We start from the raw sequence: 72,089 nt of genomic DNA on the forward strand, positions 1-72,089 counted from the left end.
GGGGGGGGGGGGGGGGGGTGGGGGGCAGTCATGAGTTTCTGCCTTCCTTGGTTTAAACAATTGTAAAGAGGAATGAACGACGTGCAAGTTGTCAGAGAGTATGGGGCTGGATGGGGTTGACCGGATGATTCAAACTGATGTCAAACTATAAGAGGGGAGAGTTCAATTCATTAAGAGAGAATTCCCCACAGTAGAGAAGAACTGGTGTGGGGAGATTGTGCTCACCTCTGAGGTAAGAAAGCTGCTTTATATACTCAACATTTCAGCAAACTACCATGTAATTTAGTTTACGCTGCAGCAAAACGTGTTACATGGAACCTTGGCTGACTACTGCATCTTCATAGAGTATACAGATGTATGATCTTAATTTGACCGATGTTTTCACAGCAAAACAATCCTGCAGCAAAGGGATTTTAACGTTTAGTCCATAATGTTGCTTGATCAGTGGTTAGGCTATTAGCTGTCCAAAAGTAGGCTACATGAAAAGCTCTGTTAATATAACCGTGTGTTAGCGTGGTTAGTTACTGCACCGTGTGTCAGTGGATTTATGTAAATCACAAAGCTTATTTGCATATCTTTTGGTGCAGAAAAATTCTCAGCAACAACAGAGTGATCAAACTAAGATTCATATGTAGTAGATACAGTACTAACAACACTAATCGTGTTTTATCTCCTATTATCCTATCTATCTTTGAACATCTAGCCATACCTGAAAAATGGGGGACTGGTCCTTTCTTGCTTCCCTGTTGGACAAAGTACAATCCCACTCTACAGTTGTTGGGAAGGTTTGGCTGACAGTCCTGTTTGTGTTCAGACTGCTGGTTCTGGTGGCAGGGATAGAAAAAGTATGGGGGGATGAGCAATCACGTCTGGTCTGCAACACACTGTCACCAGGTTGTAAGAATCTGTGCTACGACCGGGCTTTCCCCATCTCCCACATCCGCTTCTGGGTCCTTCAGATCATCTTCGTCTCCGTCCCAACTCTGGTTTACCTGGCACACGTCATGCACGTCATCCACAAGGAGAACAAACTGAGAAGACAACAATCAAAAGGAAAGAATGGAATCGTGAAAGTGCCCAAATACACTGATGACAATGGCAAAGTTCACATAAAGGGGACCTTGCTTGTCAGTTACATGTCCAATGTGTTTTTTAAGATTCTATTTGAGGTTGGATTCATAGTGGGCCAGTATTACCTGTATGGCTTTGTGTTGCCCAGTAAGATTAAATGCAGTGGATACCCATGTAAGGGAGACCATGTAGAGTGCTTCATATCACGGCCCACTGAGAAGACTATCTTTATCATCTTCATGCTGGTGATGGCCTGTGTGTCTCTGCTGCTCAATGTGGTGGAGATGTTCCACCTGATTGGATCAAAGGTTAGGCAGGGGTGTAACAGACAACCTCCTGCAGCTGAGAGGTATGCACTCCATGATAAACACAAGCAGTTTGATAAAGAGTCATTCCGCTGAATATTCAGTTGAATCACTGTCTATCTTAATTTGTTTTCTCATGTACAGTATGACGAGAGCCATTGACCTCACAATTATAACAAGAAATCCCCAATACAATATGTTGTTGTTTTTACCGCTGCTCTGTGACTCTGTTGTGTAAAATTGATTGAATGTACTGCCTATATGTTTAATGTGCAGTAAAAACTGGGATGTTCTAACAAATTCTAAGACATTGCTGAGTTGTGACTAAAATGTCTCTGATGTCTGACGATTACTAGAGGAGACTAGATGCATAGGCACTACTGACAACCGAATTGGTTATTTTTGTGCATTTTTTGTTTGGGATATGAATCATGAAATAGTGCTGTGCATTTGATAAGGACGTGCCTTTTCAACAAATACAACAAATCAAATCAAAGTCTATTTGTTGCATACACAGATTATCTTGTCTGGATCCATGCAGTCATATATCAAGCATCAAATTTGAGTTCACTTTTGAAAATGCCACCTCATCGAAATCTAACTGATGAAGTACTTATAATTGCATCTTCTACAATTCAACCATACTTGACTCAATATTATTGTACATTCCTGCAGATATAAATACAGTGTGTAGACTACAGCCACTGGGCACAGACATCAATTCAACGTAATTTAATTGAAATGACGTGGAAACAATGTTGATTCAACCAGTGTATGCCAAGTGGACAGCCTCATTGTACACATATTTGTTATGGTCAATTACCATGACAAGTTTGTTTGACCTCTTGACTCATGAAGACTATGCTGTGTATATGTTTTATGTTTTGGTCTGAGTCAATTAAATCACTGATATAATATACAGTACACATAAAGTCCTGTTTTGCTGCACAATTTACTTTTTTATATATGATGTACATATAGAGAAAAAAACATCTCACCAGTCCCCTGTTTGTATTATTTATCATCTTTCCTCATCTTATAACATAAAATACACTCAAGTCAATGCTCACATTTTTTTTATTTTATAAAAACATAAATAAATTACAAAATCAAATTGACATATTCACATGATGAAATTACAAATATTTTCTGAAACCATTTTCTGTGTCACTTTAGGACAGTGTGGGTTCAATAACCAAAACAATGTATGCTGAATCGGCAGGGTAGCCTAGTGATTAGAGCGTTGGACTAGTAACTGGAAGGTTGCAAGTTCAAACCCCCAAGCTGACAAGGTACAAATCTGTCGTTCTGCCCCTGAACAAGCAGTTAACCCACTGTTCCTAGGCCGTCATTGAAAATAAGAATTTGTTCTTAACTGACTTGCCTAGTTAAATAAAGGTAAAATAAATACAAATTACATCAAGGTTCACACCTCATTAGATAACGACCCTGCGGTGACTAGCTCACTGAGGAGTGACAGCAAGACTGCTGAAAATTAGGCTGCTCCTAGGGCACATCATGAACAAATACAAGACAATGAAGCAAAGCTCAATGCATCAGTCCTACTACACCTACTGTATTAACCCTTACTTGTCATCAACTGTTTTTAGGCCGTCATTGAAAATAAGAATTAGTTCTTAACTGATTGGCCTAGTAAAATAAAGGTCAACATAAATTAACTTACGGAATCAAGCCAAGCCTAAAAAAATCTTAAAGGTCCAATGCATTTGTTTTTATCTAATTATTTATTTATCTCAATAACTTCAATGAGGTACCTTACTGTGATTGTTTTCAATGTAAATGGTCAAAAAGAAACAAAAATAACTTCTTAGCAAAGAGCAATTTCTCAAGCAATAATTTTGCTAGGACTGTCTGGGAGTGGTCTGAGTAGAGAGGGAAAAACTGAAAATTAGCTGTTAGCGACGTTTGGAACTCTCTTTCTTATTGGTCTATTTAACTAATTACCGCATGGTGATGTCACTGTGGAAGGTCAAAACTCCATCCGAACTCCAATTTCAGGCAGCCATTTCAAACAGCTCTTACACTGAAAGGGCATATCATTACTCTCACAAGTTCACTGCATTAGTCAAACCTCATAGTGTGAAAATACATATAAAACACAGGAAATTCACATGTTTTACTTTACTGGGCCTTTAAGACCCTGCATTGTTGTAGGGCTGACAGTTTTAGTGGCATTCTTCCTCTGTATATCAACAGAAATGTCAATAGTGTTTACAATAGTTGATTGGTGATCAGTGACTTCAGGCTGTGCTGTGACCAGTTGCATGAAGACTCATCTTCTCGTTCTGCATCATACTGCCTCCATCCAGACAGCTGTGGACTGCGATGGCTGGAACTGCTTTGGCTCGTCTTCTTGAGCCAGAACCACACTTGGAGCAGATCAGATAGAATATCTCCACCACATTCAACAGCAGAGATGCGCACGCCACCACCAGCATGAAGATGATGAAGATGGTCTTCTCTGTTGGTCGTGACATGAAGCATTCTACAGTGAACGGACAGGGAGCTCTGCTGCATTCAATCTTGGGGTCCAGCACAAACCCATACAAGTAATACTGACCCACTATAAATGCTATCTCCAGCAAAATCCTGAAGAAGATATTGACCATGTAACTGGCCAACAAGTCACCTTTGATTTTTACATGACCCTTCTCATCAGAATACTTAGGCATTTTCCCCATCTCCTTGCCTGCCTGACTTAGCCGTTGCCTCAGTTTGTTCTCCTTGTGGATGACGTGCATGACATGTCCCAGATACACCAAAGTTGGGGTGGAGACGAAGATGATCTGAAGGACCCAGAAGCGGATGTGGGAGATGGGGAAGGCGTGGTCGTAGCACACGGTCTTACAGCCGGGCTGTTTGGTATTGCATATCATATTAGACTGCTCATCGCTCCACACCTTCTCGGCCCCGGCACCCAGGACCATGATCCTAAAGATAAACAGGACGGTCATCCAAACTTTACCCACGACCGTGGAGTGTAACTGCACCTTGTCCAGCAGTGATGACAGGAATCCCCACTCTCCCATGTTTGCGGATTGTTCTGGTTGGAAAGAAATACGAACATAGGAACGACAAATGTGATGCTGATGTTTGGGAAAACAAATGTACAAGTTGAGTACAAGTTGAAAAATCTATGATAAAATGAAATGATGAAATATCAAATGACTAAAGCAGAATCACACACAGTAAGTAGCTCAACAGAGAACAGTCCTTGTTGTGGAGATAAGAACACAAGCTGTGTATGGGATAGTAAGGCTATTTCCTAGAGCCAAGTGAGCTATAAAACATATCGCATAACAGGAGAGATATCCCATGCTGTCTGTTAACAACTAGATTATGTTTCTTCTTGGTCTAAATCTAATGTGTCATCTTTCAGCATCTAACATTGGAATTCAGTATTTCGGGAGCAAAACACACCGAGTGTACAAAACATTAGGAACACCTTCCTAATATTGAGTTGCACCCCCTTTTGCCCTTAGAACAGCCTCAATTCTTTGGGGCATGGACTCTACAAGGTGTCGAAAGCATTCCACAGGAATGCTGACCCATGTTGACGCCAATGCTTCCCACAGTTGTGTAATGTTGGCTTGGTGTCCTTTGGGTGGTGGACCATTCTTAATACACACGGGAAACTTTTGAATGTGAAAAAAAATGATTGACACACTCAAACTGGTGAGCCTGGCACCTACTACTATGCCCCATTCAAAGGCACTTACATCTTTTGTTTTTCCATTAACTCTCTGAACGGCACACATACACAATCCATGTCTCAATTGGTCAAGGCTTAAAAACCCTTCTTTAACCTGTCTCCTCCCCTTCATCTACACTGATTGAAGTGCATTTAACAAGTGACGTCAATAAGGGATCATAGCTTCCACCTGGATTCACCTGGTCAGTCTATGTCATGGAAAGAGGTGTTCCTAACGTTTTTTACACTCAGTGTATATCACTTATTTATACCTACAGTATGTATTCTATTTCGATGTGATAACATTTTGTTACAAATTCTATTAATTTAGTTTTATGATATGCCCAAAAACATTGGGAAAGTGAGTAAATGTGATATTTTTTCCATGCTGTAAGCCTCACGGGGCTCTTATGAGGTCAGTATACCAGTAAAGGGGGTCTGTGTGTTTAGTCTGCATCAATGATTTACTTGCTTCAAGTAATGGACACAGACGGCACGAGGCTATCAAAGTAAAATGTCCCAAATACCACAGAATCAATATCTAAATAAAAACTATTACACTTGTTTCAGATAATAATTTGTAGGTTATGTTTCACTTAGATTGTCCATCTTAGAATGGTTCAAGCTTATCAATAAATCATTTTTTGATGATATTAGATTTTCATTCTTATGTCTATTCATGTTAGATGAAAACAATACAATTATTCATAATTATAGGCAACATAAAAAGAAGTATAAAGATAAGTTTAAAAAATGCTTTACCTTTAAAGAGACCGTTTCTGGCCAGAACACAACAGCCACCAGCTGCAGAGACAAATTATAAAATTCTGCGTAGTAGCCTACAACCGTCTACCTTGAAGTTGCACAATTAGCCTGTTGTGCAAGGTGGCACGTTGTGCATGACATCTTGAAATGAGAAGTCTGCTGTTTAGAATTTGGCTGTACCTGGGGTGATTGTGAAGGTTAATAATTGGCAACACAATGATAAAGTTAATTATGTATCAGTATTTCCAATTGAATCAGTAATAACCATGAAAGAGCATTGTAGTCTAAGCCATGTTCTGTGCTAAGGATTTCTAATTAAAAAAGTGGGTGGTCCAGGTAGGTAATATGAGGTCTTGAAATCTGAAATCATTTTTTTTTTAATACAATATACTCTTTCAGAATATGTGCCTGGGTTGGTGCTGTAGGTAATCCAGTTCTGGCAAAACAATAAGGATATTTCTGTTATATTATACCTGTAAGCCCCTTTATTGTGACGGGTTGGGAGACAAAGCACTCTTCTATGCCTCTTTATTGTGAGGGGTTGGGAGTCAAAGCACTCTTCTATGCCTCTTTATTGTGAGGGGTTGGGAGACAAAGCACTCTTCTATGCCTCTTTATTGTGACGGGTTGGGAGACATACCACTCTTCTATGCCTCTTTATTGTGATGGGTTGGGAGACATACCACTCTTCTATGCCTCTTTATTGTGAGGGGTCCTTATTTTCAAATGACGCTATAGACATATTTTCATACTCTCACTTCTAGAACATTTGTCTTGATTGGTAGTTTGACAAAGTTCTGGTAAAAAAAATGAGAGTTTATTTACAAGCCCCTTTATTTTAGCATTTGGAGACCAGATGTCTTATGTTCAGTGATGTTAATTTGATAGACATATTTCCATAAATGGTGTCCTAAGATAATCAACTATTTCCTAATGTGTGTTATTTTGTTATGTTTCAGTGATTTTATTGATGGGTTTTCAGTCTCTCATTTTCATTCAGGCACCATTGATACAAACAAAACACTACTAACTTTGGATTATTCTTTTTTTAATACACTTATATATATAAGTTGACACATTTATATCATTTATATCTTGACACATTTATTGTATCACATGACAGAAAATATGACAGAAAATATGTCAACTGTAGGCATTCAAGTGTGAGTTTACAACTCAATTCAAGACCCCAGCTGGTAGTTGCCATAACTTAAGGGCAATTTTAGAAACGTAATATGCACTACTAGTGCACTGTGCCTAAAACAAATACAAATAAAAAGACAAAAAAGGTAGTGTATTCATTCAGATTTTCAACAATACAAAAGATTGAGATACATTCAAGGAAAATTAACTTTCAAGTGTTTTAGTGGTTGTCACCCAGCAAATGTTTATCTTCCTTGGCTCTATCCAGACTACCCCCTAAACTCTGGCCACTCTCAAACTCCAAATTCATCTTGTTCTGTCTCAGGGTGTCCATTTCAGTATCTACGCGACCAGACCACCCAGGAGCCGGGAGGGTGGCTGGGTTCGCTGTTGAGGTAGTGTGATAACTGCGGCCTTTGGAGCCACCGCATCTTAATCTTGTACAAAGCAGATAGAACACCTCAATCACATTCAGAGCCAGAGACACACAGGCCACCACCAACATGAAGATGATGAAGATGGTCTTCTCTGTAGGACGGGACATGTAGCATTCGACAGTGAAGGGGCAGGGAGATCTTGAGCAGGGGATCATGGGGACCATGACAAACCCATACAGGTAGTACTGACCCACGATGAAAGTGATCTCTATAATGATCTTAAAGAACAGCTGGGTCGTGTAACTACCTAGCAAATTCCCCTTAATTTTGATCTTCCCTGCTTCGTTGCTGTATTTGGGCTTCTTCAATGTGCCATTGTCAACTTGGCTCTGCAGTATGGCTCTCAGTTTGTTCTCCTGGCTGATGACATGCATGGCATGGCCCAGATATAGAAGAGTTGGGGTGGAGACAAAGATGATCTGCATGACCCAGAAGCGGATGTGTGAGATGGGGAAGATATGGTCGTAGCACACATTCTCACAACCAGGTTGTTGCGTATTGCATATGAAACCAGACTGTTCATCGCCCCACACGCTCTCTGCTCCGGCACCCAAGACCATGATTCTGAACAGGAACAGGACACTCATCCATATCTTTCCGATGACTGTTGAGTGAGACTGCACCTTGTCCAGTAACTTGGAAAGAAAACCCCAGTCCCCCATGTTTGCTGATGTTCAATGGCTATCTAGAGTAAAGAAGAAGACATGAAACAAGTTACTGTCGATGAATATGAGGGCAGAATGGGCACGAGGGGCTCAGTACACAAGGGCCATCTTATCAATGAGTCAGGTTTTCAATGTTTTTCACCCAGTTTTCAGCCTTAATCATTAATCTGACTATTGGGAAATGCACACAATAGCCTCAAGCCAAGTGCCTAAAACTGATATCCCTTCAATCGCTATAATTTACCTTTAATAAGAAAATGATTGTTACAAAACATTGTCTTCTAATTCAGTGTGTATCCAAAAACTATTAAAATCAAAAATAAATCAAATGTAAGCAGTTTGTCAAATGTAGAGAAACCACTGATTGACAGTCTATTTGATAGTAAATGCATAGTATTAAATGTAAACGTAATCATTCTGAGATAAAATGTTGGTATAACTTTGGAATCATTTATATTTAAACATTTGATGATAATGCCTGTTATTCAGTAAACTTCAAAGACAATATCTACAGTGGAATCCTTATATCAAACATTATTACAAATTGAACTGCTGTTCTGTTCATTTTTCGTTAAATTTAAAAATAAAATGTTGCCTCTTACCTTGTCCTGACCATATGGAGACTGTGGCCAACTGATGTTAACATAAGTTGAACCTTGAGATTTTAGGGCTGGTGGTAAGAATTGCGTAACCCATCTGCAGGTTCACAGTCACAGTCATCATAGGGAAATGGGATTTTAAAAGTTAACCCTTGGGATTGACTGGAAGGTTCCGCGTAATGATTGACAGATAGATACCAACAACAGATTAAACAGGAACACATCTACATAAATTATTTTATATTGCATTGAATTAATAACACAGAGCTCAGCGTTGTTCATGAAATAGGCATCATGGAGGCAGACATTCTGAGACTAATTTATAATAACAAAAGAGGAATCAAACCAAACACAATGATAACAGCCAGAATAGATTCTTATAAAAGAGTAATTTATTAAATCAAGATTATGGTGATATATGAATTACATTACATCAACTCATACAAGCAATGGCACAACCAATAATACAAATCCCAAAGAAATACACAAATTTGTATTATTTATATGTGGGACAAGCTCAAAGAAATCCTCTATTCGATGAAAACATTTTTAAAAATGGAGTTAATATTTATGAGAAATAGACTTCCTCCATATTAGCAATGTTGTCCTCAGAAGCCACACTTGTCGTCACCCCACTGCCCAGCTTCCTCCCGTGCACAATATAACAGAAGGCCATGCAGGTTAATCATCTCATTGATGTTTGTACTTGGGGACTGTGTAGCCCTTCTTCAGGAAGTTAATGGCCTTCTCATACTGTACTTGTTAATTCTTCTCGCACTTTGTCCAGCAGCTGGCCCAGCAAGTCCCATTCACCCATTTCGATTGTCCAGTTGGACAGTTTACTGTGAAAAAATAATATACATACAGTTAAAGTCAGAAGTTTACATACACCTTAGCCAAATAGATTTAAACTCCGTTTTTCACAATTCCTGACATTAAATCCAAGGAAATATCCCCTGTTTTAGGTCAGTAAGGATCACCATTTTATTTTAAGAATGTGAAATGTCAGAATAATAGTAGACAGATGTCACGCCCTGACCTTAGTCATCTTTGTTTTCTTTATTATTTTGGTTAGGTCAGGGTGTGACGAGGGTGTTATGTGTGTTTACTTGTCTAGGGTTTTTTGTACATCTATGGGGTTTTGGTCTGTCTAGGTATATATTGGTCTATGGTGGCCTGAATTGGTTCCCAATCAGAGGCAGCTGTTTGTCGTTGTCTCTATTTAGGTTGCCATTTTCCATGTTGGTTTTGTGGGTTATTGTCTAAGTGTAGTTGCCTGTCAGCACTTACGTGTTATTAGCGTCAGGGTTGTTTTGTATAGTTTGTTCTGTTTTTATTCTTCATTGAAGGAAGTATGTATTGTTATCACACTGTGCATTGATCTCCTTGTTATGATGAACGTGACAACAGAATTATTTATTCCAGCTTTTATTTCTTTCATCACATTCCCAGTGGGTCAGAAGTTTACATACACTCAATTAGTATTTGGTAGCATTGCCTTTAAATTGTTTAACTTGGGTCAAACGTTTTGGGTAGCCTTCCACAAGCTTCCCACAATAAGTTGGGTGAATTTTGGCACATTCCTCTTGACAGAGTTGGTGCAACTGAGTCAGGTTTGTAGGCTTCCTTGCTCTTGCACGCCTTTTCAGTTCTGCCCACACATTTTCTATAGGATTGACGTCAGTGCTTTGTGATGGCCACTCCAATACCTGGACTTTGTTGTCCTTGAGGCCATTTTGCCACAACTTTGGAAGTATGCTTGGGGTCATTGTCCATTTGGAAGACCCATTTGCGACCAAGCTTCTACTTCCTGACTGATCTGATCTGTCTTGAGATGTTGCTTCAATATACCCCTACCCTGGTCAACAGCACTGCACCCCCCACAGCAACTCGCCCAAGCCTTCCCCATTTCTCCTTCTCCCAAATCCAGTCAGCTGATGTTCTGAAAGAGCTGCAAAATCTGGACCCCTACAAATCAGCCAGGCTAGACAATCTGGACCCTTTCTTTCTAAAATGATCTGCCGAAATTGTTGCCACCCGTTTTACTAGCCTGTTCAACCTCTCGTTTGTGTCGTCTGAGATTCCCAAAGATTGGAAAGCAGCTGCGGTCATCCCCCTCTTCAAAGGGGGGAGACAATCTTGACCCAAACTGCTACAGACCTTTATCTGTCCTAACCTGCCTTTCTAAGGTCTTCGAAAGCCAAGTCAACAAACAGATTACCGACAATTTCGAATCTCACCATACCCTCTCTGCTATGCAATCTGGTTTCAGAGCTGGTCATGGGTCACCTCAGCCACGCTCAAGGTCCTAAAGGATATCTTAACCGCCATCGATAAGAAACATTACTGTGCAGCTGTATTCATTGATCTGGCCAAAGCTTTCGACTCTGTCAATCACCACATCCTCATCGGCAGACTCGACATTCTTGGTTTCTCAAATCATTGCCTCGCCTGGTTCACCAACTACTTCTCTGATAGAGTTCAGTGTGTCAAATCGGAGGGTCTGTTGTCCGGACCTCTGGCAGTCTCTATGGGGGTGCCACAGGGTTAAATTCTTGGACCAACTCTCTTCTCTGTATACATCAATGATGTCGCTCTTGCTGCTGATGAGCCTCTGATCCACCTCTATGCAGACGACACCATTTTGTTTACTTCTGGCCCTTCTTTGGACACTGTGTTAACAACCCTCCAGGCAAGCTTCAATGCCATACAACTCTCCTTCCGTGGCCTCCAATTGCTCTTAAATACAAGCAAAACTAAATGCATGATCTACAACCGATCGCTGCCTGCACCTGCCCGCCTGTCCAACATCACTACTCTGGACGGCTCTGACTTAGAATACGTGGACAACTACAAATACCTAGGTGTCTGGTTAGACTGTAAATTCTCCTTCCAGACCCACATCAAACATCTCCAATCCAAAGTTAAATCTAGAATTGGCTTCCTATTTCGCAACAAGCATCCTTCCCTCATGCTGCCAAACATACCCTTGTAAAACTGACCATCCTACCAATCCTCAACTTCGGCAATGTCATTTACAAAATAGCCTCCAATACCCAACTCAACAAATTGGATGCAGTCTATCACAGTGCCATCTGTTTTGTCACCAAAGCCCCATATACTAACCACCATTGCGGCCTGTACGCTCTCGTTGGCTGGCCCTCGCTTCATACTCGTCGCCAAACCCACTGGCTCCATGGCATCTACGAGACCCTGCTAGGTAAAGTCCCCCCTTATTTCAGCTCGCTGGTCACCATAGCATCACCCACCTGTAGCACGCGCTCCAGCAGGTATATCTCTCTGGTCAACCCCAAAACCAATTCTTTCTTTGGCCGCCTCTCCTTCCAGTTCTCTGCTGCCAATGACTGGAACGAACTACAAAAATCTCTGAAACTGGAAACACTTATTTCCCTCACTAGCTTTAAGCACCAGCTAGCTGTAAGAGCAGCTCACAGATTACTGCGCCTGTACATAGCCAATTTGTAATTTAGCCCAAACAACTACCTCTTTCCCTACTTTCCCTACTATTTTGCTCCTTTGCACCCCATTATTTGTATTTCTACTTTTAACATTCTTCCACTGCAAATCTACCATTCCAGTGTTTTACTTGCTGTATTGTATTTACTTTACCACCATGGCCTTTTTTTGCCTTTACCTCCCTTATCTCACCTCATTTGCTCACATTGTATATAGACTTGTTTCTACTGTATTATTGACTGTATGTTTTGTTTTACTCCATGTGTAACTCTGTGTTGTTGTATGTGTCGAACTGCTTTGCTTTATCTTGGCCAGGTCGCAATTGTAAATGAGAACTTGTTCTCAACTTGCCTACCTGGTTAAATAAAGGTGAAATAAAAACAAAAAAAATATCCACATAACTTTCCTGCCACATGATGCCATCTATTTTGTGAAGTGCACCAGACCCTCCTGCAGCAAAGCACCCCCACAACATGATTGATTTGCACTACTCGCACCAAAGTACGGTCATCTCTAGGAGACAGAAAGTGTCTCCTTCCTAAGCGGTATGACGGCTGCGTGGTCCCAGTGTGTTTATACTTGCGTAATATTGTTTATACAGATGAACGTGGTACCTTCAGGCATTTGGAAATTGCTCCTAAGGATGATCCAAACTTGTGGATGTCTACACGTTTTGATTTTCCCATGATGTCAAGCAAAGCAAAGCAAGCACTGAGTTTGAAGAGAGACCTTGAAATACATCCACAGATACACCTCCAATTGACTCGAATGATGTCAATTAGCCTATCAGAAGCTTCTAAAGCCATGACATCATTTTCTGGACTTTTCCAAGCTGTTTAAAGGCCCAGTCAACTTAGTGTATGTAAACTTCTGACCCACTGGAATTGTGATACAGTGAATTATAAGTGAAATAATCTGTAAACAATTGTTGGAAAAATTACTTGTGTCATGCACAAAGTAGAAGTCCTAACCGACATGCCAAAACTATAGTTTGTTAACAAGAAATGTGTGGAGTGGTTGAAAAACTAGTTTTAATGACTCCAACCTAAGTGTATGTAATCTTTCGACTTCAACGGTATATATTTATCACCTGGGGGATTATCACTTATGACAAGAACTGTATAAGATATTGCATTTTTTAAGCAAGGTTTTAGAGAATGAATAGATCTCATAACAGCATTATTAATATGTACTAATTGAAATGTACCAATGAGCGCTCAGTCAAAGACCCTCTTTATCTGTTAATTTGGACTAGTGAGTACATTGATACGTGAAGGCTCATGAGGCCCAGATATCAATAGCCATTCCAATAACAGACCTTTCCAATCTGGTGGGAACCAAGGACTTGACCTTGTTCAATCCCTAAACATTGATTGTTTTATTCAGAAGGCACATGAAGATTGTTTTCCTACCTTTTCATTACATTCAGTTTGCTGTGCCACTATTTCATTCAGGAACATTTCTTGAATACATACTCAAAATGAAATCTTTGCCAATCAAAGTTTTCTTTAGGAAAAACCTCCCACTGCAGATAGTAGTCTACTTTTCATCAAGGCTGTATGCGTAGTCTATTGGTAAACTGGTATGGTCACATAATGTTATAATTATCTGCCATTACTTTTTGTCAACGTCAGCAATCCCATCCATCCTCACAAAGCAGGTGATATATCTCTAATGTAAAGCTCATTTGATTAACCTCACTGTCTATGCATTATGACTGTCTAATACCAACAACTAACCAGAGGCAATTAACCATTACATCTCACTTTGTAATGTCATGAATGCAATTTTCACAAATCTGGTATTTGATCATGTAATTATCATAAGTGAATTGTTTGCTTTTTCAACTTACCAAGGGACAAGCCTGAAGAAAGGTCCGAGCTCAGTCTCTCAGGATGGTGATGTCAGGGTGAAGATGAGAACCTTCTCAACCTTCCCCTCTTATGGACGAGGCACCATCCAAACCACAACAAAGACTACATATCCCACCTCTTAGGCATGACACCATTCTATGACCTGTGGTAGTGCTGTGGCCCAAGATGAAACCTTAAAGTGATCATTTAGGTTCCTATGATACCTAGTGTACAGCTATACTAAACATAGTATGTCAATATTCAAGAAATTCAAGAAGTTTGACAAATGATTTAAAAGTCAGAGACACTGCCAACCCGCAACAAGATTTAATTGTCTATAGATCAAGTATTGATTTTCATACACAACATGCATTTTATGTGTCTAATGATTAGACATGTTGTAATTTCTTTGTCAATAGTTACTTTCTAATTGTTCCATCAATTTCTTTTTTTTTTTTTACAGCAGACTTTGCTTCACATGTTTGTAATCTTCACAATAACAATGGCTGACCTAATTTTTCCAAAATAATATGTCAACAGTGTTGGTCCTTCTAAGTGTAAATGATTTACTAAACTATCTTGTCTTTGTTGATTAAAAACAGATTTTTGTTCAAAAATGAAATCCTCATAAAGTACATTAACAAATCATTATTTAGTAAGGATTATCTTTATTGAGCTACATTTTGTATTGTGCTATGCATAACATATGCATATTCACCAAGCATAAACCAGATGGAATGTCATTCACAAGCACACAACTTATTTCTGCAATCACATCACCAATAATTAGAATCCCAGCACCATCAGTAAATAAAAAATAACTCATTTCAAAATGTATTCTCAAGTACACTGTAAGTTGTCAAAACAACTGGCTTTACATAGGAACGCCAGTTAAACACCTCAAAGACCACAGTTCCTCAAATAAACATCTCAAATCACTGCAAAAAAGATCTCCATGACCTCACATATCTGTGCATTTCAAAGACGTCATCAACATAATTTGGGAGCGACACTCCTGGAGATTATTTTGTATTACATTCACTGAATAAATATAGATTTTTAAGATACAATTATTACACACACTCATTCTCTCATCATCTGTTTTATGCCTGTATTAGCTGGGCATAACTTTGTTGTCATGAGTTTAGTGACTGGAGTTCAGTTTTCTGTATGAAGGAGACCTTTCAGCATGAGATTGTGAGCATACATGACCGAAAAACACAAATTCATTCTGGCATTGACTGCACAAGTCCAAACTAGAAAAGATAACACAAACAAGGGTAATGGTTGGCCTAAAGTTTTAAATGGACTATGGACTACTAAATGTCTATCCGTCACCCCTTCCGTCACCCCATTTTAATCAGCACTGATCTGTGTACCTGCAGTTTACGGGGACAATAGCCTGTGGTCCTGTGTGAGATGCCCAGGGTGGAAATGGCATGACAGGCATAAACAACTGACTGTGGTACTAGCGAGCCACCTGCTGATGCTCCATGGGGCGCCCCCTCGAAAGGTACCAGACTTTGCACAAAGATTCCCCGATGACCATATTCATGGTGCAGAGTACAGGAAAAGTTATCAAGGTAAGCCCGAGAAAAAAAAGAAAAGAATCACAGGCATTTATTACAACGAATCAGTAGGATGACAAGATCACAATGCATTTAACAACATGCACGTCAAGGATAATCAGTGTGTGTTTGTATGTGAGTGACCGTAGAACATGAGAGAGGAGCTTTGCTTGGAGAGGGTCTATAACATGCCCCAGAAGAGATGTTCACCACTGCTCCCCGTCTCCTCCCTACCATGCCAAGTAGAACCAGGCGCGTCATCAGTGTGGAGGCAGCAATGTGTGTTGGAGGTCTTCAGGCAGGCCAGTCAAGTTTGGTGAGTTGCCAAGGCAGTCACTCACAGTTAACCAGAAAGCCTATATTTTTGTCCCCTCAAGGTGTCTTTGACAGGCTTGCAACCTGTGTCGCTCTGACTGAAGTTAGCCACAAGCACCATTGTATCCACTCCAGGAGTCTCAGAGATGGCCTTGGCTGTGTCACTGACACTGTACCTTACCATAAATGACACCCCCTTCATCAAAACGGTGACCAAGGCGAGTGCTTTGCGTCAGTCGAGGAAGGAAATGCACCCTGACCAAGCTGTAGCAGTCACACACCTTTGCTGGCTGTACACAGAGCACCCACAACGGCTAGGGTTTCCACAAATTAAGTGCATGACTGAGACATTTCTCTGTACATCAGCTCAAAACTGTCAACACCAGCCATAGCAGTCACAGGCTGGTAATTAGCTAAACTGAAGCAAACAATGTTTCCTAATCTTAGCCAATCTGTACTACTTGGATACCTCAATAAAGGAGCTAACGGTTTTCCGATTATATACTTTACTTGATACTTAAAGCTTAAAGTTAAATTGTGCATAGTATTTTGTAATCTAGCTACACAGCAGTTCTGACAGGCGCAATATTGAGCTAGTTTGCCAAAGATGGTCGTTTACCATGCTTAACGGGGTGGCTCTCCCATAGACACCAATACAATAGCAGTTGGATCTAGTGTACTTAATTCATTGTACCAGAAAAAAACTGTGAGTTTTGTGTCTCGCTTCCTCTTCTGTCTCTGGATTGGCCACAGAGTTTCTAAACCCAGAGGCGCAACATAGCAAGCTTTCCAGGAATACTTGTGATATAGACCAACAGACCCGGCTTGGGCTTCGAGAAGTCAATTTTATTTATTTAACTAGTTAAGAATTTACAATGAAGGCCTACCATGACCAAACCCAGACAATGCTGGGCCAATTGTGCGCCGCCCTATGCGACCCCTAATCATAACCAGTTGTGATACAGGGCCACTAACCAGGGCCTGTAGTGACACCTCTAGCACACAGATAGATGCACCACTCTGGAGCCCAAATGAGAGTCTAACTATTCCATAGTTGTTCATTTTCTCGAAATCAAAAATTTGTGCCAATGTCTTACGTTATTACAACAACCTCATAAAAGTGACAAACAGATACGTTGTCATTTTCGTCACCAACAACTTTATATCGAAGGAGCGCCTTTGATTTGACGGCTTACACATGGGCAGTTCGGCGCCAGATGACCGTTAGACCAGATGACGTGTTTTTTTACGTATGAGCTTAGCTAGCCAACGCCTTCATGGCCTCGCCTAGACGTATGGTAGGAGATTTCGATTAGAGAAGCAGTTTAAGACTGGCCCATTTTTTTTGCCTGTCTTCATACTGTTCTATTTTTGATTTGGCTTTTGACAGACGTTCCTTTCCCGGAAGAGTGTGTAAACATTGGGGACCGCGTGACATCTAACGGACAGGGATTTAAAGGCACAGGAAAAAGCATAGTGCATGAACACTTTGGTTTAAAATAACAGGAGTAGCTGGAATTTATTGTATATCATAATTGTCAGTGTTAACAAACAAAAAAATATGGTGTTTGTTTGCACCCCTTTTCCAAAGTACTGTTACATGTTTCCATGTTTCTGCAGGAGGTTGGAAATTGTTGCTAACTGCACAACTATATTGGCGAAATGAGCAGTACGGTATGGAAGTCGTACACTGTTTATTACAATGTGGTACATTTACAATGGTTTTGCGAAAATGTTTAACCAAGGTCTGTCATGCAAATTACTTTATCTCATTACCTTCGTTGCTAGCAAGCTAACGTTAGCTACCATGTCAACAAGCATAACGTCAACTAGCTGCAGTAACGTTACATGGCAAGATAATGCATGCCCACGTTTTAACACAATGGCATCGTTTGTCTAGCTATATTTGTTATATTTCTATTTGTTTTCTTCTTCAAACTGCACTGTTGGTTAAGGGCTTGTAAGTAAGCATTTCACTGTAAGGTCTACCTACACCTGTTGTATTCGGCGCATGTGAGAAATACCATTTGATTTGATTTTAGTTGTTACATTAAAGTAGCACTGTAGCTAGCGAGCAAACTGAGTTGCCACTGGATAATCTCCATTCTGTGGATATTTCTGAATCCACATTAGGACCATGTCTCAGATCTCAGCTGAGGAGGAGTCTGAACTTGAGGCAACTGCTAAAAAGCATCAAGACAGAATCTCAGGTGCATCTACCAATTTAATGTGCAGAGGAAATATTGCTTAATCTGGAGGAGAGGGACAAGAACTTCCATAAGTAAGCAGAATGTAATACCTTCTCATTTGTTACAAATCTGTAGTAAATGATATCCATTATTATCTAACGCTTGTTGAATATCCGTCTCTTTTTCAGTTATGAATTTGTTAAGTACCTGCGGCAGTATGTGGAAAGCTCCCTGAGAGCCGTTATCGAGGAGGTGACAGAGAGATGTAACAGGAGAGGGACATGCTGTTGGGTCCGGTCAGGACACCTTGGTTCATGCTGTTACAAGGAGGACTAGAGAATCTGGAGTGTATGTATGGTGTCTCTATATGGATTCTCAGTGAAGACTTGTCACAAGTGACTTCTGATGAACTTTATCCTTTACTGTATTCCCAACATGGCTCGTCACTTACTTCACAGAATATGCCATTGCTTACAGGGAGTCTAAAGCCTATGTGCTTGTGTGCTTCACAATGAATACAATCTTGAAGCAATAGCGGCAAGGTAAAAATCTGTCGTTCTTTCCCTGAGCAAGGCAGTTAACCCACTGTTCATGACACCAAAGACGTGGAAGTGGATTATGGCAGCCCTCTGCACTCCTCTGATTCAGAGGGTTGGGTTAAATGCAGAAGACACATTTCAGTTGAATGCATTCAGTTGTACAACTAACAAGGTATCATTGATGAATACATTTGAAGAGGACCAACTGAGAAGGAAGGAGATGCACAGGGAGAGCCAACATCATCAGTTAAACAGCCATTGCACAGACAACTGCGCCGACAGTCATTCTTCCTTCAATCAGGTAATACCATGTTAAAGAAATAGCCTACAAGTCACTCTTGCAAAGTGAGGATCCACCCAACTATCCATTGAATGGCTTTTTATACACTACCGGACCAGTATCATTATACCGTATAAACATATATTTTGTTGATCTGGATAAGTAATACTAATATACTTGTAAATCATTACATTATAGGCTTAAGTTGTTTGTGTTGCCTCTGAGTTGAGTTTGCAATCAGTGTCATTTATGCTGTCTAATTATAACTCACAAGCACAAAAAAGTGAATGTACAGTAATTACACATTAACTACAGTTGCAAATGTTTCCTTAGGGTTATGTATTTATCAAACAATAGCAGCTGCAAGTACTTGCTGAAAGGTTGGACCCTAGTAGGCCTAAAGAGTTAAAAGGATTTCAATATGATTTCTATTCTGTATAATTTGCTAGATTATTACTAGATTGGTAAAAGTGTTATTAATTGCATCCAATGTTGTGTGGTCTCTGAGAGTGACAGTGATGTGGTGTGCAAGTGCACTGGGAGGCCATGCAGGGTCTGTGTGATGCATAGACCTCGGATCTGCTGAGCTGTGGGAGTTGGAGCAGCCTGCATAGGAACCTCTCAGCTGCACTGGCTGACCCAGACCCTGACCTCAGTGTAAGTCACTGAAAAATGCTCATACAAAAGTTGGCACTTATGAGTGGAGATAACATGCTCTCAGCAAAATGCCTTTCTTATGTAACTTAGAAAGTAATATTAATGTACTACTCTAAGGAATGCAGTCATCCTGGTTTTGCTTATACAACAAAATGTTAAAAGGTAAAGAGCTGGACAGCTTAGTTTGGCAACTGAAGATGTCTGATAGATTAACTCAAAGTAAAGTAGGCCATCTTCATACGCTATTAAACATTGACAACAACGCTTGTAGGCATTCTTAGAGTAGACATTTAAAATCTCTGTCTTTATACTAGGTCTTTAAAACCCCTTAGAGTCGATTTCCGCACCCTGCGGAAATCGAATAAAAAAAATTACCATAAAAATCTGTCTATTTAAGCTAAAGATATCTGTTTTTTTGCATTGGATTTACCGCATTTGCTGATGTCACACTTCTGCATCTGCGGTGAAAGGTTACAGAGCTAGGTCGGTGTTTGTCAAACAATGAGACATCCCGAAAATCAGTCTTCTCACAAAATCGTCTGTAGCATCCGAACAGTTTGGTTTACACAATAATATGGAAAGGTGAGACTCTCACGAACAAATACATGTCGGTTGTTTTGCTCTAGGATGCCCACAGGATTCACAAGACTTGTCTGAAGGTCCCCTGGTACCATTTGAAAAAATGGATGGAAGTATGTATGGAGACTGTTAAGTGCCAAAAATAAGGGTTTAAATGCATGTAAAAAATGTTTCCTGATCTTTCTTATATCTCTCAGATATAGGACAGACACTTCAGAACAAACTTCCTTTTTTATTTAATTTTTGGGACTATCTGTTACTCCATGTAGTGAATCTGTTATTCAATGCGTTTGTATGGGCAAATAGCAGTAAGGCCAAATAAAATGTTCATGAAATACTTTAAAAATATTTTTTTGATACTTCAAGGGGTCTTAAAATTCTAAATCAAATAGCAAATTTATCTTACGTATGACCTTCTTAAAACAATTCCATAAACCTTAATGAAACCCCTTACCCCAGCTTAGACAGGCTTAGAATGTAATGGGCTAAATAGAATAGGATACTCTAATATGGGAATTCACCCCCTAGGGATTTTGTGTTCTCTGTTTTGTAAACAACTTTAGTTTTTTATTGGTCTGATGAACATTTGTCACACAGTGAAATTGCAAAAAATCACACCTGCACGAGTCTTATAGTTTTGTTCATCCTCTATTCAGGATAAGGTCCGGGGCTTTTTTATCAAAAACATTCTCTTCTCCACTGAATGTAATAAGAGAGATCTACAACAGTTTAGGTAATTCATTAGTTTTCTCCTATATGTTTCTGAAATGTCTTGTTTCTTTTTCTATTCAAAGTCTGATGTGGATAATGATGTGAATAATGTATATTTTGCCTTCTGACAAATAGCTAAAAGTCTGGAGTCTGACTTCATGTACCTTAAACTGGGGCTCCCGAGCAGTCTAAGGCATTGGATCTGTGCTTGAGGCGTAAACAAGAATTTGTTCTTAACTCACTTGCCTAGATAAATAAAGGTAAAAAAATCAATAAACTGACTGGATCGGTTGGGATTGAGGTAAACAGACCGGACATTACTCGTCTTCTAAAACAAGAATGCACTCTGTAATGTGATACTTGCATGGCAGTTATACCCATATGAATATGATATAGTTTTTATTGACATTTATTTTTCCACCAGATGAGACTAATGAATGATTTTCAGAAGGAAGTGACAATCTTTTGGATTCGCCACCCACAAAAGTGAGATGTTCTATTTTACAGTATATTCAGTAATCAGCACTTGCAAAGTAATAGTTTAGTCTAAAATGTAATTTGATATCTTCTTTGTCTCACTAGGTACATGGAGGAGATAATAGAGTACTTTCTCCCTCCTGTCCTTACACCCTGAACACGGGTTAGAGACACATGGGTCAGAGAAAGCCTTGCACCTCATTGCCTTACTGGATATCAAAGCCACCTGGTTTAATAGGTGGATGGTGAGCACAATATAAACCTAGCTTCTATTAACACTACAAGAAACCAACCCCCCCCCCCCCGCCGCTCATAAGTAGGCTAACCAATTGTCAGTACTGAGTGAAGATGATGTCAGTCCTGTCTCTTCCAGCATGGTTACTACAGCAGGACCGAGGTCTACAGGCTTCTGGAGAGGAAGTACAAGTCTCTGGTGAGTGAGTGATGATGCTTAATGGTTCTGTTCTGTGGCAGTGAGAGTGGACTGGAAATGAGGGTGGTGGTGAGATTGATGATGAGCTGATGATTGACCACTCCAGGAATCTCAAGGGTCTGTCTCTGATTCTCCTCCTTCGTGATTAGAAATGAGTTCCCAGTTTGATTAATATTAAACTCCTTTCCTTTATAGCTATTAAAACCTTGCCATATATGTAATGCTTGCCTTACAGTATGACATTGATGGATGATGAAGACATTACACTTGCTATTCATAGTTATATTCTGAGGTAGAATTCTGGAAAATAAATGAACTTAAAATGAATTAACTTAAAACAAAGTAATTTCCTGGTCTTCAGTTGTCTTTTTTTCAGTTTTTAAAACATCCCTTTGATTATTGTAATGAGTGCTGTTCTATCCCAGATTGTAGCAGCTCTTCAGCAGTGTATCTATTGAGTCCTGTGACCCATTCATAGACTAGACGGGTGAGGTCATCCACTCTTTCGAGAACCAGCACATCAGTGAGTTCAACTTTAATCTACACGGGTATTTCTCTATTCTATTTCAATTACATTAAAACCAAGATTTACTGTAGCACAACACCAACAATTGACATGTTGGCCAATTTCATATCTAGTTGTTGGAGGTGAAAATGTCTATTTATTTAACCTGTTCTATATCCCTTGAGAACTCGATGCAGGCGCCAGAAGCCACCCCTCACAGCTTGCCTCCATCTCTCCCTATTGACCTAGTTCACACACCTCCTTATCCCACTCTGTGGTGGAGGGTGTTTAGATGCTGAATAGGTCAAGTCTTGTTTAGGCGGACCGTATCAGGAGTTATCAGGCTGGTTTGTTTTCCTCTGTGGTCTTGGTCTTTCCTCCTCCTCTCCAGGCCCAATGGCTCTGCTACTATCTATCGCCAGAGTCGAGGAGTGCTCACATGCACTGATAGAGATGACCACTGTGTATACTGTATAGTCTGGGGAGGAGCTGCATAGTGTTGGTGGGGATGGAGGGAATCACTGACTGGTCAAGCTCAGGTAGTACAGGGCTCATGAAAAGTCTTGAAAAGCCCAGATTGTCTATGACCATGCAATATGTATACATCATTTAGTCCACGATAAAACAAATGACTTATGTGTGGACTAGAGCTCAGTCTAATTTTGCTAAATAACTTGTGGTAGGCTATATCATTCTACGGGGTAATTAAGTAAAGGAGACTCTGGGTTATGGAAATGCAGAAAGTATTTAAGAATCCATTAGGTGTTTTGTCATTTGGTTAGGACGGAACATATTACCTATCCTACGCCTGTATTCTAATTCAGACTAGCTTCTCTATTCTCTCTCATGCTAAATCCATTGAGACACTATTTTTCTCCATACGTTGTTTCTCCTGAATACAGTACAAATGTCCACAGCCTCATGTATGATATGGAAGGCCTAGTGAAAAAGAGACGCTTAATGCCTCACTATGCTGTATAGTTCTCCTTTAAACATGTTATTCCCTCCCTGCCTGTCTCCTGAGCCCAGATAGCTGTGTTATCGTCAGAGAGGAGGGAGTATTTCTCCGGAACGTGCCTCGTGTTATCTGGCGTAGAGTGAGGTTGCGTTCTTGACCTTGCATTGGATGAGCACAGATACACTGAACCCATTGTCAGTGATTGTACAAAGGCTTTTTGTCCCTTAAACATTCGTAATATATTGTACAAATTGTTACATCAAACCCATTTTTTGTTTTGCAGGACGAAAGATATATACAAAATAATTGATGTACACAACTGTACACAATTCTGAGCACGTTTGGTTCGTTTGGCTCGTGAGTGCTACTTTCAAAATTACTGGCTGAAATTATACAAAACCTTTGTAGTGTCAGAACTGCCCGTTGTGTGTTGTAATTGTTTTAGCATACGCTAAAAGATAGGTTTGTGAAGAAATTGTTTGAAATTACATCAGTATGCTATTTGTTATACATCAGTTTTACCTGATCAGATGTTAATTGGGTCTAGACAGCATTGTATATATTATGTTCCCACTGTTGAATTATGATCTTGTTTCTGTTCAGGCATTGCTAAAAGTACTCTACACTGCCAAAAAGCTGGAATACACTTATTTTGTTCACTCATTATGTGTGCTAGGAAGGCTTCTCATGTACATTAATGGGAGAAAGCTCTTTCCCATCAAAGTGGGGAAAAGCAAAGGTATGAGCAGAAATAAAGTCTTATCCTTTTAGATAGTTTGACAGTTATTTCACAGAAGTTACGTAGACCCCATCCTTGAGGTACAGCAGCTGCAATCCATTATTCTAGGTTGCCACCCTAACTGTCTGATCAATTTGTAATTTTCCTGTCTTACAGATCCAGTCAGTCTGACAGACCTGGTTGTCATTCTGATTAGCATCATGTACCAACACCCCAAGCCTCTGCACAGTGACTCGTTGCATGCAGGTGTGGTTCACGTTGCCTCTCCCATCCCTTGACTCACTACAAAGCCGTCATTTACACATGCTGCCCAGCTTCCGATTAAGATTATTAATTAACTATGAAAGAAGGTGTAACGGATACTGTAGTATGTGTCTTAGTTTTTATGACAGCCCTTTATCTCGATATAGTGTTCTAGAGTACACCCACTTTAATTCTGTCAGACCTTTTGTCTCGACTCTAGAGAACACTGTGATACTCACTGAGATGAGACGTAACAAAATCACTGAGATTCACTGGCGTGCCATAACCTTGTATTGAGCCATTAAACATGGTCTCAGTTGGTGACAGCAACACCTCTTTTATTTCCCCTTCACTTTCTTGACCAACACTACACTATCTTTATTCCAGTCAAAAGATCAATAATAATGTACCTTCCCTGTCTCACAGGATATCCTTTGTTTGTGCTTCGTCACTAACTAGTTTACAGCTAAAAACAGCCATATCGTTTGTTATCTATGTTCAGATAATGATAACTGTTACTTCGGAATTTACCCTGTAGAATTTATGCTGCAATTCTACACTGCAGAACCTGAACTAATCTGTTGATGGTATGTCAAGAGTTACATATGCACTGTATGAGTTGTCTGTGTCATTTTGTATTCATTCCGCAATGTGCCCAAAGCCATTTCAATTCGTTTTGTGTGTCACAGGCCAGATTAAACTCCTCAGAAACTGCACTCATATAGCAGACACTCACAAGAATTGCCACCACGGAATGAGGAAAGAAATCTAGTTTCTGCCGAGAGTGAAGGGTAAGTTAAAACTGACTTTATTCAGTACACAAGGTGCTTATTTATTATTATGAATATTACATTTTCAGCATACTAAGTATACTAAGAAAGTGTGTAGAAGTTCTTTCTCGTGTTCTTACAGAGCACAAATAGGAAATTGGCTTGTTTAAGGTCAACTGCAGCTGGTTTTTTTTATATCTCAATACCAAATCATTTCTGGGTAACAATTAAGTACCTTACTGTGATTCTTAGCAAGAGCAATTTCTCAAGCAAGTGTTTTGATAGGACTGTCTAGGAGTGGTCTAGGAGTGTGGAGCAGAAAACTGAAATCTAGCTGTTATTGAAATGGATCACTAGCCACTTTAATAATGTTCCGTATCTAACATTACTCATCTCATATGTATAAACCGCACTCCACACTGTTCTACGGTATCTTAGTCACTTTTAAATTGTGTTGACATATTGCATCTCCCATTTCATATGTATATACTGTATTGTATTCCAGATTACACCACTGACTGTTAAACAGCCATCTCCAGCACATCAGAGGCTGCTGCCTATAGACAGATTAGGAATCACTGGCCACTTTAAGGGAATGGACACACTAGCCACTTTAATAATATCTCTGTATCTTGCATTACTGTATGTATAAACTGTACTCTATACTATTCTAAGGTATCTTAGTCATTTTAATTGTTTGTAAATATTGCATCACCCATCTCATATGTATTTACTGTATTCTATACTCTGCCACTCTTATTCCAATGCTGCTCTGATATATATGTATATATATTCTTAATTCATTCCTTATTTAGATTTCCATGTATTTTGTGTATATGTTGTGGAACTGTTAGATATCACTTGTTAGATATTACTGCACTGTCGGAGCTAGAAACACAAGCATTTTGCTACACCCACAATAACATCTGCTAAAGACGTGTATGTCAACAAATACAATTTGATTTGATTTATTGGCAGAGAGGTTTGGAACTCTTTCTTATTGGTCTATTGTGTAATTTACAACCTGTTGATGTCACCAGGCAGGGCATACTCCATCCCACCATAACAGGCAGAAATTTCAGCACTCTTTTCAAACAGCTCTTCTAATTGTCTCACGTCAGATAATGTCACTCGTCCCTTAACCGATCTGTCTTGTAGGATATGGAACTCCTCTCTAAAAATCGAGATTTCGCTCATCCATTTAACACTAGTTCCTTGTTTATTTAACCTTTATTTAACTAGGCAAGTGTGATACAGCCTGGGATCGAACCCGGGTCTGTAGTGACTCCTCTAGCACTGATGCAGTGCCTTAGAATTTTGGGATCCAATCAGGATCCAGTTCAGAAAATCACCAAAACATTTACAAATATTCTGAAAATCTATGAAAATCACTCCGCTCTCGGAAGCTATGATGTACTGGCTACTTGGAAAACTATGCTCGATCAGCTGAGCAAATTTGCTCCAGCTAGCAGGCTAGTGCAAGCTTGTTTGAATGGCCATACGGTAGCTAGTTTGCAAGCTTGTTGATGAAGTTGTACAGCACCAAAATTATGGGACTGTTCTCAGAAATCAGCATGTATTATATCTGACTCTGACAGTGGCCACTGTGCCTCGCTATTTTGTAGCATTTGGCCAACGTGATAATGTCGCGGAGAGAAATCAGCTGTGCTGTAGAACTCGGCGCACCAATCACGGCAGAACAGATATCATGAAAACTGATATGTGCATTAGCTAGAACTTCACTTACAGTGGGGCAAAAAAGTATTTAGTCAGCCACCAATTGTGCAAGTTCTCCCACTTAAAAAGATGAGAGAGGCCTGTAATTTTCATCATATGTACACTTCAACTATGACAGACAAAATGAAAAAAAAAAATCCAGAAAATCACATTGTAGGATTTTTTATGAATTTATTTGCAAATTATGGTGGAAAATAAGTATTTGGTCACCTACAAACAAGCAAGATTTCTGGCTCTCACAGACCTGTAACTTCTTCTTTAAGAGGCTCCTCTGTCCTCCACTCGTTACCTGTATTAATGGCACCTGTTTGAACTTGTTAACAGTATAAAATACACCTGTCCACAACCTTAAACAGTCACACTCCAAACTCCACTATGGCCAAGACCAAAGAGCTGTCAAAGGACACCAGAAACAAAATTGTAGACCTGCACCAGGCTGGGAAGACTGAATCTGCAATAGGTAAGCAGCTTGGTTTGAAGAAATCAACTGTGGGAGCAATTATTAGGAAATGGAAGACATACAAGACCACTGATAATCTCCCACAATCTGGGGCTCCACGCAAGATCTCACCCAGTGGGGTCAAAATGATCACAAGAACGGTGAGCAAAAATCCCAGAACCACACGGGGGGACCTAGTGAATGACCTGCAGAGAGCTGGGACCAAAGTAACAAAGCCTACCATCAGTAACACATTATGCCGCCAGGGACTCAAATCCTGCAGTACCAGACGTGTCCCCCTGCTTAAGCCAGTACATGTCCAGGCCCGTCTGAAGTTTGCTAGAGAGCATTTGGATGATCCAGAAGAAGATTGGGAGAATGTCATATGGTCAGATGAAACCAAAATATAACTTTTTGGTAAAAACTCAACTCGTCGTGTTTGGAGGACAAAGAATGCTGAGTTGCATCCAAAGAACACCATACCTACTGTGAAGCATAGGGGTGGAAACATCATGCTTTGGGGCTGTTTTTCTGCAAAGGGACCAGACGACTGATCCGTGTAAAGGAAAGAATGAATGGGGCCATGTATCGTGAGATTTTGAGTGAAAATCTCCTTCCATCAGCAAGGGCATTGAAGATGAAAGGTGGCTGGGTCTTTCAGAATGACAATGATCCCAAACACACCGCCTGGGCAATGAAGGAGTGGCTTCGTAAGAAGCATTTCAAGGTCCTGGAGTGGCCTAGCCAGTCTCCAGATCTCAACCCCATAGAAAATCTTTGGAGGGAGTTGAAAGTCCGTGTTGCCCAGCAACAGCCCCAAAACATCACTGCTCTAGATGATATCTGCATGGAGGAATGGGCCAAAATACCAGCAACAGTGTGAAAACCTTGTGAAGAGCTCTGACCTCTGTTATATACCCTTTGTTGGCAATGACAAAGTATTGAGATAAACTTTTGTTATTGACCAAATACTTATTTTCCACCATCATTTGCAAATAAATTCATTCAAAATCCTACAATGTGATTTTCTGGATTTTCTTTTCTAATTTTGTCTGTCATAGTTTAAGTGTACCTATGATGAAAATTACAGGCCTCTCTCATCTTTTTAAGTGGGAGAACCTGCACAATTGGTGGCTGACTAAATACTTTTTTGCCCCACTGTAGCTAGCAAATTGTCTTGCCAATTTTCGATTTTAATCAATACCACCACAAAATACCTTACTAGCTAGATGTAGAAATAGGTAGTGAAGACTTGCTCATGAAAAAAAGAGTCAATATTAGCTACAGGTTTATAGTTTTTGGTAAGATTAACTCTGCATTTTTTTGAGGATGAACGGGGTTTCAGTGGCTGACATTTTCTAACGAAGGGACAGCATTTTGTAGCCAAACTTATTTTTCGCTATCCCATGAGTGTTTGCAAGTTATCAGTGCAGACGGCCGTTGATGTGAGTGGTTGTAACGTAACAAAATGTGGAAAAGTGAAGGGGTCTGAATACTCTCCAAATGCAGTGTATAAAAAACAGTGAAATCATGTTTTTGACTGCACTGGGCCTTTTAATTCTTGATTGTTGATACCAAAACATCAAAGCTTGTTACTTAAAAGTAAACATTTGAGGTGGATCAGGTAATCAATCAGGCTATTTGATCTGTGATCTTCCAGTTCACCCAGAGGTTCCTGGCTAAAGAGCTGCCATTGTTACAGGAGGCAGAGACATGCCCTGGTGTGAACGGGGCCTTCATCTTTGTGTGTCGGCAGATGTACAATACATCTGAAGGACTGCAGGTGCTCAGGCCCTATGGCCTGCTTGAGTGCATCGCTGCAGCCTTGAAAAAGGTAGTGTCTTCACTCTACCAAAAAGGGAGCAATATTTCCATCATATTACAGTTAAACTAAAGTACTTTGTTTTGTTGTGAGTTTGGCAATACAAATTGCAATACAAATTGCAGTTATGGGCAGTTCTTTTAAATCAGACCCAGTAACTCAAAGCATCTGTTCATTGGCTTTGTCGTCAGTAAAAAATAAATATATGCTACGTGGGGGGAAAATATATGCAGTGGGGGAAAAAGTATAAAATGTTCATACTTGAGTAAAAGTAAAGATACCTTAATAGAAAATGACTCAAGTACAAGTTAAAGTCACCTAGTAAAGTCTTACTTAAGTAAAAGTTTAAAAAAGTATTTAGTTTTAATCAAAAGTATATGTAGTTGCTAAAATATACTTAAGTATCAAAAGTAGAAGTATAAATAATTTCAAATTCCTTATATTAAGCAAACCAAACGGCACAATTTTCTTGTCTTTTAAATTTACAGATAGCCAGGGGAACACTCCAACAAAACATTTGTGTTTAGTGAGTCCTTCAGATCAGATGCAGTAGGGATGACCAGGAATTTTATCTTTAAGTGTGTGAATTAGAACATTTTCCTGTCCTGCTAAGCATTCAAAATGTAATGAGTACTTTTGGGTGTCAGGGAAAATGTATGGAGTAGAAAGTACATTATTTTCTTTAGGAATGTAGTGGAGTAAAAGTAAAAGTTGCCAAAAATATAAATATTGAAGTACAGATACCCTAAAAAACTACTTAAGTAGTACTTTAAAGTATTTTTACTTAAGTACTTTACACCACTGTATACTACTATATCAAGTTATCGACCAATACAATGTTACATTAGCAAGACATGTTGGAAAGGAATATTTTAGGGTACGTTTATTGGCAGTTTTACTATTTTGATTACTTTTTGCCAGCTAGCACTTATGATATGCTGTTGGCTATCATGAACCATCGTCTATGCCTTTATCAATATTTATTTTTTATTTCACCTTTATTTAACCAGGGAGGCTAGTTGAGAACAAGTTCTCATTTACAACTGCGAAGGCAATAAATAGGCCATGGTGGCAAAGTAATTACAATATACCAATTAAACACTGGAGTGATAGATGTGCAGAAGATGAATGTGCAAGTAGAGATACTGGGGTGCAAAGGAGCAAGATAAATAAATAAATACAGTATGGGGATGAGGTAGTTGGATGGGCTATTTACAGATCGGCTATGTACAGGTGCAGTGATCTGTGAGCTGCTCTGACAGCTGGTGCTTAAAGCTAGTGAGGGAGATATGAGTTTCCAGCTTCAGTGATTTTTGCAGTTCGTTCCAGTCATTGGCAGCAGAGAACTGATATGAATTCAATGTAATCCTTAACCTAAGTTCACATATCAAACTCCACCCTACTAGTCTTCTCTCAAACATGTGAATTAAACATTAACTATTTCATTGGGTGTAGAAAAACATCTGAGCAATCCACTTCCTTTTACATGAGTCGCCCTTCAAAAATATTTAGAATAATATTTTGAGAGTTTACCAAAAAACAAACTTTATGATGGATAGGCTGTGTTTTGTTGATCCCAAGCCCCAATCATCCATGGTCTCACTTCTCAATTAGAGCTTCTCAACTGCCCTTGCAATTCCCAGAACAACAGTTTATCTTCACAAACCAAACATCATGAATGTTTGAACATAAGCATCCCACTAGGTACAGCACGTCATTTCAACGTGGATAATTGGGTAATATTTGGTTGAGATGTTGGTCAATTATTAGACCTCAGGATAAGACCCAGATGCAGACAGTTCGAAGTAACAAAAGTTTATTTCAAAAACTGGGCAGGCAAAAGACCGGTCAAGGGCAGACAGAGGTCAGTAATCCAGAGCAGAGTCCAAAATGTACAGAACAACAGGCAGGCCCAGGGTCAGGGCAGGCAGAGGTCAGTAATCCAGGGCAGTGTCACAAGGTACAGAACGGCAGACAGGCAGAATGGTAAAAACCGGGAAAACTAGAAAACAGGAGTACGGGAAAACCGCTGGTAGGCTTGACAAGACAAACTGGCAACAGACAAGCAGAGAACACCGGTATAAATACACAGGGGATGGGGCAGATGGGCGACACCTGGAGGGGGGTGGAGACAAGCACAAAGACAGGTGAAACAGATCAGGGTGTGACATCAATGAGATGAAAACCTGTGTTCAATTTCTCCCACTCAAAATGAGGAACAAGTTAGTTGAATTCGTAATGTGTTATCACTATGCTTTCAAACATCTAAAGCACAACCAAATTCCAATGTAACAACAATGTCAGATGTTTGGATTAGTTACCTAAAAGTCACCTAAAAGCGTTATCACTGTGATTTCAGCCATTTAGAAGGACAGCAAGGTTCAAATGGGAATACAAAGATACTTTGTTTATTTCTACAACAGATGAATGTGTTATCACTGTGCTTCATCTAATGGCAGAACCAAATTACTTGGATTACAGTTGAAATTAGATGAAAAGTACATGGTGCAAGTGATCAATGCCGTTCGTGATCCTGCACAGATTATTACAGCAATTGTGAAGATCTCCACAGACCTGCGACGACCTATGTATTCTATCTTCAACATGCACGCTTTGTATGATTACATAAGAAGTGTATATTTACAGTAACCTCACAATGTGGTCATGGATGTTTACCTCATGTTAAGGTTGAATTGAATGTTACATTAGTTTGTAAAATGGCCTTATCTGTAGGCTGTTTACTGGATTACAAAGGAATATTGATTTGTGTTTGGTTGTCAACGCAACCAAATATCAGCATTTGAAGGAGATTTTTCAATCTGTGCCACTGGTTGAGATGAAGGCGTGATTCCAACATATACATTATTAGTAATTAAAGCCAGATGGAACTATCCAAGCAGAAGATATCTCCTTCAAATGGTGATATTTGGTTGCATTGACAACGGAATACACTTTTAATTCAACCTGAGCTTGAAACCCTAGGTCTATTGTATTGTCTATTCTTTGTTGAACCCTGTGTTGAATTGAAACAGTAGCTGTTGATGACTTTAGTATAATTGATGATACATGAGTGATAAAGTATGGATACATTTGAGCAGCTCTGTTAAACTTACCCTTTGGAATGAGTTTGATTGCCACGGTTTTCTGTATGTGAAGGAGATTCGGACCAAAATGCGGCGTGTAGATTGCGATCCATGTTTATTAAATTGAAGCAACACGAATCTAACTACAAACACTACAAAATAATAAACGTAACGAAAACCGAAACAGCCTAATACTGGTGTACATAAACACAGAACAAGGACACTAAGGACAATCACCCACCACAACAGGACCAAGCGGCGTGGTAACGGGCAACAGCAGCGAAAGGAGGAATGGACATGGGAGGACGTTATGGACAGCAGGAGAATGGACTATACTACTTGGGAGGAGATAGACAGGTGGGCGGTCGACCCAGGGAGAGTGCCGGAGCCCGCCTGGGATTCGATGGAGCAGTGCGCGGAAGGTTATCGTAGAATGGAGTTGGCGAAGCAAGCACGGCGGCGCGGAAGGAAGCCCGAGAGTCAGCCCCAAAAATGCATTGGGGGGGGGGGGGCTCACAGGGAGTATGGCTACGCCAGGTAGGAGACCTGCGCAAACTTCCTGTGCTTACCGGGGGGCTAGAGAGACCGGGCAGGCACCGTGTTATGCTGTGGTGGTGCATAGCCTGGTGCGGTACATTCCAGCTCCTCGTATCGGCCGGGCTAGAGTGAGCGTTGAGCCAAGTGCCATGAAGCCGGCTCTACGCATCTGGTCCCCAGTGCGTCTCCTTGGACCGGCTTACATGGCACCAGCCTTGCGCTCGGTGTCTCCGGTTCGCCTGCATAGCCCAGTGCGGGCTATTCCACCTCGCCGCACTGGCAGGGCGACCGAGAGCATTCAACCAGGTAAGGTTGGGCAGGCTCGGTGCTCAAGAGCTCCAGTGCGCCTGCACGGTCCGGTCTATCCAGTACCACCTCCACACCCCAGCCCTCCGGTAGCAGCTCCCGGCACCAGGCTTCCTGTGCGTGTTCTCGGCCCAGTACCACCAGTGCCAGCACCACGCATCAGGCCTACAGTGCGCCTTGCCTGTCCAGCGCTGTCAGAGCCTTCCTCCTCTCCAGCGCTGCCGGAGTCTCCCGCCTGTTTAGCGCTGCCAGAGCCTTCCACCTCTACAGCGCTGCCGGAGTCTCCCGCCTGTTCAGAACTGCCAGTCTGCAAGGAGCTGCCAGTCTGCATAGAGCTGACAGTCTGCATAGAGCTGCCAGTCTGCATGGAGCTGCCAGTCTGCATGGAGCTGCCAGTCTGCATTGAGCTGCCAGTCTGCATTGAGCTGCCAGTCCGCAAGGAGCTGCCAGTCCGCAAGGAGCTGCCAGTCTGCAAGGAGCCGCCAGAGCTGCCAGTCTGCAGGATGCCGCCAAAGCTGCCAGTCTGCAAGGAGCCGCCAGAGCTGCCAGTCTGCAAGGAGCCGCCAGAGCTGCCAGTCTGCATGGAGCAGCCAGAGCAGCCAGTCAGCATGGAGCAGCCAGGGCTGCCAGTCAGCATGGAGCAGCCAGGGCCGCCAGACAGCATGGAGCAGCCAGGGCCGCCAGTCAGCATGGAGCAGCCAGGGCCGCCTGTCAGCATGGAGCAGCCAGGGCCGCCAGTCAGCATGGAGCAGCCAGAGCAGTCAGTCAGCATGGAGCAGCCAGAGCTGCCAGTCAGCATGGAGCAGCCAGTCAGCATGGAACAGCCAGAGCAGCCAGTCAGCATGGAGCAGCCAGAACTGCCAGTCAGCCAGACTCTTCCACATCTGCCAGTCAACCAGACTCTTCCAGATCTGCCAGTCAACCAGACTCTTCCAGATCTGCCAGTCAACCAGACTCTTCCAGATCTGCCAGTCAACCAGACTCTTCCAGATCTGCCAGTCAGCCAGACTCTTCCAGATCTGCCAGTCAGCCAGACTCTTCCAGATCTGCCAGTCAACCAGACTCTTCCAGATCTGCCAGTCAACCAGACTCTTCCAGATCTGCCAGTCAACCAGACTCTTCCAGATCCGCCAGTCAACCAGACTCTTCCTCTCAGTGCTGAGCTTCCTCTCAGTGCTGAGCTTCCTCTCAGTGCTGAGCTTCCTCTCAGTGCTGAGCTACCCCTCAGTCCCGAGCTACCTCTGTCCCGAGCTGTCCCTCTGTCCCGAGCTGCCCCTCTGTCCCGAGCTGTCATTAAGGAGGGTAACCTATCTAGGGACGCTAAAGAGGTGGACTAAGACTATTATGGAGTGGGGTCCACGTCCAGCGCCAGAGCCGCCACCGCGGAGAGATGCCCACCCACACCCTCCCCTATAGGTTTAGGTTGTGCGTCCGGAGTCCGCACCTTGGGGGGGGGGGGGGGGGGGGGTACTGTCACGTTCTGACCATCGTTCGTGTGTGTTTTCCTTGTTTTAGTGTTGGTCAGGACGTGAGCTGGGTGGACATTCTATGTTGGATGTCTTGTTTGTCTATTTCTATATCTGGCCTGATATGGTTCTCAATCAGAGGCAGGTGTTAGTCATTGTCTCTGATTGGGAACCATATTTAGGTAGCCTGGGTTTCACTGTGTGTTTGTGGGTGATTGTCCTTAGTGTCCTTGTTCTGTGTTTATGTACACCACGTTTATTATTTTGTAGTGTTTGTAGTTAGATTCGTGTTGCTTCAATTTAATAAACATGGATCGCAATCTACACGCCGCATTTTGGTCCGACTCTCCTTCACACCTAGAAAACCGTTACATTGATAGCAACATTGAATATATTTAGTTATTAAGAGCTCTCTCAATGTCATTTTCATAATAGCACATTGGTAATAGTCAGTGGCAATTCTAAAAGCTAAACAGGGCTTGGTTAAAACCCTGCTGCCAAGGCTATTGTTTTCTTCTTCTGATAGTGGATATAACATTTAAGATCTGACATTTTCAAGGTACGAACTCAACATATTTTATACAAGGTTTGTCTGTTAAAATTTGGTTACCATGATGACATAATCCTGTGGTTGAAATTTCACCCTCAAAACGACAGTTAATTACTTAAAAAATATATATATATTTTCCATGTAGATTCCAAATCACAATACGTTTACAAATGACTTTAAAACAACATTGATTTAACCTGTTTGTGCCCAGTGGGATATTGTCCAAGTTCATTATTATGTGAGGGATGTAGTGTGTCAGGCAGGCAATGGAGGAGAACAGAAGAGAACTTTCTCCACTCTGCTAATAACTAATCCCTGTGAGCCCTGTGCTCCTATGGAGGAAGGTAGAAAGGCTGGAGGAATGAGATTCAGAGCCCCTAATATTACTGCTGAACTCCTCATTATTGCTGTTCAGTGTACGAGTTCAGGGGAGAATTACAAAGGCTCACTCTGAAGTTCTTTTCCCCCTATCATAGATGAGCTCCCTGTCAGAAAGAGATCCCACCCCGGTTCCCAGAGCCATCCTTTCTACATCCTCTCAGGAGCTGGAGAATATGTTCGTTTTGTTAGTGTCTCCCTCTGTAGGCAAAGGGTGCTTGTGGATCTATGATAATGATGTTGTGGTTTTATTTTCAGTCACCCTTCTGGCATGTTGTTAATTAAGAAGGATAAATAAGATGGGGAAATAATGAGGTTTCCCGTTATACTTTCCTTCTGCTGTCAATCCACACAGAGTGGTTTGAGAGGAGACTTTCCTGAACCTGAACCTTCTGAACTTTTCTGCCACTCCGAAAGGCCTGCTGCTCCTCCAGCATTCTCCAGTTTCACCAAGAAACTACAGGTATTATTACCATGTTATAGTCAACTCTTATTGCTTACTGGTGATGTGCATTGAGAATCAACACCGTGGTAGGGATGAATAGGCAAAATTAAGTCTACTTCTGTACTTAGTATTTATGACGCCCAGCTATGTACTGTATGTATATCATAATACACTATTACACTGAATGAGATTTATTAGTCTCTCATTAAGTACCCTTACTGCCCAGTGTATGCATCTTATACTGAAAACCTGGGCAGAAATCCCTGCTGCTTTAAATGACTAGAATTGTTTACATGCGCTTTTAATTACCCCCCTTGTTTTGCATACATTTTTCTCCGTATTCTAATTAAACTAATCTATTTTTTTTGTTTTGTAATTAATTAAGGATCTTTACACATTAAATCAATCAGTGTTTACATTTTCTAAATGTTTTAAATCTTCCATTTCAGCTTGTAGTCCTATTTTTTTGTAAATGCCCATTACTTTGATTAATCCACGATAGTGGTGAAATGTGCTTGGAATATTGTTTTACTTGTATCTTCATTTTCTATCAATTGTTTGAGCTAGAGATTTACATAAAGTCAATTAACATAAATATATTTATACACTTGAGTGCCATTTCAATATCCCAGAGTATAGAATAATGCCTCTGGCCTAACTAATGTGTTCCCATTTTAATAATAAACAAATATACTGCACACAAAGAATGAGGAATCACACACACACACACTTGATTATGCAAGATAGTAAATTGCTTTTGGCTAATAACAATCATGGCCTACTTTTAATCAGTTATCACACTTTCCTCCAGGCAAGACCATGTGACAAGTTTGGCTACGGTGTGATGGTGACACAGGTAGCAGCAACAACCCCTGGTGTGGTGGCATTACACAGCTCAGGTACTAGCTACTACATGACAGTACTGATAGCAGTTTGAAAATACAATTATTGCACATTACACATGAATTACAGCTCAGTATGTTCTGGCAGTTTTCGTGCAGGCCTTAGTGGTGGAGCTGTGGTCGGTTCTGGAGTGTGGGAGAGAGGATGTGAGGGTCGTTCACCCCAAGTCCACCCGAATGGACTTCATTGACAGCAGCTGTGTGAAGGTAAAATATCTTCTCAGTTTTTTACAGTTCTGTGTGCTTCCACACTCATGGTTTCCTTATGATACCTCCTGAGGACAATCAGCAGGACAACTCGGCCTTGACATACACAGTCAGCCTTCCTTATGAGGTCAGAGAGGACTTACTACAGAGACCAATAGAGTGCTCAAAACTGGATGAATGGCTGATCTGAGTTGGCAGATGTCAGTGAGCAGTGCTCTGATTGAAGTTGGTGTTATGAGTATTGCCCTTGTGTTAGCTCTGCATGGTGGATGGTTAAAGGCTGTGTGTGAATGGTAGGTCTATACCAAGAATGGGCAACATACTGCCAATTCAATCTGGTTTGGGAAATTATTATTTGGGGATAAAAAACACCTCAGGCCACTCTTGAACGTCTAAAACTAGATACAAAAAGTATATAGAAATTCTAATGGACCTGCAGTATACGTTTTCAAATAACTGTCCTTTTTCTGGACTGCAAATTTATTTGGGCTAACAAATCCGTCCGTGAAATTGTGAAATCCCGGTGTGGCCCTCGAGATAAAATGATTGCCTAGCCCTGGTCTATACCATATTCAGACAAGATAGGAACCAGCCCAGCCATAGATAAAAACGACAGACACCAGACCTGCAAGAATGACAATGTGGGTTTTTAGATCTGTTTTGGTATGATTTATTCCCTAAATTAAATAACGGTGTCTGCCAGATAAATATCCTAGCTCTTGTTTTCTCATGTTTTATTTAAATCCAGTCTTTTGTATTCACTAATCTACAGGAAGTAATCTACTCATGTATTCACAGTTTGTATTTGTTTTGATTATGGATCCCCATTAGCTGCTGCCAAAGTAGCAGCTACTCTTCCTGGGTTCCATCAAAACTAAGGCAGTTTATACAATTTTAAAAACATTACAATACATTCACAGATCTTACAATATACTGTGTGCCCTCAGGCCCCTACTCCACGACTACCACATATCTACAGTACTAAATCCATGTGTATGTATAGTAGAGATTGACATGCATATTATTAATATTAGCTCTCTGTGTACATCCAAGGGCCAGCCGTGCTGCCCTGTTCTGAGCCAATTGCAATTTTCCTAAGTCCTTACAGGCCCAATTTTCCTAGGGCCTGTAGGACCTGTCTTGTTGATAGTGTTGTTAAGAAGGCAGAGCATCGCTTTATTATAGACAGACTTCTCCCCATCTTAGCTATTACTGCATCAATATGTTTTGACTATGACAGTTTACAATCTAAGGTTACTCCAACAGTTTAGTCATCTCAACTTGCTCAATTTCCACATAATTTATTACAAGATTTAGTTGAGGTTTAGGGTTTAGTGAGTGTTTTGTTCCAAATACAATGTTTTTAGTTTTAGAAATATTTAGGGCTAACTTATTCCTTGCCACCCACTCTGAAACTAACTGCAGCTCTTTGTTGAGTGTTGCAATCATTTCAGTCACGGTAGTAGCTGACGTGTATAGTGTTGAGTCATCCGCATACAAAAACACTGGCTTTACTCAAAGTCAGTGGCATGTTGTTAGTAAAAATGTAAAAAAGCAAGGGGCCTAAACAGCTACCCTGGGGAATTTCTGATTCTAACTGGATTATATTTGAGAGACTTCCATTAAAGGACACCCTCTGTGTTCTGTTAGACAAGTAACTCTTTATCCACATTATAGCAGGGGGGGTAAAGCCATAACACATATGTTTTTCCAGCAGCAGACTATGATCGACAATGTCAAAAGCTGCACTGAAGTCTAACAGTTGGTGTTCTGTGCATCACTTTGAGTGTGATCTATCAATATGTCAGTCCTCTGATACCCCTACAGCAATACACACTGTCTGTAGCAGATATGAATGTAATTGTCATCCTTTTGTTGAGAAGAAGTAGGTTATTTGCATGCAGAATAAATCTCTAGAGACTGATTGATTAAATTTCTATAGTCCGAATTCCTTATTCCCCCACTCAAAATCATTTTTAAGCCATTTGAATTGATAGAATGTGTTTCAGACATAAGGAAATGGATGGCTGCAAACTTTCTACTTTTAAACTCGGACAAAACAGAGATGCTTGTTCTAGGTCCCAAGAAACAAAGAGATCTTCTGTTGAATCTGACAATTAATCTTGATGGTTGTACAGTTGTCTCAAATAAAACTGTGAAGGACCTCAGCGTTACTCTGGACCCTGATCTCTCTTTTGACGAACATATCAAGACTGTTTCAAGGACAGCTTTTTTCCCATTTACGTAACATTGCATAAATCTGACATTTTCTGTCAAAAAATGATGCAGAAAAATTAATCCATGCTTTTGTCACTTCTAGGTTAGACTACTGCAATGCTCTACTTTACGGCTACCCGGATAAAGCACTAAATAAAGTTCAGTTAGTGCTTAATACGACTGCTAGAATCCTGACTAGAACCAAAAAAATGTATCATATTACTCCAGTGCTAGCCTCCCTACACTGGCTTCCTGTTAAGGCAAGGGCTGATTTCAAGGTTTTACTGCTAACCTACAAAGCATTACATGGGCTTGCTCCTACCTATCTTTCCGATTTGGTCCTGCCGTACATACCTACACGTACGCTACGGTCACAAGACGCAGGCCTCCTAATTGTCCCTAGAATTTCTAAGCAAACAGCTGGAGGCAGGGCTTTCTCATATAGAGCTCCATTTTTATGGAATGGTCTGCCTACCCATGTGAGAGACGGAGACTCGGTCTCAACCTTCAAGTCTTTATTGAAGACTCATCTCTTCAGTAGGTCCTATGATTGAGTGTAGTCTGGCCCAGGAGTGTGAAGGTGAACGGAAAGGCACTGGAGCAACGAACCGCCCTTGCTGTCTCTGCCTGGCCGGTTCCCCTCTCTCCACTGGGATTCTCTGCCTCTAACCCTATTACAGAGGCTGAGTCACTGGCTTACTGGTGCTCTTCCATGCCGTCCCTAGGAGGGGTGCGTCACTTGAGTGGGTTGAGTCACTGACGTGGTCTTCCTGTCTGGGTTGGCGCCCCGCCCTTGGGTTGTGCCGTGGCGGAGAACTTTGTGGGCTATACTCGGCCTTGTCTCAGGGTGGTAAGTTGGTGGTTGAAGATATCCCTCTAGTGGTGTGGGGGCTGTGCTTTGGCAAAGTGGGTGGGGTTATATCCTTCCTGTTTGGCCCTGTCCGGGGGTATCATCAGATGGGGCCACAGTGTCTCCTGACCCCTCCTGTCTCAGCCTCCAGTATTTATGCTGCAGTAGTTTGTGTTGGGGGGCTAGGGTCAGTCTGTTATATCTGGAGTATTTCTCCTGTCTTATCCGGTGTCCTTTGTGAATTTAAGTATGCTCTCTCTTTCTCTCTTTCTTTCTTTCTTTCTCTCTCTCGGAGGACCTGAGCACTAGGACCATGCCTCAGGACTACCTGGCATGATGACTCCTTGTTGTCCCCAGTCCACCTGGCCGTGCTGCTGCTCCAGTTTCAACTGTTCTGCCTGCGGCTATGGAACCCTGACTTGTTCACTGTGATTACTATTATTTGAACAAGCTGGTCATTTATGAACATTTGAACATCTTGGCCATGTTCTGTTATAATCTCTTTTTCCAACGTGCTTCTACACCTGCATTGCTTGCTGTTTTGGGTTTTAGGCTAGGTTTCTGTACAGCACTTTGACCTATCAGCTGAGGGCTATATAAATACATTTGATTTGATAGAATGTAGGAAAGAAACAAAAACAATTGCTGCACCCAGACCTTGTCATAAAACCAAACTAATGTAATCTTGACCTTCGCTTTTCAGAACAATAAAATTATGTCTGACTGATTTGCCCTGACCCCTCCTGCTCCCCAGTCGTTCCTGTCCATGGTCAACCTGCTGTCCCCCCCCCCCCCCCCCCATGCTGTGTGGGAGCTCTTGGGACAGCAGTCTCTGCCCAATAAGGCTGAGTACAACCTAAGGGAGATGCGCATCTCCCCCACAGTGAGTCTTGACCTCAACACTGACCCTCACACACTACGAGGAGAATGCTTGACTTGTCATACACTTGTATGACTCTTAGGTTGGATACGGTTTCACATCAGTTTGTTCAGAGGATGCTCCCCATAAATAACATAGGTTGTTTAAAATATTTGAAAATGTGAAAGAGAAGAATGTTTAGTTGAGATTATGCAGCCAATATGAAAGATAAGGTGTGGTTGCAGTCCCAGGTTCTACCATAGGAGGGCATACTTACACTGTGTGCAAAAAGGACGTGTGCTTCTACAGACAGCCAAATCAATAACTACTGCACGTTATCAGTATTTAGGTAAGAATTCATTATCTACCTTTCACATCATCACAATCTTTCCATCCTTTTCACTGTTTTGTTCCTCTTTGCCACAGGATTTGATTGATAGGCTGATTGCCGTGAATTCAATGTGAAAATTCATTCACTGTTCAGCTATGAGCAATCTCACACGTTTGGCCTGAGTTAAGATGAATTCTGTTCTCCGATCTTCCTTTCAGAATGAATGGGGAGCAGGAGCACAAAGGCACAGCAGTGCATACATTGTGTGGTTTACCATCTGATTAGCCTGTTGTGTCGCATTCATACATCCTTCACCCATTGATCAATATGAGATTGACTCTTTGCTTTATGCTATGTTTAAACCACATGGACTGCCTGATATAATAATTCCGCTATATGAAAAGAGCTATTCTCAGAATTGAGTCGTGTCTATTTTATTTTTCTTTGAAAAGCATTCTTAGTTGAATTAAGTATTGCTGTACTGAGTCCCTCTTTTAGACACAGAGAAGACTCATTAATATAACACTAATGCATTTACAACAGATAAGACCCCACCATGGCTATTAAAGCTACCATAAAGGTAGCGATTTTTTCATTCTTAACATGATTTGATGTGAACGTTTATTTAGCTTATATTGCTCACTTATTTTTGGTTCACTAAACCTCTTCGGAGAATACTTTTGGAAAGGGCAATGTATTCCACACACACTCCAAACAAACACTAACTTGCCTCAGTGTAAACACAGCTGGTGCTTTCACTTTAACTAAACCACACTTCCAGTGGTTATAGACATGTCACTGGATGGCCTCTGCCTCTCTCTTGTCTCTCTGGGGAGAGGTCATCATTACTGAGCCACTGTCCTTTCTCACGTCCTCATTTCACCCAAAAACTGTCAAAGCTGTCAGTGTGTCGCTGGAGTGGCTGGCGGGACATCACAGGAAGAAGGACCGGCTTGAGTGGGTGTTAGCTCACAGTTTGTTATGGGTTTCTCTGCACTGATGTCCCGAAGTGAACACAACAGCTACATCTTCAAAAGAACTGTAGACTCTAGAGACAGTTCATTCCGGCTGAAACTAGTTGAAACCATAAAGGTTAGATTTTGATCTGGTAAACAGTGAAGGATGAGGTGGAAAATGGACAGCCTTCAGAACTCACAATGCCATTCTGTCTTCCAGTGGACATCAAATTGAATGACTGAAGGTGCCCATGACACTGGGGGCGTGATGACAGTTCACAGCATCACAGAAATGAATAATTTTGCTTTGACAGGATGCTCCATCAGGGCAACAATTCGCACCTCTCCTTGCTTAACCAGATCACATTTCCATCTTCATGTCAAAGTCAAAGGGAATCCTTAGCGATGGCCACCTCAGTCAAAGGGAGCGCAAGTCAGTGTTGGTGTCTCGCGGAGGTTGGCGCGGTGGCGGAGACTGCAGATGAAAGAGCCTGAGCTACACTCTCTTTGGAGAGACCTGCTCAGCTCCACCATATATGCTAAATAGATCAATTAAGAGGCTGTTGTTTTGGAGGAGGAAGGCTTCCTGTTGACAAAACCATGCGGCTGTGTAATTTTCTTGAGCGGTTTTATTCCGTTTTCATTTCAGCAGCACGTTGGCTCCCAGTTGTCATGCTTAAAGTAATGATAATGAATTGCCCTCATTCTGCACTCCTAATCAGAGCCTTCTAATGGTATGAACAAATATGGAGCTCCTCACTCCCTGAATGCAGGACGAACATGTGTAATGTTTACTGGCTCCTGACTGGCTTCTACGGAATCTTTCACTTATAGTTAATGATTAGAATAGTTTAATTATTTCTGTTCTAGGACTGGTATTTTTTCCTGTTTACAATAACTTGCATTCCTGCAGTTTGGTGTCTGTGTTGAAACAATGCTATCTTGAATTGCTTCCAGGTGTCCCAAGATTGCTTTGGTCCCAGCTGTGCACATTTTGGTTGATTACAACTTCAGTATGTTGTGTTGCTGCCCAAACCCTATAAAATGGGCTTGTGTTACTGTCACAGCAAAGAGACAAGGCTGATATGAACAGACTGCTCTGTAGTAAATCCCATCATTATTAGCCATTAGGGAGGGAAATATCTGTCACTTAACAATGACACGCAGGGTTGTCCTGTTTTACTGCTCACTTCCACCTGCCTGTTTTATGTCACCGTTGTTATGTCCCCGTCACATCCCGCCTGCATCCGCTTTCATGATGTATTACTCTCAACTGCTGCGTTAATGTTGAAATCTATTTCCACAATTCAGTTAGAGATTCTTTCTCCCTATTATGCAAAGCACTCTGGCTTGGCCCTCTGTGGAGTCTGCTGATATACAAGGCAATAAGGCAGGCGAGCGGAAACGAATAATAACTTTTATAAGACCTGGGAAAAAATACAACATACCGTCCATTACAGGTCTGAAGGCAGTAGGCAGCTAGACCCAATGGGTTTTCAGAGCAAGCACTCTAAATCAAATGGTTAACTCATTTTATAAGTCTGTACGATCTGTAATTGTATGTCCTTGAGAAGTGACATTTGTTTATCTATGTATTTTCATGTACTTTCAGATTACTAAGTGTGTGATGCTGCAACCTAGACTCCCTCCTGCATCTGAAGTCACAGTACAACATTTACGACATGTTGTTGCAATGTCAGAAGGACAACATCACCGATACATTGTCTGGTGAAGTGTATTTGAAAAGCTGTTTGTTTTCCTGTGCCTCATAATGTTATGACAGGCTGTGGTTCCACCGGTAGTCTAATCACGACAAAATGAGAAATTGATCATTTGCCTTGTCACAGTAAAATGAAATAAAGCGTAAACAAAAGGCCATTTCCAAAAGTGTCTTTTGAATGCCTCCATAATGGATATTGTGACTGGTCATGAATTGAAATGCTGTGAATTGTCTGGTCATGAAATAAATGTGCCTGCATGCACGGCAGTTTTGTTTATGAATTAGAGATCACCTAATTTCTCCTCCCATTTTTGTATCCCCTTTCCCATCTTCATCATTGATGGTCTGTTGAGAGGAACCACATCCTGGTGCGTATGAGTGCAATTGGAGGACTATCGGAGAGGAGACTTCCCCCTAGGGCCCTCCAGAAGGTCAGTTATCTTCTACTCACACCCCTTGGCTTAACGTAAAGAAGAGGAAGTCCTGAAACTAGTTGCAGGTGTATAAAATCAAGCACACAGCCATGCGATCTTCATAGACAAACATTGGGAGTAGAACGGCCTTACTGAAGAGCTCAGTGACTTTCAACGTGGCACCGTCATAGGATGCCACCTTTCCTACAAGTCAGTTCGTCAAATTTATGCCCTGCTAGAGCTGCCCCGGTCAACTGTAAGTGCTGTTATTGTGAAGTGGAAATGTCTAGGAGCAACAACGACTCAGCCATGAAGTAGATCACACAAGCTCACAGAATGGTAAAAAGCGTTTGTCCTCGGTTGCAACACTCACTACTGAGTTCCAAACTGCCTCTGGAAGCCACTTCAGCAATATAACTGTTCGTCAGGAGCTTTATGAAATGGGATTCTATGGCCGTGCAGCCGCACACAAGCCTAAGATCACCGTGTGCGATGTCAAGTGTCGGCTGACTGCGAGCCAGGCCTAATCGCCTAACATCAGTGCCCGACCTCACTAATGCTCTTGTGGCTGAATGGAAGCAAGTCCCCTCAACAATGTTCCAACATCTACTGGAAAGCCTTCCCAGAAGAGTGGAGGCTGTTATAGCAGCAAAGGGGGGACCAACTCCTTATTAATGCCCATGATTTTGGAATGAGATGTTTGACAAGCAGGTGTCCAGATACTTTTGGTTATGTAGTGTATTTCTGCATGACTATGGTAAGGGTATTAGTTATGCAGCAATAATCTTCCGATAGGTGAATCAAGATTTTGTTGTTTGAAGTTCTCATATGAAGGGTTTGGGTGAGCATGTCTGTCATTAGCTGTGGAGTTGGGGGCAAGGACAGGGTCTCTTGAACAATGCTGTTCATTCAGCCACAAGATCTCCACCTGGTGCCAAGGATCCTCCCCTGGTTAATTAATGCTTTAAAACCTTTCCTTTCATTACAGTTCTGCTTTGCCTGTCGTGTAAATATATAAACGTGGGCTATTCAAAGCACTCAATACAAACAATACCCCCTTAATCAGTAGAGGCCTTGAAAAAAAAGAAATTTTGAAATGTAATGCCTGAATGGGAACATCAAGCATTAGTTGACATTAGAGATTAAGGCTAGAGAGGCTAATTGAAATTCTAAACAAATGTCTGTGAGGTGAGGTGGTACTTTAGATTCAGACACAATGTCAATGTTGTTTAAAAGGTCAGGGTTTCTGAAATAAAAGATGGCTCTGATTGCATAATAGAGGCTATAGGCTCTCCTGAAAGTAAAGTAGGATATGAATGATTGCATTTGGTAGTCAGTGAGTGAGTGATGTCTTTTGGTTTTGTCTGTAGACTCTGAGATAAGTGCCTTCCTGGCCTCCACCAAGGACACAGAGAAGGATGGGAGCTGGATGGATACCTGTAGAAGACAATACTGTAAAGTCATGACCACCAAGTCCAACATTGTCTCAGCAAATGGGGGTGATATATTATGATGTTATGTAGATAAAAACATTTTTAAAGATATTACTGGTCAGGTTATTACTGGTCAGGTCACATGGTCAGAGCGAAAAAAAAATGATTTTGAATAGTTTATCAATAAAACCTGGGAATCCATGTTTCAATGTTCTTGCCATTCCAATATGCTACAATCCACAATGTATTTGAGAATTATAGCGCTGTTGGGTTATAACTCATCTGTTTTATATTCAAACTACAGACAGGGACCAGAGTTTGTTAACATTTGATAGTCCATTACATTCCCATGAATAAATGGATGATACATTTGTCAGTGGATGAAATGATAGGCCCATATTGGGTTTGCTGCTAGACTACTATATAATGAAGAACCAATATCTTTCTGCCTACAACTGCAAATGTATAGATGATCACTTTGCCTGGGTAACAGTAAATGACGGTAAAGATGACTAATTTACCCACATAAGATTTTAATTTACTGTAACATGTACTGTACTGTTGCACTCTCTGAGGGTGTTTATGTCATTGATTGGTTGCTATTCATGTCATTGTGTGTTCAATTGCTTCCTCTGAATGTCACTTCAAAGAGTTCCATTCTGAGTTATTGGTTGTGAAGGGATTGCGGTGTACAGAGTAAGAGACTTCCTGATTGCTTATTTCATTCAGAGACAAATAAGCACCCAGGACGAAGGCTTTTGATGTATCTTAGAAATAAGAAAAAATGTCTACACAGAGCTTCCTTTCGTTATATAATAGATAAACAAGATGCTTGATTACCTTACTATTCTCCCTGCTGTGTGTATAATAAAGGCAGCACAATTTGTACTTGCCTGATGTAGCATTGAAGATAAATGGCTTTACCAAGGCCTCTGTGATGTTCCTAAAACCCACTGTGTGTTTCCTGTCTCCGCCCCAGTCCTGGCTGATTTACTGTGTGTTTCCTGTCTCTGCCCCAGTCTCTGCCCCTTCCTGTCTCTGCCCCGGATTTACTGTGTGTTTCCTGTCTCTGCCCCAGTCCTGGCTGATCCACTGTGTGTTTCCTGTCTCCGCCCCAGTCCTAGCTGATTTACTGTGTGTTTCCTGTCTCCGCCCCAGTCCTGGCTGATCCACTGTGTTTCCTGTCTCCTCACCAGTCCTGGCTGATCTACTGTGTGTTTCCTGTCTCCTCACCAGTCCTGGCTGATCTACTGGAGAAGGCACCTTTCTGCTTTGCTGTCAGAGCATTTCTTCCCCCCTGCAAAATACAAAGGATAGGGTGAGCTGAGGAGCTTACTGTCTCCCTCCCAGCCCCTCAGGGTCTACCTGGGCCTAGTGGGCGAGAGAGAGAGAGAGAGACTGTCTGCCATGGGGCGTGTCTGTGGAACATAGAGGAAAGACAGGCCTGGCAGGAACATGCTGCAGCCCTATGACGTCGACATGCTTCCATACCATGTCAGAAAACGATCTCCCTCTGACCTTTACATTTAATTGATGTGGAAAGGTGTGTGTCCTGCGCCGGGCCCTTTTATCTTGTAAAGGAATGACAATGGAGATATTACCCTGACAGCCACTCACAGTCTCCCACCCAAAGTGCCTTACTGAAATGTCGGTAGACCTCCCAGTCCTTCATGCAGACTTCTTGTTCATTATTCATAAACTGCTTAAAAATTCATCACATCTTAAATTTGTATGAATTTTGTCTTGACGTTATTCCAGTGGTGACACTTTTATTAATTACAAGTAAAGAGCAAATGATAGAACAAACGCTTCCATCCCCGTCACTTTCACAGCTTTGTTATCTATAATTAACTGTGTTTTAATTAGTGATGAGTCGCTCATCTGTGTGGACATCTAATGACAGGACAAATCAGCATCCACCACTTAAATAGAACCAAACCTTTTAAATGCAACTCAAATATTGTTATTTTCCCCAGTGTTATAATCATTTTGCATGTATTATTTATCTTGTACAAAGTGCTCCATCATGACATCTGGCTGTTTGTCCAGAAATCCAAAGGCAGGTTATTTACTGTTCAGTGGAGGCCTCACTCAGGAAAATTGTAAGCGCATTCTCTCCATCTCATCACTAGTTACAGTATTTAACTTTCCCTTGAAGCTCAAAGGATCCTCAGTGCCTTGGTGCTCTTTCATCCGAACTGGCCTCATAATGCTATCAACACACACTAATGTTTCCAGGGTCCACCGAGACCTCAATGTTGCCCATTATTTATTGATGGGAGCTTGCTTCAGTAACTTCAGTCCAGTCAATGATGGTCTGGCATTTTTAAGGCATTGGTGTTGATTTTAAAATCTTTGTTTTCATGTTTTTGTGGAGCTTAGTTTTATGGTTCCCTGAAACCTAAAGGCTAATAGCATACCATTATAACCTGTGAGACCCCTTCCCTTATGTGTGTTCCTTTATGTGTTCCTGTACAATTCTGTTAGTCAATGTGAAATAATACATGGTTGACTTGGTAACATACTGCAGGTGTAGAGGTCAGTCCGTGTTTAATTGAGACCTGTAGGTGTTTTAGTCCTGACGTCTGGATCAATACCATATATGTTCAGAATGTATTCTTTCCCCGCTTCGCTTGCTTAACTCAGGCCAAACGAACACTGGAGTCTCTGTGTGAGATATGCTCATCAGAACGGAGCTGTACTCTTGGGCTGTAGCTCACAATGGACGGTGAATCATAGAGAAAGGGAAAAAAACTCTCCATCTCCCCCTCAGTCACACACGCTCCCATGCCCTGTTTTCTCCTTTCCTCTGTCAAGTTATTCCTCTCACAAAATGGTCCATCAGGGGAGCAGCTGTCATAGACAGTGTGGTTTGACTCTCTTTCCCTCTCTTGTCATGGCTTGTGATTGACATCAACAATAGGCTCAGAGATTTGCTCAAGTTCAGGGGCTGCCATTGTGCGGAGCAGAGCCATTTTCTGGAGCCTTAACCCTGTGAGCTCCTCCACATCTCTCCCAGGCATTTCTCACAGGCTCATCTATCAAGAGGCAACAATGGCAGACAGGAGAGAGAAGTCATTCATCTCCATTAGATTGTAATTGCAATCAGGAAGTGGGGTTCGCTGACATTAATACGGAGGGGAGAGTAGTTTCCACAGAACTGCAGCAGTCAGTCTGGGTTTACTTCACTCTCATCAAGGTCATTTTCTCAATTAAAGCATGCATTGGTTTCTATGATGAATACAGATCTCTCGTCTGATCGTTTCTGCAGTGTATCACATAGAGGTGTGATTAGGGTTCGTGTCATTTCGCCAGATGAACGAGCTTTGGCAAAGCCACGTTCTCTTTGCTTTGCCGCAGTCATTGAATTTAAATTTTTATTCATGGCTGGGGAGCACGATTGTGTAAACCCCTGGTAATTTCCCATCCCTTTATTGCCTTGTTTTATAGCATCGGAGAGCGGCGTAAAGGCTGGCAGCCTGTCATCTGTGGACCAGCTGGGGATTCAGACCTCTCTCAGGTACGCCGTCTGCATCCTCAAAGTCTAACTGAACCTTGCAGCTTTGTTTCAATCCCCCCAGTAAGCACCAGCCATTTTCTCAGAGAGGGTACTCAGCGACCAATAAACATAACTAAAATGATTACAGAATTATACGGTGATCAGCGGTATTACAGAGACATTCTAGAACAATAATTCAACTTTCTATGAACTCCTTTAAGATAGGTCATACTGTCTTTGGGCAATATGCTAATGAACAGAAGAGCATTAAAACAAGGCTCATTTGTGCTAATTATATCCTTCCATTTTCCCTAATTCTTCTGATTGCACACCTCATAATTTGTTGAATAAATGAGTCAAAGTGTGATCTAGAATCCTGAATATTTTCTAACGTACTTTGTGATGTCTTTGTGGCATCGGCCACCATAAGATCAGTAGAGCCCTGTCGAATTTGTGTCAGTTTGTGTTTGTTTGTAGGTATGGGAGATATCTGAAGTTATTGAGTAATGAATTCGAGCAGGACCTTTGTCTTTTGGTGAAGCTTTACCAAGAGCTCCTCTCTCAACAGAGAGCTAAACTCACATCGGAGCGTTGTATCCTTATCAGCTATCTATGTTTGACACCCGCACGAATCACAAAGGGACTGACTTAGCCTCCACAGACAATTCCAGGGTCAGTAAAGTGATAACTCTATTATTCTCCCTCAGAAGTAGAAGAGATATGTCTTTTTTCAAGGACTCATCATGAACACTCAGGCTTTTAGAAACTGACCTTTTCCTTAACAGAGTGACACCTGTAGTTCTGCCGAGACTCCTCTCTTTATTCCCTGGTAAGAACCTCTCATGGTTATGCTCTGTTTTAAATTCTGATTCATACTTCTCTGTTTAGCATCATGACTGGCCGCTTCCACTCCCCTGTAGTACGTGCCTGTCAATCACATTGAGAAGGCCCACTGGGTCCAGCCTCAGCCCCCTCAATCTGTAACCCCTCTCTCCTGCTGCCTACTGAGACTGACCTGTGGTGAGCTAGGTACGATGCTGTGGTTGTTGTAGTGGACCTCTCCCTAACATTAGAGGGGGGGGGGGGGGGGGGCAGTCAGACAGGCCCAGATGTTGCACTTTGTTAGAGCTTCTCCTTGACACCCGCCACCAGACACTCTGCAGGGAGCCTAACCCTGCCACGACTGGTTTGACTCATGGCTGGAGAAATGGAAAGAGAGATAATTTTCTGCATGTTTTTTCAAAAAGATAGATTTAGAGTTAGATAGACTTGGATTTTTTGGCAAGGACATATGCAGGATACTACCCTCCACAACATAACCTTCACTCCAAATCAAAACTCCAAACCTACAACCTGATTTTTGACAAAATTACCTGGAAAGATCCCTACAACCAAAGATTCCTATTTCCAAGCTACACAGCATATACTCTGGCAAACAAGCAACATAAACCTGAAACACCATCCAATCTGGAACTGAGTGAGTAATGTTTAGTCTGAAGCTATTTTGAGAGCCAAGAAGAAAAATGCATTACAATTATATATTTTACTTTATAAGGACTGAATGCTAAGTTAAGGCTACCGAGCTTGCTACGACAGAACAGATACAACTTCAATTAGCACTGAGGTCTGAAGTGAGAGGTGTCAAATCCTTTGAGCCCAAAAATGTCAGGAGATTCTCACAGCCTACCCCACCTAAATCCAGAGGCCTTTGAAGCCCCCTCCTGCTGTTCAGAGACCATCCCCTGGCATTTTCTGCTTGTTGCCATCTAATGCACATTCAAATGTCATAAATCAACACTGCAGAGCTCTCCTTGTCCTCTGCCGTGCCCTGATTGTATTACTGCTGATGGTATCTGGAAATGTACATGTGCACCCTGGCCCATCTAGTGTTGCTAACCCCAATTTTGACTTGTTCTCTGATATCAGCTTCACTGATTTCTGCTCTCGTAAAAGCCTGATTTCTGCACATTAATACTAGAAGTTTATTACCTAAAATGGATCAGTTCAGATGTGTTGGTCATTACTGAGATGTGGTTGAGGAAGGGTGTTTTGAACCCTGATGTTAACCTTTCTGGTTATAACCTTTTTCTGCTAAACAGATCTTTCAAAGGTGGTGGGTATAGCAATCTTTACCAAGGAAAACCTTCCGTTCTCGGTTGTCTTCACCAAGTCTGTCCCCAAACAATTTGATTTGCTGGTTTTACGCATTAAACTTTCAAATAGCTATTTTTTGACTGTTGCTGGGTGTTATCGTCCTCCATCTGCACCGGCCTGTACCGTACCTGCCCTAAGCTCTCTCCTGGCCCCTTACACTAAGTCTGAATTTGTCCTGCTAGGTGACATAAACAGGGACATGCTTAAACCTCCTGACCAAGTCCTAAAGCAAGGGGACTCCCTAAATCTTTCTCAGATTATTACCAATCCCACAAAGTATGACTCCAAACACCCAGCAAAGGCTACTTGATGTCTCCTTGATGTTATTCTCACAAATAATCCTGATATGTATCAGTCTGGGGTTTTCTGTAACGACCTTAGTGATCACTGTTTTACAGCCTGTGTTCGTAATGGCTGCTCAGTGAAGTGACCTGTCCTGAATTGTAAGGGTGCTCTCGAGCGGCTAGATATTCTTTACCATTCGGCCATCAGATTTGCTACCAATGCTCCTTATAGGACACATCATTGCACTCTATACTCCTCTGTAAACTGGTCATCACTGTCATACCCTTCGCAAGACCCACTGGTTGCTGCTTATTTATAAAACCCTCTTAGGCCTCACTCCCCCCTATCTGAGATATCTACTGGAGCCCTCATCCTCCACATACAACACCCGTTCTGCCAGTCACGTTCTGTTAAAGGTCCCCAAAGCGCACACATCCCTGGGTCGCTCCTCTTTTCAGTTCGCTGCAGCTAGCGACTGGAACGAACTGCAACAAACACTCAAACTGGACAGTTTTATCTCCATCTCTCATTCAAAGACTCAATCATGGACACTCTTACAGACAGTTGTGGCTGCTTCGCGTGATGTATTGTTGTCTCTACCTTCTTGCCCTTTGTGCTGTTGCCCAATAATGTTTGTACCATGTTTTGTGCTGCTACCATGTTGTGCTACTGCCATGTTGTGTTGCTACCATGTTGTTGTCATGTTGTGTTGCTACCATGCTGCATTGTCATGTGTTGCTGCCATGCTATGTTGTCTTAGGTCTCTCTTTATGTAGTGTTGTGGTGTCGCCCTTGTCGTGGATGTGTGTTTTGTCCTATATTTTATTTTTTATTCCCAGCCCCCGTCCCCGATGGAGGCCTTTTGGTAGGCCGTCATTGTAAATAACAATTTGTTCTTAACTGACTTGCCTAGTTGAATAAGAAATTACAACCCTGCTCACATCGGCCTTCCTCTGGCCTGCTAGGCTCCACGGATCGATGAGTCCAGCAGCCCACCCCTCGCTCTCCCAGGAAGGGACTGAATACCAAGAGGCCTCCAGTCTGACGAATAGAACTTAGTTGTCTCTGCTGTCTCTCCTCTGTCTCTCTCTGCCTCCCATTTGCATGCAGCTTAAGGAGTAATCAAGAAAGAGGATGTGAAAAGTATGTAAGGAGATAAACATTTCTTTCATTTGGTGGGACCTTCTACTGAATCCTGCTGCAATTGGATTATTATGAAATACTGTCGTTTGTATGGCTGTGCATTGGTAAGATGAGTTGCATTTTAATACTAAATATTCTCGCCCCAATTTATGCAACATGAGCCAAATCATACACGTTTTGAGTTATGTTATCGTTTGTATCTTTGCAGACTAGGGATTCTTAATGCCTCATGTTTTCTTGATGGAAATGGTGAATATGATGAGATTATGGTGGCATAGTCATTACCATTGTCCCCATAAAATGTGGAAACGGCAATCTCTCTCTGCAGATGCTGGTGAATACTCTGAAGTTAATAGAGTTTCAGGGGTAAGAATATGTCTTGAAAATGGTAATGCTACCGTGGACTAGTTTACACAAATGATTATAGTTCTTCATAGCTCTGCCATCCGAGCAGCAGTGCATGCAAATCAGGATGTATGCAGACAGATGGGAGTATGCACACCATGTTGCCAATGAAGGAGAATTTCTAAACAGCGGTGGAAGAAATCCTCTGTAAATTTGATGCGATTGATCCTGTCAATACCTCAGAAAACAGGGACAAGTAATTAAGTAGTAGTAGCAAATTGACTGTGTTCCCAGTGAACATACACACACACACACATACTGCATTCTTCGAACGCATTCAGGCTCTGACAATTCTGTTGTTTTGAGGGAAATGAGGAGTGAAAATCAGACAAAGCAGCTGTCTGTCTGAATTTTCACAGGTTTAAGTTAAAGTTCTCTGCTCTGTACATGTTTTATTTCATTTGCCTTTTAGGTTCACCTCCACATGGAGATTGCTGAGTCTGGCATCTATCCAGTCTACTTATGTATAACACACTATGTAGAGATGCTGCTGAAGCCTGAAATGCCACTGGTCTTCTCTACCTTCAGGATGTCCGGTTTTAGCCCCTCCCAGGTACAATATCACCCTATGTCCTTTCACTTTCCACTGTTTTCACAGGATTCAGGATGTCCGGTTTTAGCCCCTCCCAGGTACAATATCACCCTATGTCCTTTCACTTTCCACTGTTTTCACAGGATTCAGGATGTCCGGTTTTAGCCCCTCCCAGGTACAATATCACCCTATGTCCTTTCACTTTCCACTGTTTTCACAGGATTCAGGATGTCCGGTTTTAGCCCCTCCCAGGTACAATATCACCCTATGTCCTTTCACTTTCCACTGTTTTCACAGGATTATATTATAATCAAATGGATACCCGTAATTACTATTTTGACCTTGGTTTCAACCATTGAAATGGAATAGAAATTATTTTTCATGAAACAGTGTAATACGTTTTCTACAAGGTCACAGCCACACATATTCTCTATAAAGAAGCTCAGAACTGAGGTTGCAGAATCCCTCTGCTGTTCGGCTTGCTACACTTGATTCCCTTGACGTAAACGTTCATGTCCGAACAAAGAGTTCACCTTGAAAGTCTTATTTTTGATCTCATCTTCTTTTGGCTCAGTGTTCCAGGCCGACTGTCATCTCGTATGTGTCAACAGGGACTGAGTATCTTAAAGCTAAAGAGTTTACAATATAGATTTAAAGTCCTTGGGTGCAAACTATTGCATCCACCTTCCCAATCACACCTCTATATATCAATCCAGTATGTTCTTGCCATGAATGAAATTATGACATAATACGTTTTGATAACATGACAAAGCAGGAATCACTAATGAAACTGACCTTCAGGTGAGGTCCCCTCCATCAGGAATGGCAATATATTATTGTGCACCTGCAGCTATGCCACATCATCTGGGGTTGCTAGGAGAGATATTCAGAGACTGTAAACATCACAGGCAGCTGGTGGCACCTTAATTCAGGAGGACAGGCTCATAGTAATGGCTGTAATGGAATAAATTGAATGGTCTCAACACATCAAACACAAGGTTTCCTTGATTCAATTCACTTAATTCCAGTCATTACTATGAGCCATCCTCCCTTCACCAGCCTCCTGTGGTAAACATACAGAGTAAATTGCAGTGTGGAGTGAGTGGGTGGAGGAGCTAGCAGAACAGTCTGGGACTGGCCTTAGCTCTGTCTGACTGAATAGTTCAAGTTGAATGTCACTTCTTTCCCTTCAAAATACTGTTATTGAGAAGACCTTGAAAAGACAGTTAGAAAGACCTATAAAGGGTGTCAAGTGTACTGTTGACTTTAAGGATGAATCTGTTCTTACAAAAACAAATTAGAAGTTGTCATTGTTTTAATTTAGGCAAGATAGGAGCTTGATCACAATACATTATGCATTGAAAATAATGATTGTCCTCTGTGTGGTTCAGTATCTTGGGTAGAGAAACAAGACAGTTAATTATGGTTAGAGTCAAGCTCTCCAGTTAATTTTGTAGCGCCAGTAGGTAAAGCACATGATAGACGTCATACAACCACTCAGCATGCTCCACAACACCACTGTCTCAAAGACTCAGTACTTATTTCTCCAAGTCATGTGGATTGGATTAAAACATTCATAACCCTTAATATCATCCCTTCATCTGTGTCATTTTCTGGTTTACATTCTTAATGTGGGTAGGTGTTTTTCCAGATGTGTCTGCACTGGCCGTGCCAGTGTTTCTGGAACTACCTGGACTGGTCTGAGATCTGCCACTACGTGTCCACCTGTGTGGTGATGCGGCTGACCTACCAGGTGTACATGTGTGTGGCCGTGCTGGAACACCTGCAGCACACGCAGACCCAGGACCTTCGGGTCTTCCTTAAGGTGAGTCTGGCTGGCTGTCAGTCACACTACCTGCGGCACCGCAAAGCCCTGACACACTGAGTCACTCTCCATAGAGTACAGTCATATTCATACAGCTAGAGCTAGTGAATTTGTCCACGAGAGATAACAACTGAGTCCCAGCTCCATCAACAGATTGTTAGTAGTTTGACTAAAATATTATATCATGGTCTTATCTGGAGATATTCTTGTGATGAATTGTAGCTTGCATTTTACCTCAAATACAGCTAGACAGAAACATGCTTACGCAATTTCCTCATTGTCCTTGGTTCAAGTTGGACAGTGTGAAACATGCTACTTTGTAAATGTTCATTGAGGTTCAGACTTTGAACAATAGGGGATCCGTTTTAGACAGACAGATGGGTTTGTTGGGTTTTGTAAGTATCCACAGCTGCTTAGTACATCTATATTTCATCTCAATTAAACATTTAAATGGAAATGACTTGTTACAATTGTTCTGGATGTCAGTCTGCAGCTCGATGAGGTGGAAGACAGAGTGTAAAAAAGCATTGCCGGTGACTCAAATGCTACATGAATCAAATGGTAAGTAAAGCCTCTCTTTGTTACTCAAAATTCAAAAGAAATTGCCTGTCACTACACAATGCTGCCATAGGTTCTCAGCCAACTATCTGCTCTGAGATATTTTCTAAAGTGCATTCCTAAATGTTTTCTCTTGTCCCTGCTTCTCTCTAACAGTAACAATAGGAGCAAGGCTACAGTACAGTTGGTATACCTAACTTGTTGTATGAATTCTTATCTGTTCACTCTTCACTTTTTGCACATTTGATGGTGTTTACAGCTCTTTTCTGGGTGACAAGTGATAAAGAATCAGGAAAATTATATTGGTCATTTGGGTGGCTTTTCATACAAAGATTGCCATTATCAACTTGGAACAGGAAGGAGCAGGAAGAAATGTCACTCCATTAAGTACAATGTTCTTCATTCTAATCCCACATTTATCACCAGAGCACTTCCTTGTTTTGACAGGGCAAGTAAGTGAATGTGCTCGTATAGATAACAGGTCTGCCTTAGAGCAGGGTGCTGGGGGCGCTGGTTTGGATATGACCTAGCCCATTACAGATAGAAGCATGCCTGGTCTATGAAATTCTAAAATAAATGTATTCTCAAATATTTTATTTTCTCTTTTACGCTGTATGCACTGAACTGACATGCATGATGGTTTCTGACACTCCGATGTTCAAATTAAAGGAATGAAATAGTCTATAATGCGCCGCAGCACTCAATTCAGACAAGGGTGTATTGCCTTTCGTAGCTGCTGGTAAAGTAATTCAAAGCATTTACTTCATCCCTCAGGACGTAACTTTCCAGAACTACTATTTTTTCCATGTAATGTTGTTATTAAAACAAAATCAGACAACACCATGTTATAATGGTTTACCTATTTACCTAGTCGACTTGTTGTGTTTTCTATGCAGAGTCAAGTCTCAACTCTTTTAGGGCCAAGTCTCAAATCGCTTTTGGCAATGGCTTTCTGCCTGCTGTGGGTTAGGTCTATAAACCTTGTAAATTATTTGAAGAGACTCCCTTGTTCATTAGTCTATACTTCTATGAAAGAAAGGACATCAGGCACTATATAAATCAAAATACATTTCCTTTAAAAATGTAGACAGTTTACATTAATAAAAGTAATTGTACCGGACATGGAAAAAAGCAAACATAACATTTTAAAGTGCATGGTAGTTTGTGGCAGACAGCCTATATTTCACTTCATTCTGTCACACAAACAAAACATCTGTAGGTGAGGGAAGATAAATGACAAGTATGAATGTAAACCAAAATTACTGACAACTGTTCAGTAATTGCACTACTAAAGTATCCTATCTATCAAACGTAATGACCTTTATCCCTAAAATATACTTACTGACCTGGACACTTAACAACAGAAATACCATTTCCTGTAACAAGTAGCAAATTACATCCTGTGCCCTAAGACAGAGAACATTTATGTTGCAGACAGGTTACATTTCAGAAAGATGAAGTTTGTCAGCGTTCTTGCACTGAGCCTGGCACGATGAGGGCGCATGATGAGGCCTCCATGACTAAACACTCTCTCCACTGGGGCACTGGTGGCAGCCTTGGAAAGTCTTTTGCATGGATTCTCCAAAAATCCAAGCAATTGTTATATAAATATTCATACACATAGCTCATATAAACAAAGACATTCCGTCGTAAGAACACATACACCCAGCCATAAGACTGACCCCCTCTTCCTTATATAAACACACATCTCATCTCCCTCTAACTGGCCGGTCCCAAGAGCAAAGAACTTTTGCTGTGCACCAATGGGGCCCGCTCTGGCTAGAGCAAGGCCCGCCTCCAACCCTCCGACCAGTCAAGAAGACCGAAACGACAAGACTCCACCTACTTTATTCTATGTATAAAAATGAATGTAACCATTGTATAGGCCTTTTTTTCACCTGGCTCCTTGCCGAGTTATGTGAACTAGGTCCGTGCACGTAAAACTGCGGGACAAGATATCTCTGACTCATTAAAACTGTCTTTTGTTACAACTGAAATCCACTCTGTCCAGCGTCCGTGATTTGGTCTCAACTCTCCAGTATTTGAACACTAACACAATCAACTTCATTTTCATCAGAAGATACTTGAATGTAGCGAATAATCTCTGCTCTGACCTGGCTTTGTCTCATTTCTTCTTGCTGATCTTGTAGCGGTAGACAGAGAACAGTCTGGAGGTTTTTGCAGGTGGTGGTTGTTCTTCTTCTCCACTACTGCCCTCCGTAACGGTGACTTTCCGCAAAGTTTAGTTACCTTAGCAATCACACTGTTTATGTTTTTGGTTTTGGTAAAATGGTAAAATTATTTCTGGAAAATATATTCTGATGAATTGTAAATAAATTATATTGAATTGACCATTTTGAGCTGGCCAAATCCGATGAAACAAGAACAGCCACAGACCGAAAACTCTACCAGGGGTTGCTAAAACTTTTGTCCTCAAAACGATCTCATACGACCCACTTGAACTCGCCCTACTGTCCGAGTGCTTAGTTTACAGAAACGTACCACCTCTATTGCATATGAAGGCAAGCTGATCCACGCACGAACCTTATCATCACACCAATTAGATCTAGCATCCAAATTCACCGGGTGTCTGCCTTGATGTTCATAACAATCATCGGACACCCTGCAGTGGAACCCAGAACAATACGTGACCACTGCCGTCCTTTTAGCACCGCGATACGAAGGGCGCTCAAAGCGCTTATAATCACCCTCATCAAGATGTTGCCTACGCCTAATAGTCCAACTCATCACTTATTATTAATATTATATTACAAATGTCACTTCTCACAATGGTGCTAGTTTAGTAAAGTTAGATAAAGCTGAGTAAATGTCTCGCAAGATCACATAATGATTCATTAGTATTTTACCTAACAGATTGTAATATAAGTCTACTGTAGCATAGTAGACTGTTGTAATAACATATTAAAACATGTAATGACGCATTCACGGACTGTTGTTAAACACACTGATAACCCATGAATATACACTGCTCCAAACCCTTTGGGATGGGCTACAAAGACACAGAACTCTGTCAAGAACCAATGTGATACAGACAACAGGCTGGAGAGGACTGTCTATCACCTACGAACAACCAACCAGGAGCCAGGACTACTAGAATCTACCTACGTCATTTCAATGTATAAATGTACTGCCCAAATATGTGTTACGCCCTCTTTTTCCGAAACCTCCCTAAGAGTGGACGATGAGAGCCGTGCTGCACGTTTGCCAGATATCACTATGCTAGATTAAAAGGCCTCAAATATACCGTATCCGCCTTGTCCAGAGTCTCATCTTGGTCTTGTCTCTCCTATAACTATTCATTGACAAGACCTATAATATGTTACACCAAAAACACCTCCTCAGTCATTTCTTATCTAAAGCTGAATAGTCAAAAAAAAATCCTCATGCGGCCAAAACTCAACGGCGCGCACCGCATGCTTTGGTTGAAACAAAATAGGCCTACAAGAACTGTTAATAGTTTGTTAACACCAGCTTTAATTTGCTCATGAAACAGTTATTCAAGAAGATCTAAATACATGTTCCCATGAAACTGCTTGAGATCAAATAATGGGGACGCAGTTTGGACATTTCACTGGTAAAACGTGAAGAATTATCATTCATTATTGACAGTGATAATGGCCTATTTTGAAATTAGGTATGCCTAACTTGGTGTTTGGCGGTATTAAAAATATGAATCATTCTTAAGACAAGATGTGAGGGCATATAGGCAAACGTTGCAATTGGAGGATGCATTTTATGCACCTATTTTTTTATGATATTCAATCTGTCGGTACAAACTTTTAGTAGTTATGAAGTCAAAAAAATAAAAATACGATCCCTCGCCTGTATAAAACATAGCACTACACTACTGATGGTCCAATCATTTTCACCAATATGTTATTGCGACCATTTCTGGAGGTGGAAATTATATTTTAAATGGCGTCAGCATTATTTTATTTTCATTATGTTTTTTTAGAATGTCCTTTTAAAAAGTAAACAACCTCCCGAGTGGCGCAGCGGTCTAAGGTATAGCATCGCATTGCTAGAGGCGACACTACAGATCCGGGTTTGATCCCGGGCTGTGTCGCAGCCTGCCGCGACCGGGAGACCCATGAGGTGGCGCACAATTGGCCCAGCGTCATCCGGGTTAGGGAAGGGTTTGGCCGGCTGGGATGTCCTTGTCCCATCGCGCTCTAGTGAGTCCTTGTGGTGGGCCGGACACATGGACGCTGACTTCGGTCGCCAGTTGTACGGTGTTTCCTCCAACACATTGGTACGCCTGGCTTCCGGGTTAAGCAAGCAGTGTGTCAAGAAGCAGTGCAGCTTGGCAGGGTCATGTTCCAGAGGACGCATGGCTCTCGACCTTCGCCTCTCCCGAGTCCATACGGTAGTTGCAGCGATGGGACAAGACTGTAACTACCAATTGGATACCACAAAATTGGGGAGGAAAAAAAATAACAGAAAAAAAAGAAAGTACAAAGTCACCAGAACTCAGCCTTTCAGTCCTTCTACATAAAAATGATCCCAGGGAGGACCCGGACCCCCTAAGCAAGGGGACTGGAATTGGTCAAACTCACGGTTTAATACATGTACAAAACTATCCTCTTTCCCTAAAAGCATGATGGTCATGACTTTCTTACATAAAAAGGAGGTTTACTTGGCCCCAGGTAATTGATCTGAGATCGACTTAAGTTTCAATCAGGTAATTTTGGGGGGCTTTAACCCCTGCCACTACATAATTTAAAGTGTGAATATAAGGGCATTTGCATTGCACTTGTTTGCTCAGGGTTGTTCTGTGTCATTGGCTAAGATATCGCCCCTTTGGGTGCTGTGTACTGTCGGTAGCAAACAGAATACGCTTGCACTGCACACATCGACTTTCCAATGAACCCATAAAAGTTTATTTCCTCTGTTTTTCATTTTGTATTGTCTGTGTACTTGAGAATCACCATAAAATATGTATCACTCCGAGAGTAATTATATCGCCTTAAATGAAATTGCTGACTGTACAAATTGCCCAAATTAAATTGTATTTTGTCCTTGCAATTTGGCCTCGATCCAATTGAAGTTGTTCAAATGTCATTGCACATTAGGCCATCCCACACACTGGCTGTACTATTACAGGTTGTTAAAGTCCACGTTGTTGTTGGTTGTATATTGCTATGTCAACCCCCTCACCAAACACACACACACACAACATGCCCATAGAGGGCTGGACTGGAAGACTAACCAGAGTTGTTGTGTTCTCTCCTCTCATTTCCCATCAGGAGGAGCTACAGAGTGAGTCATTACCTGGAGTACATGGAGGGTCTGGAGCACAGTTACAGAACAATGGTACTGACAGACATGAAAAATATCTCTTAGAGAATCAGCTAGCAGTGCTGACACACCACAGCCATCACTCCCCAGGCTGCACTGGGACTGGGACTGGTAATAACAAGGTAAAGGCTTCTCGTGACAGGATTAACCAGTGTGTGTACCTGGGGAGTCTCATACTACCTGTTGTTTGGATTGAGGAAAGGTTTGATACTGTGTATGCTCTCTGTAAATGTTGTTTATACCTCTAAGATCTGTCAGTATTGTTCTACATATTTAAAGATGTACAGTGGTAGAGATGTATGAAATATTAAATAGCAGATATGAATAATGTTCTGAAATATACTGAACAAAAATATTAACACAGCATACAATAATTTAAAAGATTTACATTTCATGTAAGGTAATCCGGCAATTGAAATAAATAAATTAGGCCCTAATCTATGGATTTCACGACTGAGAATGACTGTTGGTCACAGATACCTTTAAAAAAAGTTAGGGGTGTGGATCAGAAAACCAGTCAGTATCTGGTGTGACAATCATTTGCCTCATGCAGCGTGACACATCTTCTTCGCATAGAGTTGATCAGATTTTTGACTGTGGCCTGTGGAATGTTGTCCCACTCCTCTTCAATGGCTGTGCAGAGTTGCTGTATATTGGTGGGAACTGGAACACGCTGTCATACACGTCGATCCAGAGCATCCCAAACATGCTCAATGGGTGACATGTCTGGTAAGTATGCAGGCCTTGGAAGAACTGGGACATTTTTAAGATTCCAGGAATTGTGTACAGATCCTTGCAACATGGGGCTGTGCATTATCATGCTGAAACATTAGGTGACGGCGACAGTTGAATGGCACGACAATTGGCCTCAGGATCTCGTCACCGTATCCCTGTACATTCAAATTGCCATCGATAAGATGTAATTGTGTTCTTTGTCCGTAGCTTATGCCTACCCATACCATAACCCAACCGCCACCATGGGGCACTCTGTTTACAACATTGACGTCAGTAAATCGCTCGCCACAGGACACCATACGCGTAGTCTGCAGTTGGGAGGCCGGTTGGAGATACTGCCAAATCTTTAAAACAACATTGGAGTTGGCTTATGGTAGAGAAATTAACATTCACATTTCTGGCACCAGCTCTGATGGACATTCCTGCAGTCAGCATGCCAATTCCACAACCCCTCAAAGCATGAGACATATGTGGCATTGTGTTGTGTGACAAAACTGCACATTTTATCAGTGTCCTTTTATTGTCCCCAGCACAAGGTGCACCTGTGTAATGATCATGCTGTTTAATCAGCTTCTTGATATGCCACACGTCAGGTGGATGCATTTTTTTGGCAAAGGAGAAATGTTCACTAAGAGATGTAAACACAATTTGAGAGAAATAAGCTTTTTGTGTGTACAGTATGTAACAATTCTGGGATCTTTTATTTCAGCTCATAAAACTTGGGTCCAACACTTTACATGTTGCGTTTATATTTTTGTTCAGTGTACATAATAAGGAACTTCTACTTGATGTACTGCCTTTTACATCTTCATGGATCTTCTGTAGGGTTATGAGGATTATAGTTATACAACTCTAAGGGCATATAATATTTACTTGTAAACCTACTGACCTCTCCTATCCGATATGACCACTACTAATACCTACACTAGACAATATGATGATTGTTTGGTAATGCCCTTTTAATTACAATTCTACTCAGAAATGCATTACACATCCTCAGCTCCAAATCGTTATGAGCAGTATAGGGTCTGTGTATGTGCCACCAGTGTAGCTTACCAAGTAGCTCTATCTTGCAGGACCACTCTCCTCATAGAGAGGGTTGATGATGACCATGGAGAGGCGGCTTTGTTGTTGTGAAAAACCTTCATTAATAAACATCCCCTCTCTCTCCTTCAGCTGAACCATCTGATATGAAAACCTCTGAATAATTAATGAGATCATTAAAGCCTTTGGTTTCTCCAACACAACAGCTGTTAAATATTATATACTGTTTACCATCTACATAGGGCAGAGGTGGATAGAAGTGATAGAAATCAGTGCCACAAAATGTTTACCTGGTAAGCACTTCGAGCAAGGTTTAAAAGTCATTAGACTTGTATTTCTTTATCTTTGATCTCCATGAGTTAAATCAAATTGAACCTTCTAAGTTCGATTGTCTGACATTCCCTTTTCTTTATTGGTATGACTCGTGCAGTCATTGTACTAAACCATTACATTTTTGTCTAATGAGCTGTTTATTTCAATTACGTTAAAAATTGCATTATCAGCCAACACTGCTGCGTCTTCTGGAGATTGCTGTTAGATTACATTTTAGAAATAACAACAGCAACCTTTACAGTAATGATCAATCTATTATTTCAAATGAATGATAGACTTTAAATGACAGGAAGGAATTTCAATTGGCTAATCACTTATAATTACACTGATTATGTGGTAATAAAGCTACTGTGCAACGCTACATGATCCTTGCAAAGCGAGCAGATTCCCTATACTGTAGACTGTGTAGGCTTTCTATTATAAATATACAAAAGTATGTGGACACCCCTTAAAATTAGTGGATTTTGGCTATTTCAGCCACACCCGTTGCTGACAGGTGTGTAAAATCGTCCACACAGCCATGCAATCTCCATAGACAAACATTGGCAGTAGAATGGCCTTACTGAAGAGCTTAGTGACTTTCAACGTGGTACCGATCCCACCTTTCCAACAAGTCAGTTCGTCAAATTTCTGCCTTGCTAGAGCTGCCCTGGTCAACTGTAAGTGCTGTTATTGTAAAGTGGAAACTTCTAGGAGCAACAAGCTCACAGAACGGGACCGCCGAGTGCTAAAGCGCATAGCACGTAAAAATAGCTCATCCTCAGTTGCAACACTCACTACCGAGTTCCAAGCAACTTCAGCACAAGAGCTGTTCATCGGGAGCTTTATGAAATGGGTTTCCATGATCGAGCAGCCATGCACAAGCCTAAGATCCTCATGCACAATGCCAAACGTCAGCTGGAGTGGTGTAAAGCTTGCCACCATTGGACTCTGGAGAACGATACTTGCCCCAATGCATAGTGCTAACTGTACAGTTTGAGGAAGGCCCTTTACTATGTCAGCATGACAATGCCCCTGTGCACAATGCAAGGTCCATACAGAAATTGTTTGTCGAGATTGGTGTGAAGGAACTTGACTGGCCTGAACTGAGCCCTGACCTCAACCCCTTCGAACACCTTTGGGATGAATTGGAATGCCAACTGTGAGCCAGGCCTAATCGCCCAACATCAGTGCCCAACCTCACTAATTATCTTGTGGCTGAATGGATGTCTTGTGGCTGAACTAATTCTCTTGTGGCTGAATTTCCTCACCAGCATGTCAGTGGTCACTAATGTCCCTTTGGTGCTGTATAATGTTCACCTTGCATGCGTGTGGAGCAGTGTGGTTTGGGAATAACGGCTCAATACCTCACACCAATACATCAATAAATATTGATGGCCAGCCAGCTCACAGTATAGTCATTGGATCCATCTCAGATGAAGAAGCGATCTGAACTTAGCATTTTACAACCACCTCTTTGCTGATTATAGAAATGACAATAGAAATGACTATGGAAATGCCGAATTGTTTAGTGATCCAAAAGTGCATCAAGCAGCAGTAGAAACTTCACAGCATGTCTCTCCATTCCATTGCTGCTTCTCCTTTAATTTGAAATGGACTGATGTTGATTAAAATGCAAGAGGTAGACTCCCACAGTCACTCTGCCTAAACCCTGCTTGCTTTAACCCCTAGCTTGGCAGTTTTCTCTTCTGTGAGAGAATAGAATGATGGAGAGAATAATACAATCCATTCCCTTCGTTGGACAGAGGTGGAAGAAGGAATAGGATGTAAAGGATAATATAATAGGGAGATCAATTAGGTGGAAGGGAGGAAGACGTGAAAAAAGTATTGAAGAAAGATATTACGTTTCTAGATAGCGCTCTTTACATTATTTTTCATGGGCACAGGCTCTGAATTGGTAGACACTCACGAGGCAACATTTTGCTTGGCCTTTTAAGATTGTAATGACATTGCTGTCCCCAACTTAGTGGCTAAATGGTTGGCTCTGGATGCTCTATGCTTTTCTCTACGTCTAATCTAATGCCTCCATGATCTAACCTTTCATGATTGTATTAGTCCACAGTCACTTCGATTTCATTACTGTTAATCCACATTTTTGTTTGTTGCTATTTGAAAAGGCAGCTGTAGACATTTGTACGGAGATTTGCACAGAGAGCTCATGGGAGAGGAGAATGGTTTAAGAATAGAAGCTGATGACTGAACGTTAAATGAGAACCCAACCGAACACACCCACTCTAAGTGTCTGTCAGAGTTGTAACCGATGCACGCTCCCACAGCGCTGGACTTATTCCACTCACAAGTCCCAGGTCAGTGGAGGAGGACTGAAATAGATAGGACCAGAGGCGCAACTGTGGCCCCTGGCTAGCAGAGAAATAAGCTTTGCAAGGGGGTTTTCGTTCTGTGTGCAGCATGGCGTGTCATCTAAGCCGGTGCACTCTGAACCTTTGGGAGACCTTGTGGAGGGGAACTGTAAATTGACCTGTGGATTGCTTGGAGACTCCTTGCCTTTGGGCGGAGAGGTGAGTGGATCGATAGCACATTAATCGCCCATGCTACCTTGCTCTTATTACTCCCCTTCCACACACAAAACATGCTGCCACAGAACCTGCACATTTTTTAAACTCAACGCACGATCCCAGAGTGTGTTGCACTCTGTTGTATCTGGAAGCATAGCCACAGGAAGTAGGGGTGCTGAGGGTAAAACAATTAAAATAATTAATATTTGTAAAAATATACTGTATATATACACTGGAACATTGCTGGGGGACTTGCTTCCATTCAGCCACAAGAGCCTTAGTCAGTTCGGGAACTGATGTTGGACGATTAGGCCTGGCTCGCAGTCGTTCCAATTCATCCCAAAGGTGTTTGATGGGGTTGAGGTCAGGGCTATGTGCAGGCCAGTCATGTTCTTCCACACCCATCTCAACAAACCATTACTGTGCAGGCCTCGCTTTGTGCACGGGGGCATTGTCATGCTGACACAGGAAAGGGCCTGAGCTCTTCAGTAATGCCATTCTACTTCCAATGTTTGTCTATGGAAATGACATGGCTGTGTGCTCGGTTTTATACACCTGTCAGCAATGGTTGGGGCTAAAATAGCCGAATCCACTCATTTGAAGGGGTGTCCACATACTTTTGTATATACAGTGTATACAGTATATACTGTATTTCCCACAAAAGTAGTGGACTGGGCCTTGACTAATCTTGTATTAGCGGACCGATATAGCCATCTGTAGCGCATGCAAAAACATTCTCAGTACCTATGGTTATATCCCCTGGAATACAACTCCTGCAGTTGAAGCACATCTTTTCAAAGAACACACAATGTGCACTGGTGTGTTGTCTGTCTGTGTGTCCTGTTAGAATACTGAACAAGAGCCCTGCGAGAATGGATGAGGAATGGCAAAGAAACACAGACCTGACTGCAATACAGAGAGGAACTCACACTAATAAGAGCGCACACACATTCTCACTCTACTGCACGCACACACACACTCGCAAACACTAGGTCTCCAGTACACACTCAAGGAGCACTGATCCATACAAAACAATGAAACAGGAAATCAAGCTCCAAATCAGCCACATAAAGAGGGTGGCAGAGTTAGAGAAGCTAGAGAGGGTGTATTGTGCCAGGGGCATCCGTTAAATGAAGGGGCAGTACTTGACTATCTGGCACTGTGTTACATGAGTGAAGGGTAATAAGTGAGAGCAGCTCCCCACCATACATCACAGCAACATGATAGCAGACGTCTCAGACATGCTTCCTGACGTCTCAAAGAGAAAGGTCACTTGAGACACATCATTAGAAGGGCCTTACAGCAGGCTGCTCCGCATATTGCGTGCATGGACTGGACTATAAGGATTAGATGCTCTCATTTTGACATGAGCTCTCAACACCTCATCCTTCATATTAATGGTCAGTATTGAAGCCTGGTAAACTTCTACGGGATCGGTGTCCCTCCACCGGGACGGTTGAGCTAATGTGTGCTAATGTGATTAGCATGACGTTGTAAGTAACAAGAACAATTCCCCGGACACAGACATGTCTTATATGGACAGAAAGCTTCAATTCTTGTTGTAAGTAATGGCAATTTACAGTAGCTATTACGGTGAAAAAATACCATGCTATTGTTTGAGGAGAGTGCACAACAACAAAAAACTTTTCTCACAGCTACTGGTTTGATACATTCACCTCTGAAGGTAAATAATGTACTTACATTCAGTAATCTTGTTCTGATTTGTCATCTCGACAGTCCTGGAGATAAAATGTAGCATAGTTGTCTTTGATAAAATAAATGTTCATATTAAAATGTAGGAACTGGGTTCTAAAGTTTGAACCCCTGCTGTTTCTGCGCTTCTTCTATAGAAATAGATCATGTAGGGCCTCCTGAATGGCGAAGGCACTGCATCGCAGTGCTGGAGGCGTTACTACAGACCCGGGTTAATTCCCGAGCGGTGCCACAACCAGCCCTGGCCGGGTATCCCATAGGACGGCGCACAATTGGTCCAACGTCGTCCCGATTAGGGGAGGGTTTGGCCGGTGGGTCTTTACTTGGCTCATTGCGCTCTAATGACTCCTTGTGGTGGGCGGGCCGATGTCGGTCACCAGTTGAACGGTGTTTCCTCTGACACATTGTTGCGGCTGACTTCCGAGTTAAGCTGGCGGGTGTTAAGGTGCGTGGTTAGGTGGGTCATGTTTTGGAGGACGCATGACTCCACCTTCGCCTCTCCTGAGCCTGTTGGAGAGTTGCAGCGATGAGACAAGATCAAAAATTGGGGCAATTTTGAATATTTTTTTATATAAAAAAAATATATGTCATGCCTCTAGCTTAATAGTAGGAAGCAGATCAATACACGTCACTACACTCTGTATCAGAAAGAAGGTTGGCCCTTTGAAGTCTCGTAGATCGATGCATTGCTCTCTTTTTGTTTATAAAGCTATTTTACAAAACCTTCTGCTGTACCTAGCATCAAAATAACTTTTAGATGTACAAGGGATGTACAAGGGTCTCAGGGATGGATAACTCTGGAAATTCCTTCAGGGTACAGAGTTAAGTAAATCAGCTTTTATTCTTTTTGCACCTTATAGTACTTGTGGAATAATCTCCAAAACTCTCAAATTTGATGAATTGGTGCCTCTAGGACATTTCAGATAGCAGATTGAGGGCCTTTTAAATGAAGAATGTGTTTGTTTTCTATGACTGTGTTTTGCACAGTATCTTTGTTTTGCTTTTCATATTGTATTGATGTGTATATTTTGGTAATTACAGGGCTTATCTGTAAAAAAGATCTAAGCATGACTCCCTGTTAAAATAAAGGTTAACTAACTCTGCAGAAAGCATAGTCTTAACTCTCCGTATTATGGACCTGTTGCTCCAGTGTTTTGAGTTCAAATGAGTGTACAGCTGAAAGCCCTGTCTCTGACAGCTTGTGCTGATGAGAGGAAATGTCATGCTAGTGTCAGAGTGTTCACAACAGTGATGTCTGCTCTGTGCTGTTGAATGTCACAACTCCAGAGACGCTGTTTGGAACGGAGCACTCTAGAACCAGTCAACGGCTGCTGTTAGGGGAGATGGCTAACAATGGCTCCACGTGTGCGTCCTTTAAAGGTCAGGGCCAGATGTCACTCATTGTTTAATAAAAACCAAACCTTTGTGTACACTGAACATTGTGTTATCCTCCAACAGGTGTGTCCATACAATAGCATTGTGATCACAGATAAACGTTTGCTTACTGGTCTCCATGACTCATGATTTATTCCAGTGAAATAAGGCAGTAGAAATAAACACAAGGTTTGATGGGGATGTGACAAACAACATCGGGTGAAAGAAATGAGGCAAATTAAATGGCATACAACTCTGTTGTATAGCCTTGACTGAGCAGATTAAACAAGCTGAACTTAGTGCTCTCCATTTATCAATACAGGCCCCTCAGGGCGTTGGAGACAATATACCAGTGGACAGTTCCAGTCAAACATTAATCATAATATGTCATGGGAGTGCACTCTGCAAGCTCCCAGTCAAAAGTGGTCCACTCTGCAAGTCATGCAAAGAAATTAGATTGATAATGACAAGGCTTTGCAGACTCACTAAAAATCTGAATTGAAAGCTCTTCGGCAGGCGATCTCTAAAGCTAAAGAAAAGCAGATAATTATGTAATCATATTAACAGCTATGAAGGCTAATCCATGGCGTTTTCCCATGGCATCTTGTACACTGGCTTGATAATTCACCTTTGGATATGAGCAGCGGTGAGGTTTGGCAGTTACTTTGAGTGTGTGGGTGTGATGAAACTCCAGCAGTAAATTAGTTTGGCCTGGGGATGTGCAGAAGTCCTCCTTGTGGCAGAAGAGATGACAGGTTAGTGAGCGAGATGGGAGTCATCACATCAGCCGGGCTGGTGTGAGCCAGACAGTGATGCAATTAACATGAGCTTTATTAGCTAGACCTTACACCACAGACGGACGGCCAACAGCATCTCATCTGCTGATTACAAAAGAGATAACTCTATACCTGTAAAAGGAAGTCCTGCAATTACCCCTGGCACCATCCTGCAGACAATGCATTTGAACTAATATACAGCTCTGGAAAAAAATGAAGAGACCACTGCAAAATGATCAGTTTCTCTGGATTGACTATTTCTAGATATGTGTTTGGGTAATATTAACATGTTTGTTATATTCTATAAACTACTGCCCATATTTCTCCCAAATTCCAAATAAAAATATTGTCATTTAGAGCATTTATTTGCAGAAAATGACAACTGCCGCAAAAATTCAAGGAGCTCGGCTTTGTTTCATGGCTTGTGACCATCCATCTTCCTCTTGATCCTCCACCAAATCTCACAGTGGATGTGAGACACTGTGGCTTGTAGGCCTCTCCAGGTCTCGCACCCACTGTGGTGGAGGATCGGTGATGATCTGGATGCATGAATCAAGCCACGTACAAGGTTGTCCTGGAAGAAAACTTGCTTCCTTCTGCTCTGACAATGTTCCCCAACTCTGAGGATTGCTTTTTCCAGCAGGACAATGCTCCATGCCACACAGCCAGGTCAATCAATGTGTGGATGGAGGAACACCAGATCAAGACCCTGTCATGGCCAGCCCAATCTCCAGACCTGAACCCCATTGAAAACCTCTGGAATGTGATCAAGAGGAAGATAGATGGTCACAAGCCATCAAACAAAGCCAAGCTGCTTGAATTTTTGCGCCAGGAGTGGCATAAAGTCACCCAACATCAATGTGAAAGACTGGTGGAGAGCATGCCAAGACGCATGAAAGCTGTGATTAAAAATCTGGGTTATTCCACCAAATATTGATTTCTGAACTCTTCCTAAGTTAAAACATTAGCATTGTGTTGTTAAAAATGAATATGAACTTATTTTCTTTGCATTATTCAAGGTCTGACAGCACAGCATCTTTTTTTGTTATTTTGACCAGTTGTCATTTTCTGCAAATAAATGCTCTAAATTACAATATTTTTATTTGGAATTTGGGAGAAATGTTGTCAGTAGTTTATAGAATAAAACAAACATTTTCATTTTACCCAAACACATACCTAGACATAGTAAAACCAGAGAAACGGATAATTCTGCAGTGGTCTCTTAATTTTTTCCAGAGCTGTATGTTATAACATACTTTACCTAAATCATCCAATAATGTTGTGTGCAAAGGTCTCCTGGTCAGTCAGTCAGGATGACACATGGGTTTGAAGTGAAGGAGGAGATAGAGGCGAGGAGATGGAGGGATTCATTATTTAGTGGAGATGCTGACATGCATGGTAATTGCAGCCTGTCCATTTCCTCATAATTAACTAGGCCCTGGAAAGTTCACACTCGTCCTGCCGCTATTGATCTCATCGGCACGACCAGCATTAACGAGACAGAAGAGGGGAGGTGTTGCCCTCACACAACACACAGAGGAGCTAGGTAGCAGAAAGCTAAATTTTCTTGACGGATTCATTAGCAGTAGGTAGACTTGTAACCCATCTGTTGTCATAGTAAAAGTTTGTCCTTGTTTTTATACTGTATCAAATCAATAACCATAACTGTATTCGTATGATGCTAAATCTATACCTTGTGTACAGTGTGTTTCTACTTATGTAGTTACAAAGTATTTACATAGTTGTGCTACTGGTTACCCAATCAGTGTTGCTTTACTTCTTGAATAACCGTGAAATGAGCATTAGAGCCACTGCCATCTGTGAGAGCACTTCAAAATAGAAGACCCTCATTTACATCCAAAGACTTTGACATTAATTTGGTGGCAGCTGCACTCGCCCTGGAATCCCTGCAAAGTTCAGAGTGGGGCACAGATTATACCAGCTCTAATTAATGATGTGCGTCACGACTTCTGCCGAAGTTGGTCCCTCTCCTTGTATGGGCGGCGTACGGTGGTCGATGTCACTGGCTTTCTAGTCACCACCAATCCATGTTTCATTTTCGTTTTGTTTTGTCTTATTCATACACACCTGGTTTCCATTCTATTAATTGATGTTCCTTATTTAACCCTCTGGCTTCCCTCTCTGTTTTGTGCGTTATTGTTTGTCATGTGGGTTCGTTCTTTTGTGCTCTGGAATATTGTGTTTTTTCCTTGTTGAAACATTACTTACATTTGGAG

General features: G+C 41.6%; 4 protein-coding genes and 2 pseudogenes across 5 annotated transcripts; 3 read left to right on the forward strand and 3 right to left on the reverse strand.

The window, feature by feature from the left end:
* Nucleotides 1-97: 97 nt before the first annotated feature.
* LOC110529577 (gap junction Cx32.2 protein) lies at nucleotides 98-1,872 on the forward strand. Its single transcript, XM_021611918.3, has 2 exons — nucleotides 98-232; nucleotides 704-1,872. The coding sequence occupies exon 2, from the start codon at nucleotides 717-719 to the stop codon at nucleotides 1,470-1,472; it is 756 nt and encodes a 251-aa protein (XP_021467593.1). The 5' UTR covers nucleotides 98-232; nucleotides 704-716; the 3' UTR covers nucleotides 1,473-1,872.
* A 563-nt stretch (nucleotides 1,873-2,435) lies between these two features.
* Nucleotides 2,436-5,983, reverse strand: LOC110529576 (gap junction Cx32.2 protein). The gene is made up of 2 exons (XM_021611917.3): nucleotides 5,851-5,983; nucleotides 2,436-4,440 (listed from the first exon to the last, which is right to left on the reverse strand). The coding sequence occupies exon 2, from the start codon at nucleotides 4,424-4,426 to the stop codon at nucleotides 3,638-3,640; it is 789 nt and encodes a 262-aa protein (XP_021467592.3). The 5' UTR covers nucleotides 4,427-4,440; nucleotides 5,851-5,983; the 3' UTR covers nucleotides 2,436-3,637.
* A 901-nt stretch (nucleotides 5,984-6,884) lies between these two features.
* On the reverse strand, nucleotides 6,885-8,814 carry LOC110529578 (gap junction Cx32.2 protein). The gene is made up of 2 exons (XM_021611920.3): nucleotides 8,701-8,814; nucleotides 6,885-8,118 (listed from the first exon to the last, which is right to left on the reverse strand). The coding sequence occupies exon 2, from the start codon at nucleotides 8,093-8,095 to the stop codon at nucleotides 7,217-7,219; it is 879 nt and encodes a 292-aa protein (XP_021467595.1). The 5' UTR covers nucleotides 8,096-8,118; nucleotides 8,701-8,814; the 3' UTR covers nucleotides 6,885-7,216.
* A 6,307-nt stretch (nucleotides 8,815-15,121) lies between these two features.
* Nucleotides 15,122-16,453, reverse strand: LOC149981447 (inactive hydroxysteroid dehydrogenase-like protein 1; annotated as a pseudogene).
* Nucleotides 16,184-25,967, forward strand: LOC110529580 (protein broad-minded-like; annotated as a pseudogene). Its single transcript, XR_016497666.1, has 11 exons — nucleotides 16,184-18,191; nucleotides 18,288-19,575; nucleotides 20,811-20,887; nucleotides 21,001-21,166; nucleotides 21,290-21,351; nucleotides 21,448-21,587; nucleotides 21,716-21,775; nucleotides 22,201-22,298; nucleotides 24,134-24,223; nucleotides 24,910-25,011; nucleotides 25,496-25,967. The product of XR_016497666.1 is annotated as a protein broad-minded-like (transcript).
* A 2,605-nt stretch (nucleotides 25,968-28,572) lies between these two features.
* On the forward strand, nucleotides 28,573-55,544 carry LOC149981448 (protein broad-minded-like). The gene is made up of 13 exons (XM_090183040.1): nucleotides 28,573-28,611; nucleotides 28,827-29,000; nucleotides 35,407-35,511; nucleotides 35,664-35,771; nucleotides 36,565-36,652; nucleotides 36,744-36,862; nucleotides 40,684-40,812; nucleotides 42,462-42,531; nucleotides 45,579-45,707; nucleotides 49,092-49,161; nucleotides 50,029-50,059; nucleotides 53,540-53,680; nucleotides 55,299-55,544. The coding sequence occupies exons 1-13, from the start codon at nucleotides 28,573-28,575 to the stop codon at nucleotides 55,542-55,544; spliced, it is 1,449 nt and encodes a 482-aa protein (XP_090039166.1).
* The last annotated feature ends 16,545 nt before the right edge of the window (nucleotides 55,545-72,089 follow it).

The sequence above is a fragment of the Oncorhynchus mykiss genome, chromosome 8 (genome assembly GCF_057628025.1).
Source record: "Oncorhynchus mykiss isolate SJ-2025 chromosome 8, ASM5762802v1, whole genome shotgun sequence".
Taxonomy (NCBI): Eukaryota; Metazoa; Chordata; class Actinopteri; order Salmoniformes; family Salmonidae; genus Oncorhynchus; species Oncorhynchus mykiss.

Excerpts from the sequence above, each read along its gene's own strand:
- LOC149981448 (XM_090183040.1), top strand. The coding sequence starts at position 28,573 with ATGAGTGTTTGCAAGTTATCAGTGCAGACGGCCGTTGAT. Across the intron at positions 28,612-28,826 it reads CAGTGCAGACGGCCGTTGAT|TTCACCCAGAGGTTCCTGGC; the intron begins GTGAGTGGTTGT and ends GTGATCTTCCAG. Across the intron at positions 29,001-35,406 it reads TCGCTGCAGCCTTGAAAAAG|ATGAGCTCCCTGTCAGAAAG; the intron begins GTAGTGTCTTCA and ends CCCCTATCATAG.
- LOC110529577 (XM_021611918.3), top strand. The coding sequence starts at position 717 with ATGGGGGACTGGTCCTTTCTTGCTTCCCTGTTGGACAAAGTACAATCC.
- LOC110529576 (XM_021611917.3), bottom strand. The coding sequence starts at position 4,426 with ATGGGAGAGTGGGGATTCCTGTCATCACTGCTGGACAAGGTGCAGTTA.
- LOC110529578 (XM_021611920.3), bottom strand. The coding sequence starts at position 8,095 with ATGGGGGACTGGGGTTTTCTTTCCAAGTTACTGGACAAGGTGCAGTCT.